The sequence below is a fragment of the Heterocephalus glaber genome, unplaced genomic scaffold (genome assembly GCF_053883595.1).
Source record: "Heterocephalus glaber isolate CG9 unplaced genomic scaffold, H.glaber_assembly_v1.0 deba00001481, whole genome shotgun sequence".
NCBI classification, from domain to species: Eukaryota; Metazoa; Chordata; class Mammalia; order Rodentia; family Bathyergidae; genus Heterocephalus; species Heterocephalus glaber.
The window spans coordinates 63365745-63437833 of record NW_028258317.1 but is presented as its reverse complement, the minus strand read 5'-3'; the positions used below and the strand labels follow the sequence as shown (position 1 = coordinate 63437833).

Below are 72089 nucleotides of genomic sequence, written 5' to 3'. Positions count from 1 at the left end.
ATCACTGGTCATTCAAGAAATGCAGATGAAAACAACACTGAGATTCCACCTCACCCCAGAAAGAATAGCTGCTATCAAGAAATCAACCAATAACAAAGGCTGGTGAGGGTGTGGAAAGAAAGGAACCCTTCTCCATTGTTGGTCTGAGTGCAGACTGGTGCAACCACTATGGAAATCACTATGGAGATACCTCAAAGAACTAGGGCTAGTGGTCCCATTTGACCCCGCTATTCCCCTGCTGGGAATCTTCCCCAAAGAATTAAAAGAATCATACCACAGTGATATATGTGCAGCCATGTTTATAGTGGCACAGTTTGTAATAGCTAAAGCTTGGAAACAGCCCAAGTGCCCATCAACTGGAGACTGGATAAAGAAGAAGTGTTTTTTTTTTTTATAAAATGGAGTACTACTCAGCCATAAAGAATGAGAAAATAGAGACATTTATAGCAAGTGGATGCATATTGAGGCCATACTCTTAAGTGAATTAAATAGGACACATATGTGTAAATACTGAACAGTTTCTCTAGTGTGAGAAATTGAAAGTGTTAAAAAGGATTGAAATGATTAAAGTGAAAAATTCATATTTTGAAGTAAGAAAATTTGCAAAGGTGTAGGGTTGGTGGGAGGGGGAGGGGAAAGGGAAAAAGGGAAAGAAAAAATTATGAGAAAGAACCAAAATGGAAATGAAATCTATGTAAATAGGGAAGGGTGGAGGGGGCAAATGGCGCACAGGTAATGGGGGGAAAATAAGAACCAAGATACATCATGTTCAGGTACAAACCCCCAATGATAAATGTAAAAGTATTGTATACCTAAAATGTACCAATAAAAAAAATTTTAAAAAAAAGAAAAGAAAAAGTGTTTTTTTATAAAATGGAGTACTACTCAATCATAAAAAATGAAAAATTAGAGACATTCATAGCTAAATGGATGCACCTTGAGGCAATACTCTTAAGTGAAATAAATAGGATGCACATATGTAAATCCGAATGTTTTATCTAGTGTGAGAAACTGAAAGTGTAAATAAGGACTAAAACGTGTAATAGATAATGTAAAATACGAAGAAAAGGGGCAAAGGGGAAGGGGAAGTGGGGGGGGAGGAAAGAAGGGAATGGAATTAATATGAGAAAATGGAAAAATGGAAACAAAGTCTGTGTAACTAGGGAGGGATGGAGGGGTGGAAGGGAGGGCAGGGAAAGGGGGAAAAATAAGAACCAAGAGAGTACGTGAAGGTGCAAATTTCCAATTATGATTGTTATTATATTGTATACCTAAAATGTACTAATAAAATACAAAAAAGTGTTTTTAAAAAGTGGCAAGAAGTATAGAACAAGTATGTTTAAAATGAGGATTGTTTTGTGAGAGATTAATGTTTTTTATTGTAAGAAATTTTAAAAAATTTAAACATTCACCTTATATTTTTATCACCCTTATATATATAAAACTCCTGGGATAAGTCCCAAATTTATCCAGGGAGAAATTCATACAGGGAAAACTATAATTTTGTATCATGTCTCATGCACTCATGGTCCCTCGTGAACATCAATCCAGAACAGTGTGACATCTATTCATTGATGTATTGTATATGGCTGTTTTTGTGCTACAACCACACACATTGAGTAGTTAAACTGAGAAATAAGACCTACAAATTATAAAATATTTATATCCATATCAGAGTTCATGAGAGGAACAGATTTATCATAAAAATATATGATTATGTAAAAGATTGATAAGATAGGCTTGCAACGGCTCCCTGTGAAATCAGGGTGGAAGAATGTAAAATGACAGTCTGTGTGCTGGACAGACGGAGGATCCAGAAGATGTTAGAAGGACTGGAGCTCAGTACAGAGTCCAATGTGATTGCTTTTAAGAAAGCTGAAAGATCTGTGTTGAAAGACTGAAGAGGACTCTGGAAGCCTCAGGAACCGGAGATAAATGCCCAAGTCAACGGCAAAGAGCAGAACTCCTCTGAAGAAGAAAAGGGAAGACTTCCTTCATCTTTCCCTTTTTATTCCATTAGGCTGCAAGCCAAATGGTTGGCGTCCACCTACATCCAAGACGGTCTTTCCTCCTTAGTTTGTGGCGTATGGGTTAGTCATGTACAGACACATCTGGAGCTTTACTAACCTTTTAAGTGATTCTTATTCAAGTCAAGGTGACAAATCACAATTGTTGGTCACATTATCTGACCTTTTGTAGAAAAATGTGTCGACTCTTGCCTTAATATGTCATCTGATTGCTGATTGCACTGAAGAAAATAATTCATGAAAGTTGTGTCAGATTATACCTTAGAGATAACCAAATTAGGAAAGAATGGATGAGGATGTAAAGATATTCCTCCTTTTAGGTCTGTCCACTCTACACTCTTCCCTGATGGGTTGGTCTCAGATCTTGCCTATTTTACCCATCTATCACAAATTCCTCACTTGTTCTGGTCTCATATACTTGATAATAAATCTATTTTTGGTCCAATTCTGGATGATTTGTGCTATGAACTAATAATGGAATAATGTATTGCTCTATATAATTTATAATTGATGTTATTTAATTCAGGGGCTTCATATATGTCTTATTTTAGATATTCTCCCATTAACAATTCCACCTTCTCCCACTAAAAATACCTTTTTTGGAATGCATTCGGCTTGATGCAGTGAAAGAAATTATGTATAGTCACTGGGTTTGAGCACAGGAGTAGAAGAACTTGGATTAGCATCCATATATGTGACTCAATCTACCTACCAGAAACTTTTTGTTTCAACACTTACTTTATGTCACAGGTAATTTATATACTTCCACTGATGACAAAAGCATAATTTTGATTGTCTAAATAATCTGGAAAATTACTTAAATCCTCTATTTCAGTGAGCATTGGAATATAAAGATTTACTGTATTATGATTATTTCACTATATTATTTCCAAAATGTTGAGTTAATCATCAAGATTTGACTAATAGTAGAAAGGAAAAAGAAATTGAAAAATTTAGTAGATAAAAAGGAATTGAAATATTAAGAGTAGAAAAGACTTCTGCTGGCATAGAGACTGGAAAATAACTGGCAAGTATTTTTTGACAAGTATACAGTGTTTCTTTTAATTTTAAAACAAACCTGTTTTAGATGAGGTAGAATTCTTCAGAGCTAGAGTTAGAATTGTGACTACAGTCCTGTCTTCTTTCAAGGAGTAACTTCTTAAATATTTCATAATGATGCCTGACTGTCTGGGATGAAATCTAAACTCTAAAATTCTTCGATAAGTACTCTTGGACAAATTACTTTTTTATGTCAATTTTATCATCTAAAACATAGAGATAATATTATTATATCTCTTAAAAAGTTTCTGTGAGGGTTAAGAAAGATCCACACCTAGGAAAAAATTACCAGTTCTTGGAAAATAGTAAAAATATGTAGAAAAAACTAGCTATTGCCAAGTTTCCTCTATTTTATGGATAGTAAAAACTAGTCTATATATAGGTATAGGATTTATATATATATACACTGCTTTAGCTGTGTGTCTATACATTCTTCTTTCATGTATATTAACCAAACTGATCAACATTCATGTCTAAACATGTCCTTTGTGAAATTTTGTTTCCCTGTTTATATGTGTTGCTCCTGCTATCTATTGATATATACAAATTTAGTGATATAAAAAGAAAAATAATACACACAAACTCCATGTGTTAACAACATAGAAAGTGCATAGCAGGAATATCTTGTCTTTGTTCTGTAATTAATGTTTGGAAGCCTTAGCTCATGGTATTTGTGTGGCTGGAGGTGGAATCATCTAGAGGCTATCACGTGTCAGGCACCAGAAATGAGATCACCTGACAAGTGACTCAGCTGGAGCTGCTGACTAAAGCAACTACACATAGCTGCCCACGTGGCTTTAATATCTTTGCATAGTGTTTGAATTTCAAACTAGTGTCCCAAGAAAGCATGTCCAGAGGTCGAACATTCTGTGAGAACTAGGAAGAAACTGAAGATCTTTTATGACCTAGTCTTAGATATTACATAGAGTCCTTTTTATTATACCCAATTGATTGCAGGAGTTGGAGAATTATTTTCTATAAAGAGACAGATAGTACTATGCATATTTTAGACTTTTAGAGCCATACTGTTTCTTGCAACTATTCAGCTCTGCTTCTACGGTGTAAAACGCCTGAGACATTATATGTAACCAACATGATTGTGTTTTGATATTCAGTTACCTAGATTGGACCCACAGGGCATACTTTGCTTAGCCTTACTCTATTAATCAAACAAAAGCAAGATAAATTGAAAAAAAGTGGCATAGAGTTTACCACTAGATGAAAAGAATGGCAAATAATTCAGAACTTTGTATTAAAACTACCACATATAGAACAGTTGTATGAGTTCTGTATGAATATTCCATTTCTCCTATGTATGCATGGTAAATATGAAGTATTAGGGTATTTTGCTAGTTCTCCATAAGGCTGAGTTAAGGTCATCACTGGAATATGAACCTAATGACTTTGAAACTCAAAATATCTGGTGACTTTTAAAAATTATGATTTCTTGCAATTTCTCATCTCAATAAATATACCATTAAAAATAGTTTTCAAAAAAGCAGTTGTGTAGAGCATATGCTTAGCCCTGGGTCCCAAAACTATGGGAAAAAAAAAGCAATTGCATCATGTAATTTGAAACAAGGCAGGCTTTTATTAAACTTCCATTGACTCTGAATTATTCAATGTTGGTTAGAAGGCATGATTTTTGTTTTGTTTCTTTCCTAAAGAAATCTGAAACTTTTCAGGTCTGGTATTTCATTCCACTGAGAGGATGATATAGGTTTTTATAATTGGAAAAAGTGGGCCAGGCTGAGTTCACTCAGATCACACAATAAATTACTGGAATAACTGAAATTAGAACACAAGCTTCCAGCTTTTCCCATCCTGTGCTCTTTTTGGTAGGCACTGCTGTCTCTTGAGCCAGGCAATAATCGTTTTTGACCTCTACCTCTCCAGGCTATTGTGAAGTATTTTGAGGCTTTGTTAGCTTTCTTATAGGTTTGTGCTAAATTGTGTCCATAAAGTAGGCTGAATTCCTCAGGGAAGTGTGATAGCTATATTACTGCATTATTATTTAAAATGTTGTGTTGGTCCCTTTTTTTTTCTTTTCCTTTTGCCCAGCTCTATTCTTAACTTAAAGAATACGTTATCCAATATGATAGATATGTATCTGTTGAAAAACACTAATTTAAGGGAAGAAAATTGGTGATAGTTGCTTCTGTTATCCCTTAAAACACATTGAGCATTAGTCAATTGACTACCTTCAGATCTTTCCCCTAGAATAGACCACATAATCAGCCTTTGTGTTGATTTCTCCTCTCATTTTTTAGAGACAGAACAAATTAGAATAATTAGATGGTATGGGAAAAGCACAAAGAACTTTTCTATGTTTTGGTAACACATCTCTTAATAGGGGTTGGAAATGAGACCACAGGCATGGATGTGAAACTGAGAGGGACAACCAGAATAGAATATTGTTTCTTTAAACATATTCTTTCAATCTAATCCCAGAAAAGGGAAATGCCAGAAATATAAAGCTAAGGGTAATATAAAAGAAATAATATGATTTTTGAATTAATGATGAGAGTATAGAATTAGAATCAGAAGTAATCCTTTTCCATAAGGCCTCAGGAGAAAATGAAATAAAATATTCCCTGGTCCTGGAAAACCTTTTGCAGCAGTAATATTGGAGGGTAGAGGCAGTGCATCAGGGCAGAGGTGTTAGCCAAGGGGAAGTAGGAGAACAGAGGAGAGAGGATAATTTTAGAGCTATCATTTTAAAATTTACCTGCTTCTGCTTCAGTGCTGCCTTGCCATCACAGCGGTCCAGTAGAAATCTTTCAACTTGGAAGCAGGCATATTATAAAATAATAAGATTAGAGCAAGTAACTTTAATCAAGGCCTCCTTGGTTCAAGGGCATGGAGGATAGTATGGCAGAAGAATAAGGACAAGATACTATTCCCTAGGCAAGTTTCCCAAACCTCAGTACTGGGGGACACTGACCCCTGGGTCCTGTCCTGTGAAGGAGAGCAAAATGCTTATGGCAAAGTGACAGAGTTGAGGCTGCTTAGAATGTAATTCATATTACAGTACTCATCAGCTGGTGATAATAGTACTGGCTGGAAAATTTACATTGATCATACTTCCCTGGGTAATATGCTGTAGGAGAATTGAATATGTCTGGTTTAGCATCATGCCCTTAAACCCCAGCACACTATCAAGAAATAGGAGGATTAAAAGTGGATATGTATTGATTGGCTTAAGGAGTAAATATACGTGAGTCACATCCTATTCATTAACACCATGCTGTATTAGTTCATTTTCTACTGTTACAACAAAATACCTGAAGATAGGTAAGTTAGAACAAAAAAAGGATTAACTCACAGTTTTGAAGGGAGAAAGCAAAGTCCAAATAGCACAACACTGATAGGATAAGGGTGCCCAGGGTAGGCGGTATTACAGTGATGGGGCCATGTGTGAGAGGGAGAGATCACATAACCAGGTAGGAAGCCAAAGAACAGGAAGATGGGCTCTTTTATACTAACTTGCTCTCACAAGGACTAAGTCAGCATTCTCCAAACACTCCCTCAGTCCCTGAGGGTAGCACCCCCACTGACCCAACTGCCTCCTAACTGGACCCCACCTTGTAAAAGTCTTCTGCCACCTCTCAAAGTGCCACACTGGGGACCAAGTGCCCAACACATGAACTCTTGGAGGACAGACTACATCCAAATCACAGAATATATTCTACAGTGAAATTTCAGTGTCAGACCATCAAAATATTTAGGAAGTAGTTGACACTGTCCCCTATCTTGTGGGTAAAGATTCTACATCACAAGACTTGCTATTGACATTCCAAACCCTCACTGAAATATCTTAGCCTCTCTTTCTTCCCAAAAGGATTTTGTGTAATTTATAATTCACAAGCTAACCAGTGGTGGTTTCACCAGTATTCTAGTGATTTCAATGACATCTCTGTCATCACCATGGCATAATTACAAATGGCTTATGGCTTTTGGAGCCAAAATATTGCTCATTTATTGCTTGGATTTAAAAGATACTATTGAAAGCAAAATAAGTTTAGGTGCAGTATTGCATTTCGTGACTCAGCATGAAATCTGAGAAATACAGGTATTATTGAATCCTAAACTGATAAAATTCCCTCTACTATTGAAGTTATTGTTTTTAAACAAAACTTTCTATATCAGTAACATTAGTTTTTGCAAGATATTAAGGTTAATTTCCTGTTCTGAGGAAGCAGTGGAGTAGTTGTTGTGAGATGGTGTAGCTCTCAAAGGTGAAAAGTACTGTTTTGTTTTACCTTATGGCCATGTAAAGATGGGAAGGCTCAGTGCCTCACAATAAGTACGCTATAAGTAAAGGATTAACTTGTAGTTTATTTACAAAATTTTATAGATACATTTTTCTACATGAGTTTTTAGGCTCGGTTTTAGTTTTAGTAGATCAGTGTTTTGTGTCTTTGGAATACATGGAGTTATATGCTGTGGTTGTAGAGTTATTATCTTAGGATAGAGATAATGTAGAGAGAATGTAGAGATAAAGTCCTCCAGTATAAAGTACCCTTATGCTGATAAGACTCTGCTTGTTTACTAAGACATAACATCTGTGAGGACAGGGAAAAGAGTAGCTCAAAAATGTATAAAAGAATATTATGTGACTTTGCTTTGCATAAAATTTGAAAACATTCCGAGATAAGCGGAGGTCAACAAAACTTGGGCAACTTGGATAATGTAAATTTGCCCATGAATAGTAATGCTTGAACATTTTCTTGTCCTTCACACTGATTCTACTTCTTAAGGCTCTACTGGGGGCAGTTTGTATTAATGATGTCTTAATCCTGTGGACATAATCCCACATGATGAAAATAAAAGGATGACAAGAATATTTCTGATGTTTCATTTAGGCAAATTGAATAAAGAATGAGAAAAGTCAACAAGCGGAAAGAATGAGTAGCATCTCTTTAATTGCTTACATAAATTCTGACAGTAATTATCCCATTATGGAAAACAATAAAGAATGTATTTCAAGAAAAAAGAAGAACTTTAAATCTTCTTGAAGCCAAGTATTTCTTTCCACAAAATACAAGCATCCATTGGTGTACTTACTTCCCCATTTCCTGTCAGGGACAGTGGATCTTATTTAACACTGAATCTTCCAGGAGGAGGGTGCTTTTCATACTGATTATCATAAATGACTTTTTAGTGTCTACTTCTGTCTTATAATTATATTAAATCAGAATATTTTTCACTGATACTGTACCTTAGTTAATTTTTAGAGCTCCAAGTTGTCAGATTGCTCTCATATGACAATTGGTTTACATTCTTAAGATATTGAAGCATAAAGATTTGAAGTTACCATTAAAGAGCAGGAAGCTGTTTTTATCTTCTATTCATTCCATGGTGAAGTGGGAGTTGAAGACTCCCACAACTGAGTTAATGAGATGAGGATATAAGGTTATTAGTGAAAAGACAGCTATAAGAACAAAGATCATGAGGAAACAATTGTTTCAGTATTAAGAAGCTCACCATTCTGCCCAAAGTCATGGCCTTTCTATTAGAAATAACCAGGAAATTGGGGAAAGCAATGCATTTGGAACTGCAGGATCATTTTAGAGAAAAGATATAAGGATTATGATAATCCTTGACTAAAGACATGTTGATAGATTTCCTTCCAAAATTCCTTGTAGAAACTATCATCTTGATGGCAACTTAAAATTTATCCTGACCATCAGAATAATTTTTCATTCAGTAATTTAAGAAAATTTATTGATCATTTTCTATTGTCATATACTGTCATTCTAGGCATGGGGATTCTGCAAAAGGAAGCAAAATTAATGAGGAAAAGAAAAATCTCAATGTTCATGAAGATTATAGATTATATCTGACAATGTACTGTTGCTTAAAAGAGACTCATAAAAGTGACAATTATGCTTTGTTCTTTCTGTAATTCAAGTTCAAGAAGGTAATGTTTATATATATATATATATATATGTTTTATATTCCCACTTGTTTATTTTTTTACATCTATCATAACTCACTTAGAGGAAGGGAGAACCATAGAAAACAAAAGTGTTAAATGCTAGTTACGCATTTAAAAATATTTTTTCCAACTTCAAATGGAGAAAATAATTTAACTATTAGGATATATGAGCATCAAAAGTGTAGGTTTTACAAATTGCAGTTAAAATATATTCTATAAATCCTAGGTTTGGAAAGAATATATGATGATGTGCAAACTGGTTTTCCATCCCTAAACTTCACTTTACTATGTTGGGAGAAGGTGCAGAGAAGAAATCAAGATAATGAAATCTGTGTGTTTCTGTGAAGAGAAATGGTGGTACTTTAAAATAACCCAGGTAGGGCCTGGAATTTAGCTCAGTGGCACCCTCCCTGCCTCACAAATTCAAGATCCTGAGTTTGATCCCCAGTACAAACAAAACAAGACAAGACAAAACAACCTCAGATAATTCTACCAATCACTTCTTCCCAGTCTGGTCCCCTGGGAGAAAAAAAGCATACTTTCTCTGATGTGTTGAGAGGCTTGTATTATTTTATGTTTTGATTTTAATCAATCTTGTTGAGTATCGTTGATATAGAACAAAATGCATGCATTTTAATGAACAGTTCAATAACTAAGCCAACGTATCCATTTTGTAACTTCTTCATGTTAAGTGAAATAAATCAGACACACCAGTTTAAATATTGCATGATTTCTCTTCTATGAAAAACCCAAATTATAAATAAAGAGCAAAATAAAAGATAGATAATAGAAAGTAGGAAGACAGATTTCTCTCAAATGGGAAGGGGATCCAGAGATTGAGGGAGGGGAGGGAAAGGAGATGAAAAGGAGATATGTTATGTACAAGTGCCTATTCCACACAACGAATATAAACATGTTCTACTAACATGTACTAATAAAAAACTAAATAAATAAAGCTAAAAAAATAAAGATAGAGAATAATTTCAATGTCCTAAGAAGTCTTCTGGCTCTGCAAAGTCCTCTAATCTTCCATACTAGGCAACCACTGATCTAATTTCTATCATTATAGATTGATTTTGACATTCTAGAATAATATAGTGGGTGCCCTTCTCTATCTGATTTCATTTGTTTAACATATGATTTTTCAGCTTTACCCCCACTGAACTCTTTTAAACCAGAACTTTAACCCGAATGACTAATTCTGTCTGTAATCTGACCCTGTGGCATTATCAGTGTCTGTTTTGGGCTAAATACAACTGCTTTAAACTTTCCAAAGAAGCACAAAATTGAAGCAAGGAAGGTTATTTTCAGTATAGTGGAGGTGAAGTGTTTTTTGTTGTGCAAATTCCTCGACATGCATCAATCCCCTTGACATCATTGTGTTGATAATCCACAAGGAGAAGAGAGGATATGCATCCTGCGAAAGTCTTGATTGTAAAATTTCCAAAAGCAGTTGAACTGGTATTATTCTACTTTTCATATTTTGGAAACACTTCTGGGACTATCAAAAGATCATAACCCAAAAGAAGCCATAGCTCACCTGAGGGGTAACGCCCTGTAATAAAACTGAATTCCTTTGCAAAACAGTGCTTTCTGTTTTAGTCCATTTTTTGCTGCTACAGCAAAATAACGAGACTGTAATTTATAAAGAACAGAAATTTCTCACAGTCCTGGAGGCTGGAAGTTCACAATCAAGTTCCTGCATCCTCTTAAGGGATTAAAACATTATGCGTTCACATGCAGAATTGGGGAAGAATAGCTCAGCCTGCTAATCAAATGGTGCCAGAAGCCTATATTTATAGAGGCCTTAATCCCATTTAGGAGAGAAGAGCCCTCAAAGCCTAATCACCTCTTATAGGCTGGTCTCTTCCAACCATCACATTGGAATACCTACATTTTGAAATGGACATATTTAAACCACAGTCTTCTCTTATTTGATAAAAATATATACTTTAAGATGGACAGTTATATGCAATACAATTTTGAAAAACAAAATCTTTCTTAGTTCAGCTTGCTCTTTTCATTCAAGTTTCTGTAGCATATGCTAGTAGTTTGGAATAATCTCAGGTTAGTTCTAGGTTCACTTTTCTGTACATGTTGCTGAAGCACTTGAGATCTATCTTGTTTTTTCCCTCCTTTTATTGATTTTTTTCCTTTTGTTCCTTCTTTCCTTCCTCTCTCCATCTTTCTCTCTCCTTCTATAACTCTTTCTTTCTTCTCTTCTTAACACACCACACTTTGACCTGTATTGTTGAGGCCGCAGTTAATTATAAGAGGATTGGAACCAGTGGGAAGGATCTGTGGGGATTCTGATGTCCAGAATGCATATTGTCCAGCTTCTATATTTAGGAGAGATCTAAATTTGCCTCAGAATAACCCTTTCTCAGAGACTTTGGAGAAAGGCCTTATAAGCTGAGCCATAATATCTTGACAAGCTTGTAGAATTCATAGCAATTGCCCTCGAAGAGCTTACCTGCCAAAGGTACATATAAATTCATCTAATTATTGCTTTATCAGCAGCCACTCTAATATACAGTCTGTTTTGTTTTATGTCACTATCATTGCCCGCCGTTTACCCCATATACTTTGTTAATAGTGTGGTTTCTATGGTTGTTAATTTCATGGCCAAATAATATTGTAATTTATTGCACTCTTTAGTGTGGAGGACTAAGACTCTATAAATTCTTTTGCATTTTTCCAACTAGGGAATTTTAAACAGGAATCAGATACAGTAATATCTTTATTTCAAGTGCACTTGTTAGCAAAACATCAATTAGGACTGATTATCACTATTTCTTCTTTCATCAACAATAATAGTTTTTAATGATTAAATACCTGAATGTAGAATTACTTAACACCATTAAGCAATTTGGTTTCACTTCTTAATGTTATCAGGTAGTCTCCTTCTAAAAATGGCTCGCCAAATAAATGTTACAGGGGGTTCCGTGACACTCGCATCTCCTGAATTCAGATTCCAGGTTCTTCTTGTCTGGAACAAAGAACTGAATGAAGTGTGTGAAAAACAGTGACAAAGTTTATTTGAAAAAGTAAAAGTGCAGAGTGAAGGAGAAACTGGCTCTGCAGAGTAAGCTTGGGCCGAAGAGAAAAGAAAACCTGCACCTGGAGGACACATAGTGGGCTATGGTGAGGAAGGTGCCATAGAGAGCTCTTCTTGGTGTCTGCGTCATTTTACACCATCCAAATCTACAAGGAGCCTGTGTGACTGCTTTTACATATGGGTCCTGAGACACAGTGTGGGGATCTCAGCATCCCAGCCAGTCTAAGCCACACCCTATCTCCTAGCTCATTGAGAAAAGTTAAAAACAATTAAGGTGGCTATCTGTGACATACCTGAATACTGACCAATCAGCTATGTCTTGGCTGATTTAATTTGTAGGAATCACTTAGCTTTTTCTTTCTTCCCTCCTGACTCATGAAAGTAGATCATTAGGCTCTTCAAATATCCTAGGTCATTGTCTACCTCTTCAAATCTAACTATAAAAACATTTCTTACTTGTCTGATACAATCTGTTATCTCTTAGAGTAGCTAGCATTTTAATTCTCTAAAAAATTAAGGAAAGTAAATAAAATGCTATACTTTAGGAGCCATTGAATTTTTGAGCTATGGGATGTAGACTTTAGAAATAAGTACACATATACCATTTTATAGTTAAAACAACTGAAATCTAAAAATGAGGAAAGTAGCCACCCAGTCAGGAAAATGGGGGGGTGGAAGATCAGGTTTCAAGCTGAGAAAGAGTTGGCTAAGACTCAATCAGAGAACATCAGAAACTGAAATGTAGATTATCAGTGTTGTCCAAAAGCTGCTGGCCCCAAGGTTCAAATGTAAGATGAATAGTGGGCCCAGTGGCACCTGAGGTCCTATAGTGGGTAAGGAAAACCATCATGGCTTCAAAAAAAATTTCACCACATGTGTGGACCATGAGCAAGGAATCCCAGATAGTTTAAGAAACTGACGAAATTGCCTAATTCTGAATTTAGGTTTACCTCAGAAACTTTTCAGGAGTTCTCTGAATATTCTGGATAGTACTCCCTTACTAGATATGTGGTGTGTAAATATTTCCTCCCATTCTGTAGGTTATTACTCTGAGGACAGTGTCCTTTAATGCAGAAAGGTTGTTAATTGTCATGAAGCCAATGTTTCTATTTTTTTTCCTTGTATTGCCTGTGCCTTTGTTCATAACCAAGAAGTCACTGCAAAATCCAGTGTTGTAGAGATTTTGCTGTATGTTTTCTTCTATGAGTTTTATAATTTTAGGTCTTACAGTTAGGGCTTTTATCCAGATTGGGTAAATTTTTTAAACAGTGTTAGTTAAGTGTCCATTCTCAGTCTTTTTTATGTGCATATTCAGTTTTCCCAGCACCAGTTGTTGGCAAGATTGTCATCTCCCTACTGAATGGCTTTGGATCTGTGTTCAAATTCATTTGACTGTATTAGGCTGCTTTCTTCATCACTGTAAAGAAATACCTGAGGCTGGATAAATTTATTTATTAAAGAAAGGAGACTCACAATTCTGGAGGTACAAGCTTAAAGGTCCATATCTGGTGATGGCATTTTTGCTGGCAGAGTCTATCGGTGATACATGTCATTATGTGGTGAGAGAGGAAGCATGTGTATGTAAAAGTGTCTGTTTGGCCTCACAAAATCATTAGGATTTAATCATTGAACCTCTTCCCCAATGACCATTTTAAGCAGCATGGCTTGATTAAGTTTCTACTATCTTAGTTCCTCAATTAGAATTATAATTCAACACATAAAATCTTATGAAACATTCAACCCATATTAAAATCAGAGTATGACCATAGACATATGATGCAAGGGTTTATTTCTAGCCTGTCTTTATTGTTTTCTGTTGGTCTAATGTGTGACCAGGTTCTGTACTAGGGTTTGAAACCAGAAAGTATACGTTCTTCACCTTTGTTTTTCTTTTAAGACTGCTTTGGCCATGCAGAGGTCATCTGAGATTCCACAGAATTTTAGGACAGGTAGGTGGGTTTTTCTCTTTTTCAAAGATTATCAGTGGAAATTTGATAGGAATTGTGTTGAATCTGAAGATCACTTGGGGTAGTATTCACATCTTATTGAAAGGGCATTTTGCCTGTTATTGATATACTGACCCTTGTTCACTTTGGTTACTATTTCATGGAATAACTTTTTCCATCTTACCACTTTCAACATATTTTACTTTGAAGATAGAATGAATTTATTTTAAATATCATAAAGTGGCATCAAAATTTTTATGCATCTCCCAATATCTTTTTTAATTGGAAGTTTAACCGTTTACATTTAAAGTAGCTCCTGATAAAGAAGGACTTCTGTCAATTTGCTATTTGTCTTCAATATGTCTTACAGCTTTTTGTTTTTGTGTTCTTTTTGTTTAGTTGATATTTTTGTAGGGAAATGTTTTAATTCCTTTCTCATTTCCCATTTGTGTGTATTCTACAGCTTTTTTCCTTATGGCTATCATGAAGACTACTTTTAACATTCTAGAATTAAAACAGTTACACTTGAAATTATATCACCTTAACTTTTATTTCACACAGAACTCTGTCCCCTGCACTTTCATTTCTTGATGTCCCAAAATTATATCTTTATATACATACTCTGTTGTGTCCGAAAATATAAACTCCTAATTTTTAAATGAATTAGTTTCTTAAATGGTGTCAAAAATGTAATATGAAATTACAAACCAAAATTACAATAAGTCAGGCCATCAGACTATTAGTTATTTTTAATGTATTCCTCTCTTAAATCATGTAGAAAACAAAAACCAGATGTTACAAACCCCACTGTTACAATCATGTTGTTTTATATTTGCCTATGTATTTAACATTATGAGATCTTACTCCCCATGACTTTGGATTATTGTGTATAGTTCCTTTATTTCAACTGGTAGGACTCCTTTTTTTTGAGGGGGCAGGGTACCAGGGATTGAACTCAGGACCTTGTGCTTGTGAGACAGGGCGGAGGCACCACTGAGCTAAATCCCTGGCCCCTAGGACTCCTGTTTGTATTTTTTGCAGGGTAGGTCTAGTAATAGCAGACTCCCTCAGCTTTTGTTTATCTGAGAATGTCTTAATTTCTCTTTAATGTTTGAAGGACTGCTGTATGTAATTATTCACTTTGTCTTGCTGCTGTCTTTTGTTTTTCAACAGTTTGATTGTAATGTGCCTTTGTGTGAATTTCTTTGAGTTTATCTTGGAAGTTTTTAAGCCTTGAGTGTTTATATTCATGTCTTTAAGCAAACTTGGAAAGTTTTTGGCTATTATCTCTTCAAATAATCTCTCCTCTTAGGAGATTTGAATTATGCGTATGTTGGTCTGTTTGGTGGTATACCACAAGTACCTTAGGTTTTCTTTATTTTTCTTCAATGTTTTCTTTTTCTGTTCCTCAGACTTGATACTTTCAATTGTTCTGTTTTCATCCTCAGTGATTCATTTTTGTGCCTGATGAAATATGTCTTTGTATCCCATTAGTGAAATTGGATTACAGGTATTAAATTTTTCAGCTCTAGAATTTTAGTGGAGGGATTTCTTTATAGGCATTCCATTTCTTTATTATTATGTCTACTTTTTCAGACATCACTTTCTTGACTTCTTTCACAACTTCCTTCTGTGCTTGTATCATATTTAACACAATGATTTTGGAGCTTTGTCTAGTAGGTCTACCAGCTGGTATTTCTCAGGGAGTTTCTGTTGTTTTATTTTTTTCCCTTTCCTGTGTCTTTGCATACTTACGATTTTTGTTATTGTTATTGAAAACCAGACATTTGAACCTAGTAATATGATAATGGCAGTAATCAGATATTCCCCAAGCCCCAGAGTTTATTTTTTTGTTTATTTGTTTAGTCGTTTTGATTAAATTTTGATTTTTTGCCTAAGATCAGTATAAATTTAAAGTTTTCTCAGCTATTTTCTGAGCCAGTGCCTTTCCAAAGGCATGGATGGTGACTTCCTCATTATTTCTATATATATATTGTTGCTTGACTGTTCTAGTCTTTACTGTCTGGCTCTCAAAAAAGAAAAAAAAAGGGAAAAATTAAGAGAAGAAAAATTCTGACCTTTTAAAACACTTGTGAGTTTCTTCAATTACTCTTCCCAAGGAGGAGAGTATCTACCACTGTTGTTGGGAGGACAGGGTCTTTATTGCTCACACTGGCTCCCAAAAGGTATGTGTAGGTTGCTCTAGAAACACATGCATGACTTCCTGGCAGGGAGAGATGTGGTATCCACTTCTGAGCTGAGAGCTAAAATGAATCTCAAGTTAGTTTTCAAGCTTTTACCTGAAAGTTCCAAACCTTCAACAAATTTATGACTTCTAAAATAGTAGCATCAGACAAAGTCTGCCAAAATTTATTTTATCATGTCCCCAAGATTCTCTCTTCTAATTCTATTTTAACAGTAGATCTCAGTATTGTGAATTATATTTTATACAGCACCATTCACCTCATAGACATAGTGTCAAGTTTGAGAACAAAAAAGTGAAAGATTTTGCTTTGCACACAGCTTTAACCTGTTTCTGGAACAATGGAGGGTAAAAGAAAAAGATGGAAAAAATATGAGAGAAAACAACTAATGTTACTGAATCTGTTTGTCCATATTTGTACTATCTCTTTTTTGAAACTAAATAAAGAAATTTTGAAATTTACACTGACTGGTCATTTTTAATCATAATTTTATTTTTGGTTTTCCATCAGTCACACCTGTTAGCATTGGGTTATCCTCAATTTTGATAAGCATTATCTGTCTGATTTTCATCTGCATTATTAATTGACTAAAGTGATGATACCAACTTATCAAAGAAATTTAAAGTATAACAATTTTTTTTTTTACATAAAGCATCTTGGTTCTTATTTTTTCCCCATTCCTAGCCCTCTCTTCACCCCCTCCACCCTTCCCTATTTACAAAGACTTTATTTCCATTTCTCAGCATTTTTCCTTTACCTTTTTTCCTTTCCCATGCCCCTCCCACTACCCCTAACCCTTTGGACCTTTTCTTCCTATTTTGCATTATCAATTATTCATTCTAATCATTGGTACATTTTAGGTATACAATATAATGACATTCATCATTGGAAATTTGCACCTTTCCATAGTCTCTCTTGGTTCTTATTTTTCATCTTTGCCCAGCCCTCCCTTCACAACCCCTCCAGTCCTCCCTATTTACAAAGATTTTGTTCCTATTTTTCCATTTTCTCATATTAATCCCATTCCCTTCTTTCCTTTCCCCTAGCCCTCCCACTTCCTTCCCCTTTGCCCCTTTTCTTCCTATTTCACATTACCTATTATACATTTAGTCCTTATTTACACTTTCAGTTTCTCACACCAGAGAAACTATTTGGTATTTATACATGTGTGTCCTATTTATTTCACTTAAGAGTATCGCCTCAATGTGCATCCACTTAGCTATAAATGTCTCTATTTTCTCATTTTTGATGGCTGAGTAGTACTCCATTTTATTAAAAAACTACATTTTCTTTATCCAGTCTCCAGTTGATGGGCATTTGGGCTGTTTCCAAGTTTTAGCTATTACAAACTGTGCTGCTATGAACATGGGTGCACATATATCACTGTGGTATGATTCTTTTAATTCTTTGGGGAAGATCCCCAGCAGTGGAAGAGTGGGGTCAAATGGGACTTCCAGTCCAAGTTCTTTGAGGTATCTTCATACTGATTTCCACAGTGCTTGCACCAGTCTACACTCCCACCAGCAGTGGACCAGGGTTCCTCTTTCCCCACAGCCCTGCCAGCATTTGTTATTGGTGGATTTCATGATAGCAGCCATTCTTTCTGGAGTGAAGTGGAATCTCAGCATTGTTTTCATTTGCATCTCTCGAACGACCAGTGATGTTGAACATTTTTCCATGTATTTATTTGCTATTTCTACTTCTTTGTCTGAGAAATGTCTGCTCATTTCAGATGCCCATTTTTGGATTGGGTCTTTAAATTTGGGAGGTCTGATCCTTTTAAGTTCTTTATAGATTCGTGATAGTAGACCTTTGTCTGAGGAAGAGCAGGTGAAGATTTTTTCCCACATTGTGGGTTGTCTCTTCACACTGCTGGTGGTTTCTCTTGCTGTGCAGAAGCCTTTTAATAAGAAGAGATTCCACTTGTTGATTCTTTATGCTAGTTGACAGGCAACTGAGGTTTTGTTCATAAAATCTTTTCCTACACCGATGTCTTCAAGGGTTCTACCTAACCTCTGTTCCAACTGGTTCAGAGTTTCTATTTTAATATTTAGATCTTTAATCCATTTTGATTTTAGTTTAGTGCATGGTGAGAGATATAGGTCTAGTTTCAATCTTTGGCAACTTGAAGCCCAATTGTTCCAGCACCATTTATTAAAGAGGCTATCTTTCCTGCAGTGAGGGTGTTTGGCTCCGTTATCAAAGATGAGATGGCTGAGTGTGTCTGGCATTGTTTCTGCATCTTCTAATGTGTTCCACTGGTCCTCAGGTCTGTTTCTTTGCCAGTACCATGCTGTTTTTATCACTGTAGCTTTGTAGTATACTTGCAGGTTGGGGATTGTGATACCCCCTGTCATGTCTCTGTTACCTAGAATTGCTTTTGCTATTCTGGGTCTCTTCTTGTTCCAAATGAATTTTTGGATTGTTTTCTCAAGGTCCATGAAGTATGTTGCTGGGATCTCAATTGGAATTGCATTAAATCTATATAGCAGTCTTGGAAGTATGGCCATTTTCACTACATTAATCCTTCCTACCCAGGAGCAGGAGATGTCTGTCCATTTTCTGATATCATCTTCAATCTCTCTTTTCAGATTGCCATAGTTTTCAAAGAAGAGGTCTTTGATTTCATTGGTTAGGTTGATTCCTAGGTATTTCAGTTTTTTGGATGCTATTGTGAAAGGAATTATTTGCCCTATTTCTCTCTCAGTGAGTCTGTCATTGGTGTAGAGGAAAGCTATTGATTTTTGTGAGTTGACCTTGAAACCAGCTACTTGACTGAATTTGCTTATTAAGTCTAGAAGACTTTTGGTGGAGTTCTTGGGGTCTTCTCTATAGAGTATCATGTCATCTGCAAATAATAACAATTTGACTTCTTCATTTCCTATCTTTATTCCTTTTATTTCTTCCTCTTGTCTAAATGCCGTGGCTCTGTTTCCAGAACTCTATTGAACAGGAGTGGTGATAGTGGACATCCTTGTCTTGTTCCTGATTTTAGTGTTAAGGATTTCAGTTTTTGACCATTTAGTATGATATTGGCTGTTGGTTTTTCATAGATTTTTCATTTTCTATCAGTTTGAGGTAGAGACCATCTATTCCAATTTTTTGGAGGGTTTTTATCATAAATGCATGTTGGATTTTGTCAAATGCTTTTTCTGCATCTATGGAGATAATCATATGGTTTTTGTCCTTGGCTCTATTGATATAGTGTATTACATTTTGATTGATTTGCGCATATTGAACCATCCCTGCATCCCTGGGATGAATCCCACTTGATAAGGGTGTATGATCTTCTTGATGATCTTCTGCATTCTGTTTGCCAGTATCTTATTAAGGATTTTTGCATCTATGTTCATTAGTGAGATTGGCCTATAGTTCTCCTTTTCAGTTGGGTCCTTCTCTGCTTTGGGGATCAAGGTGATGCTTGCTTCCAGGAATGAATTGGGGAGTATTGCTTCCCTTTCAATTTCATTGAACAGTTTAAACAGTAGTGGCAGCAGTTCCTCTCTAAATGTCTTGTAGAATTCATCAGTGAACACATCAGGGCCTGGGTTTTTCTTAGTTGATAAATTTTTAATTACCTTTTCAATTTCATTGGTTGATATAGGGTTGTTCAGAATTTTGAGGTCTTCTTCATTCAACTTTGGTAATTCATATGTATCTAGGAATCTGTCCATTTCTTCTGTGTTGTCCATCTTATTGGCATATAGGTTCTGGAAGTAGGTATTGATGATCCTCTGGATTTCTGCTGGGTCTGTTGTCATTTCACCCTTTTCATTCTTAATTGCATAGATTTGGGCCTTTTCTTTCCTTCTTCTGACAAGGTTGGCTAAGGGTTTGTCAATTTTGTTGATTCTTTCAAAGAACCAACTCTTGGCTTCACTGATTTTTTGTATCATTCTCTTAGACTCCATTGCATTGATTTTTCCTCTGATCTTTATAATTTCCTCCCTTGTATGAGCTCTGGGGTTGTCCTGTTCTTCTCTTTCTAGAAGCTTGAGGTTCAGCATCAGGTTGTTTAATTGGGTTCATTCTGTTTTCCTAATATGCGTATTCACTGCTATGAATTTCCTTCGTAAGACTGCTTTCATTGTGTCTCATAGATTCTGATATGTTGTATTGTCATTGTCATTTAATTGAAGGAACTGTCTGATTTCTTCTTTAATTTCCTCTGTGACCCCTTGGTTATTCAGAAGTGTGTTGTTCAATTTCCATGTTTTTATGAAATCTTTGGAGTTTCTTTTGCTATGGATCTCCAATTTCATCGCACTATGGTCTGATAATATACAGGGGATAACTTCAATTCCTTTGCACTTACTTAAACATGTTCTATGTGTGAGTATGTGGTCTGTTTTGGAGAATGACCCATGTGCTGAAATCCAGTTTTTCCAACACCATTTATTAAATTGGCTATCTTTCCTCCAATGATGGTGGTTGGCTCCTTTGTCAAAGATGAGGTGGCTTAGTATGTCCGGAGTTCTTTTGGCATCTTTTAATCTATTCCACTGATCTTCAGCTTGGTTTCTTTGCCAGTACCATGCTGTTTTTATCTCAGTAGCTTTGTAGTATAGTTTCAAGTTGGGGATTGTGATACCCCCAGCCATGCCTCTGTTGCCTAGAATTGCTTTTGCTATTGTAGGTCTCTTCTGGTTCCAAATGAATTTTTGGATTGTTTTCTCTAGTTCTGTGAAGTATATTGTTGGAATTTCAATCGGCATTGCATTAAATCTATATAGTAGTTTTGGAAGTATGGCCATTTTCACTATATTTGTTCTTCCTACCCAGGAACAAGGGATGTCTTTCCATTCTTTTATATCCTCCTCAATCTGCTTTTTTGGAGTGCTTTAGTTTTCAGCCTAGAGGTCTTTTGCTTCCTTTGTTAGATTGATTCCTAGATATTTCATTTTTTTGATGCTGTTGTAAAAGGAATTGTTTCCCTAATTTCTCTCTCAGTGAGTCTGTTATTTGTGTATAAGAAGGCTATTATTTTTTGAGTGTTGACCTTGTATCCAGCTACTCTACTGAATCTGTCAGTTAGGTCTAGAAGACTTTTAATGAGTTTTTTGGGTCTTCTATGTAAAGTATCATATCAACAGCAAATAATGACAGTTCAACTTCTTCCATTCCTATGTTTATTCCTTTTATTTCTTTCTCTTTTCTAATTGTTGTGGCTAGTGTTTCCAGAACTATGGTGAACAGCATTCATGATAGTGGGCATCCTTGTCTTGTTCCTGATTTTAGCATGAAAGTTTTCAGTTTTTGACCATTTAGTATGATGTTGGCTGTTGGTTTTTCAAAAATTGCCTTAATCAGGTTGAGATAAAGACCTTCTATTCCAATTTTCTGTAGGGTTTTTATCATGAATGGGTGCTAGATTTTGTCAAATGCTTTTTCTGCATCTATTGAGATGATCATATGGTTTTTGTCCTTGACTCTGTTAATATGGTGTATTACATTTGTTGATTTATGTATGTTGAACCATCCTTGCATCCCTGGGATAAATCCGACTTGGTCAGGGTGTATGATCTTCTTGATGACACTCTGTATTCTGTTTGCCAGTATCTTGTTAAGGATTTTTGCATCTATGTTCATTAGGGAGATTGGTCTGTAATTCTCTTTTTGGGTCGGGTCTTTCCCTTATTTTCATATCAAAGTAATACTTGCTTCCAAGAAAGAATTTGAAAGCCTTGCTTCCCTTTCAATTTCCTTGATGAGTTTAAAGAGTAATGGCATTAGTTCTTCTTTAAAGGTCTTGTAGAATTCAGCAGTTAAGCCATCAGGAACTGGGCTTTTCTTTGTTGGTAAATTTTTTATTACATTTTCAATTTCACTCATTGTAATTGAGGTGTTAAGAATTTCTATATCTTCTTCATTTAACTTTGGCAATTTGTATGTATCTAGGAATCTGTCCATTTGTTCTGTGTTTTCCATTTTATTAGAGTACAGATTCTCAAAGTAGGCATTGATGATCCTCTGGATTTCTTCTGGGTCTGTTGTGACTTCCCCTTTTTCATTCTTAATTGCATGGATTTGAGCCTTTTCTTTCCTTTTTTGCTAAGGTTGGCTAAAATTTTATTGATTTTATTTATTCTTTCAAAAAACCAACTCTTTGATTCATTCATTTTTTTGTAGCGTTCTCTTAGTCTCCATTGCCTTGATTTTGGCTCTTAGCTTTATAATTTCCTCTCTTGTATGAGCTTTGGGTCTGTTATGCTTTTCTTTTTCTAGGAGCTTGAGGTTCTGCATTAGGTTATTTAACTGAGTTCTCTCTGTTATCCTAAAATGGGCATTCACTGCTATGAATTTCTCATGTAGAACTGCTTTCATTGTGTCCCACAGATTCCTGTATGTTGTAGTGGCATTATCATTTACTTGCAGAAACTGTCTAATTTCTTCTTTAATTTCCTCTATCACTCATTGGTTGTTCAGGAGGGTGTTGTTCAATTTCCATGTGTTTGTGGGAGTTTTGTTGTTTCTTATATTATTAACTGCCAATTTAATTGCACTATGGTCTGATAATATACAGGGGGCAACTTCAATTCCTTTACATTTACTTAGACATGTCCTATGAGCTAGAATGTGGTCTATTTTGGAGAATGAACCCTATGCAGCTGAAATTATGTGTATTCTGATATTGTGGGGTGGTACACTCTGTAAACAACTATTAAGTCCATTTGTTCAATAGCTTGGTTCAGTTCTATAATTTCATTGTTAATTTTTTTTCTAGATGATCTGTCTGTTTGTGAACGAGGGGTGTTGAGGTGCCCCACTAAAATTTTATTAGTGCTTATTTGGTTTTTCATGTCCATTAATATTTGTTTTGTATAGTTGGGGGCATTTGTATTTGGTGCATAAGTATTGTCATCTCTTCCTCTTGGATTGTTCCCTTCACAAGGATGTAGTGACCATCTTTGTCTCTCTTAATTAGTTTTGGTTTGAAATCTACTTTGTCTGTAAATAAGATTGCTACACCTGCTTTTTTCTGGGTTCCTGTAGCATAGAGAACTGTTTTCCCTCCTTTTATTTTCAGTTTATGAATGTCCTTTTGAGTTAGAGGTGTTTCTTGTATACAGCATATTGCTGCCATTCTGTCAGTCTGTTTCTTGTGAATGGTGAATTGAAGCCATTAACATTTATAGTTATAATTGAGAGATTTTGACTCATCCTTGTCACGATGTTTTACTGTTGTTGGCTCTTATTTCTTTTGCCCCCTTTCCCTTTCATTTCTTACCTTGCCTGGTGGCTTCCCTCTGTTGAGCCACATGGAGTTGTGACCTTTGTTGTCTTTTTCTAGGATATTGCTTAGAATTGTTTGGAGTGCTGGTTTGGTGCTCATGAAATTTCTCAGGTGTTCTTTGTCATGGAAGTATCTAATTTCCCCATCTATTTTGAAAGATAATTTTGCAGGATACAACAGTCTAGGCTGGAAGTTATTTTCTTTCAGGGTTCAAAATACTTGACTCCAGGCTCTCCTTGATTTGAGGGTTTGTGTTGAGAAGTCTGCTGTGATTGTCATGGCCTTTCTTTTATAGGTGATTTGTTTCTTTTCTCCAACTGCCTGTAGGATTTTGTTGTTCTGTTGGGTTTCTGGGATCTTGACTATTATATGTCTAGGTGTAGATTTATTTTTTTATTATGGCTGGTTGGAGTTCTATATGCCTCACTTATCTGTATGTCCAATTCTACACCTCTGTCTGGGAAGTTTTCTATTATTACTTCTGTTAACAGTTTTTTTTATGTCAGTTGTACTTTCTCTTGTTTTGTCATGGACTCCTATCAGTCTTATGTTGTTCTTCTTTGCATCATCTAGCAGCTGCTGGATTGATTTCTCTTGGTCCCTTACTATTTTTAAGAACTCTGTTTTCATAGTCATTCACCACAATGCTGTCTTTGTATCTGATACTCTATCTTCAGATTCTCTTAATCTGTTCTATATGCTTTTAGTGGAATTTTTAATCTCCTGAATATCTGTTTGAATCTGTTTCATGGATTCCATTTCTTTCTTATGTTGGGCCATCATGATTTCCATTTCTTTCTTATTCTGGGCATTCATGGCTTCCAGCATATTTCTGAGCTCATCTATTTTTTTATCTGTTTCTGTTCTAGAGCCTTAATCATGTCTTTCACTCTCCTCACCTCCCAGTTACCTGGGAGATTATTTCTGTTTTGAATTTTTCTAGAGCCTCATTCATCTGTTTTGTTAATTCCTGTGCTATCAGTTCAGGGTGTTCAGGTGGTTGATTATTGAACTTTTGCACCTTGTTTCCCCCAGAATTTGTGTTTTGTGGAGTGGAAGTCCCCTTACTTAAATATCTTCCCATTTTTGTTTTTGGTACTGTCCTTGGTTTAGTTCCTGGGTTGATACTTTGAAGTTGCTTATTGTAAGTATCTTTGTTGATGTATTTAGAACCCTTAGGGAATGACTTTTTCTCAGAGGTGTCTTCCAGATATAGCTGGTATTTAGGTTTTGAGTCTCTAATGGCTCTGAGGCTGTCTCATTTTCACTGTACCAGGAAGGACAATCACAATATTTTAGCCCCCATGATACAATTAGCAACACAATAGCATCAGGTACCTCTTAGAAAATGACAATTTGTCGTAGTTATTAATCTATCACCTTTAACTGTGTGAATTCAATCAAAATCAAGGACCAACCCAACATATGCTTATATTTAATAAATTCTTCAGTAGAGCAACTTTACCCTTTAGGATGGGGAGTTAGAAGGAGTTGGGGACGCAGGAATAGGTAAGTAGAAGGATAGTGGACAGTTAGCAGTAAGGCCAGAGGACACAGGTAAGAGAAAGAAAGAGAAGAACGGAAAAATAAAGAAGAAATATGAATTAGAGCCAGAATACGAACACAAAGGGAGAACAATGTGGGACAGCAAGGGAGTGAGGAAGAGAGAGAGAGAGAGAGAGAGAGAGAGAGAGAGAGAGAGAGAGAGAGAGAGAGAGAGAGAGAGAGAGAGAGAGAGAGAGAAAGAAAGAAAAAAAAGAGAAAAATAAAAAATTTTAAAATAGTGGAAAAAGAAGGAAAAAAATAAAAGCAAAAAAATAACAGTGGTAATTTTGAAAACAACAAATAAAAGATAAAAATGAAGGGCTTCCTTCAGGTATGTCTCCTCTGTCACAATAGACAACGTGGGCAACAGTGTGCAGTTATAAGTCAATGAGTCTCAGTAAGCCAGTCACAGACCCGTGAGATTCAGTCCCACGTTGCGCTCCCTGTCCTCCTGCAGGGTTGAACTGTCCAAGGTTGTATTGAAGGTTCCAGCTGCCTTTCCCCTGAAGATAGTCCAGGTTCCGATGGGAGGTGATGATCCCTCCAACTTACCAAGTGCAGTGGTCTGGTGTGCCTTTATTGCAGAGATTCTCTTCACTTTTCCAGTGGACTTCAGTTATCATCAGGGAGCCTCAGAGAGGCTTTCTCTCTCTCTCTTGTTCACTTCTGCAGCTCAAGACAACGGCCTTTATGTTCCCCTGTGCCTCTGTAGTGCGGAACCAGGTAGCTGCACAGCCAAGAGGCTAGAGGCGGGGGGTGGGGGGCACTGTTATTGTAGGTGCCCATGCGGCTCTGCAGGCAGCTGGTGGGCATGCCCGGGAGGTCCGTACCAGCCCTTGGTTGCAAGTGGCCATAGCCAGCCAGAGCTGGCCTCAGGCAGTCCTGGGCACTCTGCTCCCCGCACGGCTCTACCCGCGCGGCTCCAAAACACATTTTCTTTATCCAGTCTCCAGTTGATGGGCGGGTTTCAACTTGCCAAAGATGAATACTAGACCTATATCTCTCACCATGCACTAAATTAAAATCGAAATGAATTAAAGATCTAAACACTTTTTTTTTTGGTACTGGGGATCAAACTCGGGACCTTGCGCTTACATGGCAGGTGCCAGAACCACTGAGCTAAATCCTTGGCCCTCTTGCCACTTTTTAAAGCGGTTCTGGAAGTCCTCATTCATGAGTGCCTTTATACAAGTTTATCTAAAATATAGTGAATGCTGCCGCTGAGTCCCACCCACTACGTAGGCTTGTAAAATGTTACAGTGTGTCCTCATCCACCTTATTCACTGGATTTGGCACCGTGTGACTTCTGGCTCTTCCCTGAAATCAAAATGATAAGGAAAGGTAAATATTTTGAAGAATTTCAGAGCATCAAGGCTGCCAAAACAGGATAACTGAAGTCCTCTTCAGACTGGATAAAGCTTAGCCACCTTTTAGAGGCTTACATGTTTAATTCAGAGCCCACCAATTTAAATGTTCATTTCACACACACACACAAACAAACAAACAAACAAAACCTTACAAAAAAACCCTTAGATTAATGTCTCAGTAAACATCTGGGCATCATGGCGTCACCAAACTGATGTGCAAAATTGACCATTTCGGCCACCAGCTCATCTTTGAGAGAGGACTTTTATATATTTGAACTATTTAGGCTCTTCTAGAGATTTTATGCTACCATTAATTTTACACAGTGAGTAACGGAGGGAATAACTCATCTGTCCACTTAAATGACATAGAAAGATAAAATTCTGTCTTCACTTTCAACTAACTGGGACGAATGCCAAAATACAGTAAGCATTTATATCTGGCTCAACATTTGCTCAGTCAAGAACTGACCTATAGTCTTGAGGAGTCCTGTGGAATGTCTATTTTTATCAATGGAAAAGAGTTTGCTAAGTTTAAAAGAAGAACAGTGTGGTGAGTAAACATTTCCTCAAACATTTGTGTCCGTGAGGCTGGGGCCTGGAGACAGAGAAGGGCACTGACATACATGTCATGGTGCAACATACATGATGCCACAACATAAGGATGTCATTCAGGTAACCAAACTGCTGTTTCTTTCCAAATCAGGACAAATTAAGCATAAAGACAAAGGCGAATCATTAGCCACAACAGATAAATTCAGTTTGTTTTGTTTTTTTGGTACCGGGGATCGAACTCGGGTCCTTGCGCTTGCACAGCAGGCGGCGGAACCACTGAGCTACATCCCCGGCCCCAGACAAATTCAGTTTTAAAGATGAGCTGTCACATCATTTGACTAGTATAGACTGTGATTTGGTTCCACAAACCAGAGCTGTTCATGCTCAAGTCCCTCTCCAGATATGTATAATAAGTAGCAGTTTGGCATCACCCTCTTTTTGAGAGCTCCCCAGGTGACTATAACATGCAACGATGGTTGAGAGCCACAACCATATCCAGTTCTAGACACATAAGAGACACAGAGAGAATTTAAATTGAACTAGGGTTAAACAGTAAAATAAGCTCTGATTCTATTGCCTGCAGCTAGACAAGGGCTTATAGATTTAACGGGAGAAGATGAAAAACAAAACAGAGGAAATCAAATGCTTTATACCTGAACTGAACTAGCTGCCACCCTGCAATTCTTTAATTCTGTTTGAAAAAATAGTAAATTCAAGTGAATGAATAATGAAAGCCCTAAAGAAAAAGAAAAATTTTCATGTTCCGTAACAGTTGTTTTCATGTTATTTTATATTCATAACATAAACTAGCTATGGTTCTTTCCATTTTGTAGATGAGGAAAATAAGCATAAAATGGCTTAAGTTTCTCAGGGATTCCTGATGAGGGTGTGACAGCCAGAACAGGTACAAATAGGACCAAAGAGATCCTCACCCAATCCCCAGAACCTGTGAATATTTGAATTATTTAGCCTTGCATGTCAAAACAGACTTTGCAGATGTCCTTGAAGTTACTGACCTCGAGATACAGAGATTATCCTGGATTATCTCATGGAATAAATCTAATCACTGGAGTCTTGCGATGCAGAGAACTATTCCCATCTGGAGGGAGGGAGAGTGTGAGGGAGGAAGGAAGAGAGGAAGGGGAGCCACAGTAGAATCCAGGTCAGCAAGATGCAGTGGACTCGCCTTCAAAGATGGGGAAAAGTGGCTCTTGAGCCCGCAAATGGTGTTGAAAAGCTGGTAACATCTGGGAAACATACTCATATCCTAGAACCGCACTGGAAGGGAGTGGAGTCCTGCCAATGTAGTCCTGCCTAAACTATTTTTTTTTAGTCCAGTGATATCAGTGTTATACTCATGATATAAAAAACTATATAATAACAAATACATGTTGTTTTATGTCACTAAATTTAATTGGTAATTTGTACAATGGCAATAAAACAAATATAGAGGACCTACAAAAGACAGGCTATGCATTCAGATCTAAGCATTTCTAAACAGACTCTAGCCTGTGATCCATATCTACAGTAGGTTCAAAATGATTTCACCTTGCACCTGGGAAAAATATGTCCTACTACGAAGCAATAACATCAGCAGTGATTCCCTGACCTGCATTTGGGACAGAAGGGATCTGCTCTGTGGCAGCACCATATCCTGTATAGAAGCACCTATCCTACTGCCTCACACTCACCAACACCTCCAGACCTAATCTGCTGGCCCCAGCGGGGTCAAGGGAGACCCCCACACCCCACATCTACCCATAGGCAGGAAGAGATCCAGGCCTGTTCCTCCCCAAACTTGTACTCAATGGCACTGGGAGATCCAGACAGCACATACTGTGATTGACACTCTACAAACAGAAGGAAACCAATAACAAGAAGATTGGAAATTTCAGAAAGGAAAAGATGAAGCCAAGCTGGAGCCCAAGCTCTATGTTGGGGCATCATCTCTAGCCCAACCCACCCAGGCAGCCTTGTTCCAGGACCTGGACCCACTACTTTGCTCTCCCTGACCCTGAGGAGAATAAAGATAAATGACAGAGGCACACCAGTGTAACATGCAGGCAGCCAGGGGGCTCTTGCCTCTTAGTAAGCAGAGGAGCCCCTAGCGTCTGGCTCATCTTGCCTTTATTCACCCAAACATGAGTACAAGCAATCAAAGTAACACAAGATTCATCTGCTTTCCAATATCCATTAGTACATACACTAACAAGTAACTTAAAATTGGATGTTTTAACTTTTCCCTACAACCTGCACCATGAAATCACTTGAGTGCAGCCTTACTCCTATGTGCTCACAGAGGAAGCCAGTTAGGCCTCAATTCACCCCTGGTTTCTGACAAAAAGAGAACAATGAAATGGGAAAAAATAGTAGTAAATATAACAGGTTATCATCTCATTTTTCTTAAGTCATGTGATGGTAAAATCAAAAGTTGTGACACCATCTGATGTTTTCAATGAGAAAACATTTTTAACAAGGGAACAATCAAGACATTTAAGTAAAAGTAAAGTTTTAAAACTTCACTTGAAGAAATAAAACACTGATTTCAGTAGATTGTGATACATTATATATGTATATAACTACAATATCCGCTAAGAAAACTTTCCAAAGCTACATATTCAAAGGATTATAAATAAATTTTAAAACACAATTCTGAAAAACGTTTACATGACCCAAGTCAACCTCATCAAAATAAATTCTCTGGTTTGCAAAGATCCTGTTAAGAGAATGAAAAGAAAAAAATTAAACATTGGGAAAACAGTTGCTAATCACGTATTAGACAAGTTACTCTTGTTTAGAAAATATAAAAACCCCTCAAAATTCAAAGAAATATCCAACTACAAGATGAGGCAAAGATGTAAACAAACATTTCACTGAAAAGGATATACAAATAGTAAATAAGTACCTAAAAAGATACTCAGTATCATATTCATTAAAATGTAAGTTAAAAACATAACAAGATGATACCAGACAACTACAAGAAATAAAAAAATACCAATACAAGTGCTGTGGAAAATATGGAAAAACTGGATCATTCAAACATTGCTGATGGGAATAGTAAATGCTTTGGCCACTCTGGAAAAACAGATTAGCAGTCTCTTTAAAACCTTAAAGTGGGTTTACTTTACACCCTAGAAATTGCACTCTGGGAAATTTACTCCAAAAACCTGAAAACTTATAATCATCAACTATTTTGTGGAGAAAAGGTAAGTTTTGTTTTCCATTGTACTTCTTACTCATTTATATTAGAGCCCATTTGAAATTCAGACAGAATAAAGAGAAGAAAATAATTGTACATGTGCACACACACACAGGAAATTGGTTCCAGGGTCTTCATAGATGCTAAAATCTGAAGACGGTCATGTCTCTGTGATGTCATAGTTTGCATAGAACCTACACACTTTTTCTTGTATAGTTTAAGCCATCTCTAGATTGCTTATAATATCTAATGCAGCACAAATGCTATGTAAATGTTGTCATATCTATTGTTTAGGGAATAATGACAAAATATCTGTACACAGCAAAGATATAAGTTTTTCTAATTAGTTTTGATCTGTGGCTGATTGAATCCACATTTGCAGAACTCACAGAGTGGGATGATTGAATATTCTTGCCATAGGAATTGCTTATAGTTCATGTGTGTGAAGCTAGTTTATTAATTGAAGTGGTTCTCAAACCTTGATTCATTTGAATCACCTAAAGAGCTTTACTACACATTGGTTTCTGAGAACCAATTTTCTATTTCTAGAAATTCTTATTTAATAGGTCTAGGAGGAGGCCAGGTTTAGGGATTTATCAAGTTCCCCAGGTGATCCTAATGTGCAGCATATTTAGGAACTTTCTATTGGCTGAAAGCCAACTAGTGATCAGATTGAAATCTAAGACACGTGGGCTATTACTTGGGCTCTATTGCTAAGTGTATTCCATTTTCTCCTCTGGGAAGATTTGTGCTATGGCAAATGACTGACAGTTGTGTTGATTTTCTGAAATAGATTGAAATTTTCAATTACTTTGAAAAGGGAGGGAAAAGGAGTGAATGCAATAATGTGTATAATTTACTTCTTTCCCTGTGTGTTTAGCTAGATGCTTTTGCAAATGAGTTCCACTCTCTTCTTTAGGCCACTGGTAGTGCTTGTCCTATTGCAACCCTAAACTGGCTAACTCCCTAAGTGGACACATCACAGTCTTTACCTCCTACACACTCCTCTCCCCAAACATCAGTGCACTTGAGAGAAAAACAAACATATTGACCTTCAATTCTTCTTTTCAGCTCTGCTCTTATCAGGAAACTTCAGTATTTAGTACAAGGACAAATGCTTGCCTTTTGGTGAGTAATGTAGACAAACAGCCCTTGAGAAGAGGGAAAAAAAGTCTTTCAAAGAGGCTGCCGCTCAAATAAGGCGGTTTTAGTCATCTAAATTTAGGTAGCCAATGTCCAAAATAAAAAGAAGTTTAAGAAAAAGAGAAAAGAAAATAGTAAACCTAGCTTTTCTACCTCATTAAAATAAAGTACTTTTAAAAAAGAAATCTTAAATTCTCTTTCTAATGCAAAGTATGGCACCCTTTCTTAGAGTATGGCTCTTATGTCCTGTATTGTTCATGATGTTTAATTCTTGAAATAGCATGTGGTTGAAAACACAAGGAAACCTATTGCCCAGCGGGAATTAAATCTTCTTTCCCTAAGACCAGCCTTTCATATACAATGTTAGATTTGCCAACATAACTGTTTCCTCTGTTTGAAATGAGATGTTGTCTTTTGCCTTTTCTATGTAGTTAGCACAACTATAATAAACATGATATGATGCCCCTTGCATGATTTTCCTCATCCATGTGATTTTGAACCAGTATATTTTAAAAATTCAGATTGGTTGAATAATATTTTTGCAAGAATTGAAAAATAAATCCATAATATTCATGCATATTTTGCTCTGGGGCTGACCTGCCGTGAAGTAGGAACATTTGAGCCTTTCCCTCAAATCACTCAGTAAAGGAAAGTAATCCCTGCAACAAAGGGCATGGGAAGGAAAGGATATTTAATCATAATAATCCTCCGTTAAAAAATAATCACACAAATACAACATCTACCTCTACACTGTGTTGTCTTACAGGATAAGAGTGTTTGCTTTAGGTGTTTCTATTGCCATATATGTACAATAAGTAAATGAACATAAAATGGAATGAACACATAAAAGAAGGTTAAACCCACCCAGCTTAGCAAATCTACTCTCTCACCTGCTGTGCTCTGAAATATGGAAAAGAGAAATCATTTGGGTCATAAGGATTAGTAAAACAACAGTCTCTCTTAACACTGACAGGCAATATAAGGATAATTTGTCTGTTGTAAGAACCAACAGCCTAGCTGCTAAATAATGCCCTCTTCCATCATTTTCCCTCTAAATAGGTAATAAAAATTACCTATTTGTGTTAGAAAAAACAAGTTAATAGCCTGATAGACTTTCTGTCTGCCTATTGGGAAATGGCTTGATTTTTCCCTCATCATTTATACAGTGAATGTGGAAAACATTATAGCCATGAATTTAAATGCTCTAAGATCAGAAAACTTGAAATTTGTCCTCCTAAACCACTGATAATTAGAAATCTTAGAAATGCTTTTTAATATGTGTTATCGTTTGGGTCTGAATGTCCCTGCCCAAAGCCTCATTTGGTCAGAGGTGGCTGAATCTGGATTATGTGATGCTGGGATTAAGGGTGCATGATTACTAAACCACTACACATGAATGAGTGGTTTAGCACTGCCCTAGTCCTGGTAGTCTGGATGGGATAAAAGAGGCAGAAGGACACGGTGAACCCCTTTTGTTGCTTTTGCTATCTTGTGGGCGTCATGAACTTTCTCCTCTGCAATGCCTATTTGCCATCCCTGCCTTGGAGCCAGCCAATTGTGGACTGAAATCTCTACAAACTGTAAGCCAAATAAACTCTTTCTCCTTTAATTTTGGTGCCAGGTATTTTGTCTCAGCAATGAGAGAAAAGTAAGACAATATTTAAGAATCTCTGGAGCCAGTGTAATAGTGCACACCAGGCAGGAGAATCACAATTTCAAACCCAGCTTGGGTAACTAAGTGACTTCACAAGACCCTGTCTCTCACACACACACACACACACACACACACACACACACACACACACACACACACACACTCTAGAAGGTAGCTAAAAGCCGATAGTGAATCTAATGGAACAAGTTCGGGTTCATGGCTACCACTTACTGCCTATATGACCTTGCATGAATCACTTAGTTTATGTAGGCCTTGTTTTCTTTATTATAAAATAAAGCTCATATAATTACCAGTCTCCATGTATATTATACAGGTCAATTGAGACTGGAGTTAAGTTGCTTATTTTAAGACTATCATATGGTAAGTGATAAAAATCACATTGCTTGACACAATTATATATATTTTCCAGGAGAATTCTTGGCAAGTTTTAATTTCCTTTAATGTTTTTCTTCTTCACTGTCACTATTCACTTGTCATGGAAGTCCTTCCATTCAGGGAGTTACTCTTAGTTTCCTATTAAAGACTACAGTTTGCCTATTTCTAATGACTCATTCCTTTTAAGACCCTTCTCCTTTACCTCCTCTTACCAGCTATGAAAGAAGCTTATGCTTATTATGAAGCTGATAAAGCTTATACTTTAGTGCTCCATACTTCAGTGGTACCTTTTTAGATTCCAGTAGAAGCCCTAGAAATTACTTCACATAATCATATATTTTGTGCAAAATTTTCAGAAGTGAGATATTTTAACTCTAATCAGATAAAACTGCTATTTGGTACTTTTCCAATTTTCAGGTTTATAGCACTACCATCTATAATGAACTTTTTGTTTCCACATCCTAGGAATGGTTTCTGCCCATTCCACAGCCCTAACTGGATTATGGCGCAGAACCCTAAGGACAAAGGCAATTTTACATGGCATGCCCTACAGCTTGTAGCTCTGGAAAGTATGTAAGAAAAAGGAAAAAAAAAAGTCTGAGGCCAAAAACTGAACTGCAGAAAGTTATTTTAATCATCAAACATGTAAAAGATTTGGTTTTCATCAATGCTTATTTAAAACACGAATTTTCTCCTGTCAAGAACATAGTTGGTTGGGCTGGGGATTTAGCTCCGTGGCACTGTGCCTGCCTTGCAAGTGCAAGGTCCTAAGTTCAGTCCCTGGTACCAAAAAAAAAAGAATGTACTTGATCAATAATGGTGTGTGTGTGTGTGTGTGTGTGTGTGTGTGTGTGTAATGGGAATTGTATAAAAGAATATTTATCAGAATTCTGTAATGTATAGAACCATAGTGATGCTGAATTCAGTAATGCTTTTTTAACAGCACGGCATTTGTGAGGAAGTAATCTAAAGAGACTGGCTCAAATTTAAAAACAATACAAATTAATGTGACATTACTGATAATAAATTGTGAAGCTGAAAGAAAGTTTTCTAAACTGTAAATAATTGAATACAAATTTAGTCAACCAGGATATGGTGAATACGAAACAAATACTCTACTTCTTATATATGTATAAAATACAAAGCACTTGATAATAAGGAGGCAGTTAATGAATATGTAGCTGGAAGAGTAAGAAAAAGATTTATAGAGATATGTCAGGTTGTCACTGGACTGGGCCTGTGGCGGTCCCTGAAGCTGAAATAAGAAACCTAACCCACCTCCTTATACAATCAGTTTGCAGGTTCCTCAACTCTAGTTCCAGAAAAAGAACTTTCAGAACTAGGCAGTCAGAGGCACTGGAAGGCTTTTACTAGGCAGAAATGGAAAGGTACACAGAGGAATACAGCACAGGCCCTAGAGGGAGAGGTGCCTCATTTCTTGGAACTGGGAACATTTAGGCTTCTATTGAAGGGTGAAAATCCTCAGAAAAAGTGGCCCATCCCCAAGATAGGCACTGACCCATATTATGAGCTCATTTTTTATAAAGATGGGTAATGGAAACATTCTTTGAGTTTTGTCAACCTATTCCTTTATCTTAGGATCTGGTTCTTGCTCTTTACTTTCTCAATTAAGCCAATTTACAGACTTTTCTGAGGAATTGTGGGTGTAATGGTCTCGAAGGAAAGAAGCCTAAATGTAACCAAGTACTGCCTTTTGGTACCATTGACTGGGTCCTGTTGTTAGAAGTACAATTTTTAGCTCTGATTTCCTCGTCTCCTTTCTACCTATCTTTTATTTCTTCTATCTTACCTCAAGGTGGTAGTAAATGTTTAATGTATTTTTTTAGATTTTATGATATCTGTGATATTTGAAAACATTTTTAAAAATTTGAAGACATTCCAATTTCAGGTAGGATGAAATATTTTGAAGATATTCCTAAGGATAAAAGAAGCCAAATGAAATGATTAGGATTTACTCAAAAAGTTCTAGACACAAAAAGAGATTCTTTCCAGGCTCTTGGTGTCCTGAACAAAGAATTGAACAAGACATTAATAAAAGGCAGCAAAAATCTGTGTTTATTAAAGGTGGAAAAGAAGTATGCTCTGCTCTGCAAAGTGAAAGCAGGTTGCTGACAAGGTTTACAGTTGTCATGAGGATAATGGCAGGGCTCTTTTGTATATGGAACTCCTATATTGCTTCTCCTTCTTGCAATAAGGCATTTGGGATGGTTGTCCTATTGACATAGGAAATGATATAGGACCTCCAAATGATATAGGGGAAATATTATAACTCCCAACCTCCTAGATGTCCAACACACCAAGTTTGTGTTCCCCCAAATCAAAGAATGAATTCTAAGGAACAAGGGAACTTAAGAGTAGTAAATATTTACTGAGGGGGAAAGTACAGCTCCTGAGAGGCAGGAGGGAACCTGAAAGTGGGTTGCTGGGGACCCCACTTCTTGCAGTGAATTTTATAGACCACAACAACATGGTACAATGTGGGTTGCAGCTATGATCAACCAATAAGATTATAAGTATAGTAACCTAGGTAGCATTGATCCAGTGGGAAAGCAAGTCACATAGCAAGTGTACATGGAAGGAATAAAGAACTTTTCAGGAAAGGATGAGTCTGAGGGTCTTGGTCACCCACCGAAGTGACATGTTTATCTAGACTTCATTAGACCAGGTGACCTAGTCATTTCACCTTTATCTAGAGGCCTGGCCTCCAATAGATGTACCTCTAGCCACAGTTGTAATGTGTTTTTACTTTTGTCCTGACTCTCTTGAGGGCCTAGCCCTGTCTGACTGCCTAGAGTATTCTGCCTAGCTTAGCTGTTTATAATACTATCACAAACTCACTTGGCCTGGCTTCAGATTTAAGCTGTTCCATGAAAGGCTCCCTTGGTTTCATGCCAGACATAAATGAAGAATTGACAATGGCACTTTTGTGATTGGTTCCATGTTCATTGTTCAGGGACTGCAGAGTCCTATGGGATTCTGTGTTCTGTTCATGTGCCCCAGCCCTCCAGGACTGGTAGATTTTTCATAGTTATTCAACTGGTTTGCTCCTGCCCTAATCTCCTACCTCAAAATCATATGGCTAAAATTCCAAGAGAATAATAGAAAGTGGAAAGAGATTTACACAAGATATTTGTGTTATGAACCACAGACTTTAAAATTTCAGAGTCAATAAATTAATATAAAAGCAGAAAGCATGCTTAGAGATGCGGAAAGTGTCTCAAAGACTTGAGAAAACACAAAGAAAAGGGATTCTTAAAGGGCCTGTCCAATGGTGGCCAAGGTTGAACAAAAGTGGCTGCAGTGGTGGGACTGGGCAAGTGAGCCACAGAAATGGAAATGGCCCTGGAACTACACCAGGTTAATAATGGAAAGTATCACAGGTCAATCTTTCCATTTTGGTTGCCTTTTTACATCTGTGACCTGGACAGTTTTCTTTTCTGTTTATTTCAATTTAAGTGAAATAACTCAGCCACTTAAGAATGTTCCTATCAAGAGATCTGGGTCCCATGGACCATTTCCCAAAGAACTCTGGTCACTTCAGGTCCAACTTGAATATTAGAGCTACAGTTCAGAACAAAAAAAAATTGATGATGTGATAGATAATGTTATTGAAGATCCAGAAAAAGTCTACCTGAAATTCTTCTCTGGATTGGGTGTGACATTCAGTGCAAGGGATCTGGAGTTGAGAGACTTGGGTATGTGAAACATACCTTCAATATGCTTATTGGTAACTGCCTGGGCTTATCTCAGAGATGTGCCAGACACAAGGAATGCAGCATGTAAAGAGAAGTTTATCCAACTGACCTGAAAGTTCTAGTGTTGTTATTTGTTTCTACAATGAAGCTCTAGATAGGACACAGTGCTCTAATCCAGACCTCAGACTAACTTCTTCATGAAATCATCCTCAGGGATGATGACAGTAACTTCAATGATTTAAAAGGAGAGGATTATGAGATTGTCCCCAAAATACTTCCCTCCAAAAAATAAATAAACTAATAAGAAATACAAAGCCAGAGGGGTTGATTCAAGGAAGAACGATGAGAGCAGCCCACACTACAGAAGTCCACATGCTCCTGGACAGCCACCTCGAGGTGCATGTGATATCCCTGCAGCCTTTGCGGGACACCATTTCAAGGACCTGCACTCTGTGATGTGCGTGGTGATCAACATCATCAGTGCTGACACACTGGCCTACAGTTCTTCCCGTTGTGCATGGAAGCTTCAACTGGGGGCTGCACTTCAAGTGGCACACTATTCCCCTTTCCCAGCTGAGAGGAATGGAAAGAGGCACTGCACCAATAAAGTCATGCACAGCGGCCAGAGAACTGTTTTCCAGGAACTGACAGTACATATTTCAATGAGCTTGGTCAGTACAACAGTGACACAGATATCTTGGGAGGGGAAAATTGGGGAATATCATTTCAGATCTGGATATGTGTCGGTAAACTCGTCCTTATCCCTTTTTCAAGAGTAGAGCACATTTTATGAAAAAGGTGACCGTATGGCTCTCCTGAGGGCCACAACACCATGACACACAGCTCCCTGAGGCCGCCACATGTCTGGCTAGGTGAATATAATGAATAGCATTTTTCCCTGAGACCTGACCTGATGACCAAAAGCTATGGAAATATTAGTGACTGTGTTAAATTGAGGAACATGTTGGGTTGTGAGTCATCTAAATGGTAATTGGTTATTTACCCAGAATGCAGATACTTGAGCCCCATGCCAAACTCCAATATCCCATTTTCACTACCAGAGGGCCCAGACACCCCAGAGTCCTTCAGCATGGAAGGCTCTATCACTTTCAGACCAACCAACCAGTGTCTGTGGGCCTGGGGCTGCCCCAGCCCAAAGGAAGTCCTCATTGTGCTCAAGGCCTCTGTATCCAAGTCAGATATATAGTTACTAAAAAGCATGAATTGGTTTCAAGTATCTGCTTAGTCTAAAAATTTCAGAAACTTGCTCATCAGACCCACTGTGTCTCATGGAGTACCACTGTTAGGTTAGGCCAGTCACAGCAGTGAATTTCACAGCAGTGAATTTCTGGGAAAAATAATTGGCTGTACCAGGTGTCAGTTGAATGATGCCTAAAAGTGGTGGATCCCTTGGGTCAGAAGGGCTCTGTTGCTATGGAGATCTGACATGGCTCCTCCTTGCAGCAGTGGCATATAGGAGGTTAGGGGTTCCTGGATGGAAAAGTGCCTTGTCAGGTGACACAAGACCATGGGGACTTTTAGAAGGAACATGCCCAGCAGCAGAAGCCCTACACTGCCCTCTAGGTGAGTGGACTTATCAAGGTCCTTTCTGAGCTGCTGTTGGGGAATTTCTCACTTACAGAGGAAAACCAGAAAAGAATTTACATTCTAAAAAGCTGGGTCTGTACAGGACTAAACCCAAGAAATTGACATTTTTATTTATATTTATGCTTCTTTTTAATTCCCTTTATGGATGGAATGGCTCTTATCTGATCAGGAATTTGTGACTTTCTTTCTTAGAAGATTTAATAGGTGATAATTTTTTCTATTATGTTCTAGATACAGTGGACCCTCAAGTTAAGACTAGAATTTTAGTTTTAACTTATGACCAAAGTCTTGAGTTACAACCTGAATTCTGGCTGCTTGTGCTTCTAGGTAGTCTCAGATACAGATTTAACCCTTAAAGAGTCCTGGAAGGAATATTACAACATCCTTTCCTGTGTGGGGTTAATTGAAATATCCTGGGCCAATGTCTCTCTAAGGACACTGAGATCTGCCTGTATACAGGAGAGGGACTTTGAAGGCTGTGTAGAGGAGTCTGAGCCTTCAACTGACCAATTTGAATTACAACTAGCTCTCTGGAAGGAACTGAGTTCATAAGTCAAGGCTCCACTGTAGATAATGTTTTTTAAAAATGGTTGAGTCTATTTTACTTTTAACTTCAGAGCATCATTTGTAAGATTTAAGAGGGAGTTAGCTATTGTAAAATGTTTTGAGGATATATGACAATACATTTGTTAAAAGATCCTTTGGTTTTTTAAACAAGGGTTAAACAAAAGCACAAAAAATAGAAAGAATGGAGTGAAAAATGCATTTGAAGAAAAATTGTCAATATTTTTCCAAAATTAAAATGAGGTCCCAATCCACAGAGTAAAGAAATTTTGAAAATTCTAACTTGAATGAAAACAAAGAGAGTTCTATCTAAGCAAATCATAGAAACAATCCTTACTATAAAGAAGAAAACTTTCAAAATAACTGAAGAGGTGATAATGAGGAAGGAAGACATAGTACTTTCAAATTAACAGCAAAAAAACTGATACTGGAATTCTCAACAGAAGAAATAAAAAGCATAATGAACATAAAAAACAATGAAAGGGGAAATGCCTAACTAAATTGTTTACTAAACATAAAAAACTTCCTCAAAAAATTAGAATGGAATGAAGATAATTTCAGGCCGAAAGAATTGAGATAAAGAAATAACAAACCAAGAGAGCCCATTCACTGACCAAGTTACTTCCTGGGGATCATTTTCCAGACAGCTGTGGAGGGATGGGAAATCTAAACAAGTCTAAAGGAATCTCTGACTTGGAAAGACAAAGAAAGATCTTATCTGAGTGAACCCTTAGTGAACCCTTAGTGTGGGATCTTCAACTAGGAAAGAGGTAACTATAGTGATGAAGACATGTATTAAGGATGGTTTGAGTGCTTCTCTGATGATTTACCTGCACATGCATGAAAGATAACTACTAAGGGTCAGGGGAAGAACCATGAGGGAAAAGCAAGTAGAAAACTTCCTAGACATCACATAGGGTTGGAAAGGTTTGTGTATATTCCAGCTAGAGTAGAAAAGCCATGTAATAATATACAGAGCATTAGATGGAACCTATAAATTTGTATAAAAACAATTTAGCCATACAGTAAAGCATAGTCTGTACACTATCTAACATCTGAAAAAAATAATAAAACCCAACAAAAACAAAAACATTTTCATAAAACCTGTGAGAAAAAAATTCTGGATTCCAAAACAATAACTGAAAGAAGAATTATTCAATAAAAATAAGACCAGAAATGACAGACCATAGATATAGATATTATAAATATGTTCCACGAGTTCAGGAAAGTAAAGAGTATGATAATATTGCAGACAGCTAAGTTAGTTAGAAATTATTATATTGCAGTTGGATAGGGCTGAGTCCTCAGCATAGAAAACAATTGAGGCACATTCACTGATTAACAACATAAAAGAGGAAAAAGTACTACACTTACATCTTTGCCTAAAGATAAATAGCAGAGATTGATATTCTAAATAGGCATCATTCTCCCTAGCCCATTTCCTTTCTAGAAATTTCTTATTCATTCTATGTACTTTCTGACTTGCTTTCCTATTTGATTCCCATTTAATCAACATTACTTGGGTGACTGTACTTGTAATCTTATTGGTTGATCGTGGTTTTGTCCTACCTTGTGATTTTTCATTGGATCTTACAGGTTTGTCCCACGTTATACCTGCCTCATCTTGTGGCTTTGCCCTACAAAACACCTTTGAGAAACAGGGTGGGTGGGGAACCGATTTTCCAAGTGTTCCCTCCTGTCCCTCTCAGGTAGGAGCTTTCTTTCTCTCAATAAATATTCCTTACTCTTAACTTCCATTGTTCCTGGAATTCATTCTTTGATTTTAGAGAATACAAACTTGTGTTTTGGATATCTAGCAGTTTGGGAATTATAGTATTTCCCTTGTTGGATTATTTTTGCTTATTTGGATTACTTGGTGCCCTATATCAATAAGAACAACAAAAAATTTACAAAATATTCAAATGAAACTTCCAGAGATTAAAAATATAATATCAGACATGGAAAAAAAAAGTGTGGGATTATCAACAGACTAGAGACACAAAGATCAGTGAATCTGAAGCTATAACAATAAAAAAACATCATACAAATTATAGTACACAAAGAAAAAAATCTAACCTTTGAAATTATGGAGCTCTATATCATTGTAAAAATGTGCTTACAATGCCAAAATACACATATTGAATTCTTAAAATGGATACAAATGAAATCAGAAAAAGAGAAACAGAATAACAATAACAAATTTGGGAAATGAAAACAAATAGGAAACAATATTGGCCTGAATACAACTGTATCAAGAATTACATCAAATAGGAATTAGTAAATGTAAAAGTAAATATGTCAGATTCAATAAAAACCCAGAGCCAACTATGTATTATCAGTACAGTTGTCAGTTTCACTACAAATCTACAAATAGTTTGAATGTGAAGCAATTAAAAAAGACGAAACCACAGAAAGTAAACAATAGCAAGCTGGAATGGCTTTACCAATATCGGCAAAATTGGGTTCAGTATAAGGAGTAGTACTAGAGTCAAGGAGTGGTACGTCATGTAGTGATTATAAATGAATACGTGCTTAATGACAAATCAGAGACCTCTAACAATACATGAAGCAAATAGTGACAGAATCACTCCAAAAAGAATTAAATACAGTTAGACTTTAACAACATTCTCAGTAACTGTATAACTTTTAAAAATCAGTAGGTAAATGAAATCTGAATGATACTGTCAACTATCTTCATTCACTTGACATTTACAGAAGACTATATACAGCAATGTATGAATAACATACTCTTTCAAATGTAAATAGAATTATCTACCGGCATGTTATGCTGGTCTATCTCTACGAAGCAGATAGAAGTCCACAAATAAATTAACTAGCCTTCCTTTTCCTCAGGCACTATTCTGATGTACTTGGTTACATAAACATTTCTCTAGAGACAGCTCTTGTAGCAGTGCAACTGACTAATTTTTTGTGAAGTTTGGCAGTATCAACCTGTGTTTCTTTCCCTTGATTTCCACATTCACTTCACTTTTTCCTAACTCTTGCTGCCTTGAGTTTATGCTTTCCATGTAAGCTTTGCCTCCGGCTCAGAGAAGTAAAACTAGGACAGTATGAATGATTAGTAATAATAGCTGCCATTAGGTACTTTGTGCCACACACTGGTCAATTTATAGGATACAGGATAGAAATGACATCTGAGGAGATACATATGTATAGATATATGGATATATACATATATCACATACCATTAGATCATAAATACATTATGTTACTGCATGATGAATTCAGCAGGTAAAATCCAGGCTCTTATGTATCATGACCAATGAATTGCAAGTGAACATCTGATGGCAAGTGAAAAGCAGCTACATTTATTGAAGACTGCAGGAAATTGTGCTAGTATTCTAGACAGATGAGCTAGGTAGAAATATTATAGGCAGTCAGATGGGGCTATGTCCTTGAGAGAGGGTTAAGACAAAAGTGAACACTGCACAACTGCACCCGGAGACATATTGGTTGGAAACCAGGCCTCAAGACAAGATGACCAGATCTATATACTTCCTCAAAGAACAAGCACTGGGCTTAATGACATCTAGATAGACATCAACCACCCTGGTGGGTGACCAGAGACCTCTGGACCCACCACTTCCTAGGAGAATTGTTATTCTTTACATCTATGCTTATTATGTGACTTGCTTCCCAATTGGACCACTGTTACCTAAGTGACTGTACTTGTAACCTTACTGGATGATCATGGCTGTGGCGCTCATTGTACCCACATGGGTTTTACTCTATAAAACTTCTCTGTAAAATGAGGTCCCCGGCTACCCACTTGGGACCCCTCCTGCCCCTCAGGAGCTTTTCTATCAATAAAAATCTTTCTACTCTTAACCTCTGTTGTTCCTAGAACTCATTCTTAGTTTTCTAGAGAATAAGAGCTCTGTGTATCATACAGTTAACAGGCTGAGAGATATAGTATTTCATATTTCATCTCTCATATTATTTTCTGTATCACTAGGGTAAGTCTGTGCAGGCAAAAACTATAACATGCACAGAAGAGTGGTGCTGCAGTGACAGGATAGCTAAAAGCACTCCACACAGATGAAGGCTTTTGGAATTTAAAAGATATGCACCTCAGCTCAGGTGCATCCCACTGGGTATCTGGGTATGATTGATAGATGCTGTGTCATCTAAGGGCTCTTAGTGTACATATCTGTCCCAGAATTCACTCTGATCTAAATTACATGCATGAGATGTATTGCATATTCATGAACCCTAAACAAAGTTTGAATTGGATAAAGGTGACTGAAGGTCAGGCCAAGAGATCAAACATGCATACACTTGCCTAGAGCATCAAAGATGTCCTGGATTTGCATTATGTTACATTCTACCTCTCTTAGGACATGAAGGAGGAATGCCTCTTGGGTGCTGTTTAATTTTAAATGGGTGAAAAGGAGTGATTTCTGCAGCACTATTGTTCTAACTGTACTACATGCATGTATAAATTATGAAAAATCACAAAACTACCTAACCATTAAAATCCAGAACATCAAACCCCATCAACATTGATTTATAAAAGATCACAAATTATTACATGTAAGAACAGCAATAATTTTGTATTTTATACAATTTAACTGTGAATTGTTTTATTTTTATACCCTGCTCTACATGTCCAAATATACATTGTGAGAATTAGTATTGAAGAGGATTTTCAACTGAGAAGCTATTATCTCATTTTACTGACAATCAACATATTAATCAGAGATTGATCTACAAACATTGGATTTTGCATTCTTTATTGAATAGGAGAGCAAAGAGAACTCAAGTGCATGTACACTATTCTGCTTTTTTATAAAACACATATCTCTGAGCTACATCAGAACAGACAGCAGCTTTGCTGTCTCCCATTGTGGTCACTGGCTTACAGTATTTAAATAATTAAATCTGTAAAACACTTTCTAATGTGCGGAATAAAAAGTATTTGTTTATTTTTTTTTTTGGTACTGGGGATCGAATTTGAGACCTTGCACTTGTGAGTCAGGCAGAGGAACCATTGAGCTAAATTCCCAGCCTAATATTTGACTTTTTATTCTGCCTCTTATATCCCAGATATCCCTAAGCAATTTGAAAAGTACTTACTTAAATTAAATTACTGATCCCGTAGTGACTTTGCAAGCAAGTGGAAAGTGTAGCACACTTTTAGTTTACCTAAAGGTCAGATTTATTCTTGGGAAGAACATATTAGATTCATGCAATTGGTAAATGTTTATTGAAATCACACTATATTTCAGAAACTATTCTAAGCCCTAGAATCTTATGGATAAAAAAGGTTATTTAAAAATAAATACATTTATAAATAAGTAGATTAAGACAGAGAATAGTTTGGGTTGAGTACTGTAGGAAAGGGCTCTATATGAATATGACCTTTGACCTAAGAACTGAAAGAGAAGAAAGAGGGTGCTGATGAAGACAGTGAGAAACAGTATTCTAGGTAGAAGGAACGCTTTAGTGTTTTCTAAAACATCACAATTTATTGTGGTGTAGATATCAAGGCCATAGTGTAGATATTAAGACAGCAACATTAACTTGATATCAAGTGCCATTAAGAGCTAGAAAGATTTGTGAGTTTATGACAGTCAGGCATCCTGAGTTCTACTAGTGATTGATAAAACCAATCACTAGCTTTAATTCCACTTCAGGTCATCCAGATTCTGAACAAAATGAATAAGAATAAAGAGGAAAATTTGGAACATGTTGAGCTTGAGATCCCTGAAATATCACCAAATTTTCTCCAGTATGTAGCTAGTAAATGGAGTCTCAGTTATGCCAGGAGAATGGCAGAGAAAACTCAGTATAATGTTTTTGCCTGCTCTAGATACATACACATTTCAGGTGAACTTTTAAAATTTTAAAAACACTTAGCTTTACACTGATCAACCACTGAACTGCCTTCTTCTATTGTCCTGCAGTGATATAAAGGTCACACTTTTGTGTATATGGCTTTCATAGTAGGGATTTCAGAGCACTGACACCAGATATTTTGAGTTTGTTCTCTGGGGGAATTTCATTTGCATCTATGTTTTTAGCTATCTGTGATAACTTGTTAAATATTAAAAAGATATTTTGCTTCTATTGGAACATTTGTATACCCGCAACTATATTTCTGTAAAGAGCTGCAGTCAAAAATAAAATATTGAAAGTTTTCAAAAAAAAAAAACACTTAGCTGATATTGAAAGGAAGAAAAAGACATCTTCAGATTTCTAAAACTAAGAAGAGAAATAAAAGCCAAAGTGATGAGAGCCAGCTGATGCCCATAGGCTTTAATTCTAAATTTAGGTCTTTTGCAGATAAAAGTTTGACTCTAATGTCATCCAGGGGCCGGAAGTCTAGAGTTATGACAGAATATCAAGGAGCCAGTAACAGAGATTTTGCATGATGTGAACAAGGAGCTGCTCAGTCCATTCAAAAGGGGTTGGAGGAGCGACAAGGAAAAGTGACATCTAAGACCTTCAGGTAGAGAAAACTTCAATGCTCCTGAGAAATGCTATCTTTTTCAGAGTTATGATGTCCAGATTCTTGTTTAGCTTTACACCATGTATGAAACAGAAACTACAAGATGAGTAATTCAAGGAAAACCTGGTACAGGACACATACAAGATTATATCCCAGGATTCCATCAGAAACAAAATTAAAACCACTCCAAAGGGAATTTTCAATAAATCAAAGCACATAGTATTTCAACCAGAAAGAAATAATCATTCTACAGAAGTATCTTTATTTAATTATCATTCTATGCATTCTCATAGATATGCCACTGCAACAAATCCTTAAATCATGTAAATACAATTTATTTACAGTTTGCATGTTCCACCATCTAGAATAAAATGTACTTGAGAATCGCACCTGTGGAAATTGGAAAGCACCGTGGAGGTGAGATTTTTTTTTCTTTAAAAATCTGAACATATAAGATAGTAGCTAATTTTTAATTTTCACTTATTCTACATGAATCTTTTGGAATCCAATAATTGAGAAAACTATGCAGAAATGAAGATTTAAAAATTCATAAATTTCTTTATGTATAAAACTTTTATAAGCCTATTGTTTTACATAAAACCCCGGAGAGACGTAAAAGTATCTAAAAGGCTGAATAGTCTTGAGAGAATTTCATTTGTTTAATGTTCCTGCTTATCCATCGAAACCTCTCAAGAGCATCCTGAGTTTCTTAGAATGATCCAACGAAGGTGGAACTTTTGTAGAAAGTCCTCTTTTTTGCAGCCTGTATGTATTGGTGGGGTTTTTTTTGTCTTTTATTCACATCAGGTAGCACATTGTACTATTACATAGTCCTTCGTTCATATGTTAATTCATTCAAACAATATTTATTGAGTTGAGATACTTTATACTTAATAAGTAACATGTTGATGATTGAATATATAGCTTTGATTTACGATGGGATTGCATCCCAATGAACATAGTCATAAGATGAAAATATTGTAAGTCAAAATTCCATTTAATATACCTACAGAGCATCACGGTTTAGCAACACAGTACACTACAAATTATCAGTTGGATCTCCCTGTAATCCTGTAGCTGACTGGAACCGTAGTTCACTGCCACTGCACCAGCACTATTAGGAAGGAGTATCACCATACATCACCAGCTGACGAAATATTCAAAATTCAAAGTATGGTTTCTACTGAATGTGTATAGCTTTTGCACCATCGTAAAGATAAAAACCTTAACTTGAAGCATCCTAATTCAGGGACTCTCTACATGCACATCATATTAAGTACTGAGAAAAATCATATGAAAATTTATATGATGGTAGCCTCACAGAAGCTTATAATTATGTCAGTAAGTTCAAAGGTGAGGTTTTATAGACCCTTTTATAGACAGAGCTTAAACAGGATGAAAGTTCAGTTCATCATAAGCTGAATACATCAACAAATGAACATTTGAGATATAATTTGCGATTGCCTTTTAAGAGAAAAAGAGGACATAGTTTGATGTATAAATGCAGGATAAAAGTTCATGGTGGTAGCATGTGTACTGCTGTTTGGGTCAATATCTGAGTTCCTTACTCATGACACTATTCACATATAATCAAGAGTAACTTTGCATGGTTCCATTTCAAAAACAAATGGGGAGTCCTACTTCCGTAGCACTACTGAATGATGTCATCTACAATGAAAAGATTGCCAAGGTTGGAGGAAGACATGGCTTGCCATCCTACCTCATACAAAACTTACTGAGGGATTTGTTTCATGTTCTCCTCTCAACACAATTACTCTCCCTCTCCCTGAATATTTCTCTTCTGCCTCTGGCCATACTCTTTTCAGACAAACACAGGTACCAACAGTAAGAAACTTCCCGTAAATCCCTATCAAGAAAGGTAAGGCTAAGCTATCACAACCACATAGATTAGATTAGATAAAATTGCTGTTGCAAGCACACAAAACAGCTGAGTTTCTCTTTTTCAACAGGCAGAGAAGAGATAGTGAAACAGTGGGAAGTGGTTTAACAGTCTTTCTCCATGTAGGGCTAAGGTTAAGATGGAGAATTTAGAGGCCAGAGTAGCAAAATAACTACAATGATCCACATATTTTCAAGAGCATCCTTTTATATCGGAGGGATTGATTTTTTCCAGTTTTTCCATTATTCTAGATCATTCCATCCTCATTTCACTGTGTCACAATCTAAACATCTCATGGAGTCTCTAATTTGCATCCTCAACACTTACTCCACTAAGACACACAAAGCACACCTCTCAGGACTGACTTTCTTTCCAAAGGGGAGGCCCCTAGGAGTGATTATAAATAATATGAGTAAAAAGCAGTGACTTAAAATATTATTTTTCCTGGTAGATAATAGAACATGAATCAGGCAAACTTGGGAAACTGGGAAAGCCAGGAATATTGTGGATATTTACTGTTACTTCCCAAATCAAATGTAACAAGAAAACAAGTTTGCCAGGTTAAGTTTTTGAAAGTTGCTTTCACAGATCTTGGGACAAAAAGCTTCATAACTGGGCATTTGATAACCATTGATTGTTCTTTACTTTCTTCTTTCTTTTCAGACAAAAACATTGATATCAGCAACAAGAAACTTCCCATAGGTCATTTGTCAAGCAAGGGAAGGTTAAGCTACTGCAACCCACATAAAATTTTAGATAAGATAGCTGGTTGCAGGCACAGAAGAGTTGGGTTTTTCTTTTCAATAAGCATGTAATGGGTACAGGAGAAGTGGTCTAAAAAGTCTCTCTTCATGTTGGGCCAAGGTTAACATGGAAACTTTAGAAGCCAGAGAGGCAAAGTAACTACAACAATCCATGTTTTCAAGAGCAACATTTTATATCTGAGAGATTGATTTTTTAACTACTATTTTCCCAGTAACCTGACTTATCCCTTTATTAACTAAGCCAAGAAGATATAGTGTCCCAGAGAAGTCTTAGATTTCCTCAGCACAGAATTAGATATTCTCAACTTACTGTCCATTCAAATTAAAGGAGAAACCTGAATATAACTGAGTGTACTTTTATTTCATTCTTTTATCTGAATTGAATTTGATTTCACTTCTCCATTGAAGGGTTTATGTTAATATACTTTAAAGAACATTAAGTTGAAAGATTCTTTCACTATGTCATTCATTATGATTTATAAAAGACAAATCACCTACCCAATTTTGTTTCTGCATTGGCCAACAGAGTATTCTGAACTAAATGATAATGGGCATTTCTTTGCTCTAATCCTGACAACCAAGATGCAAAACAGAGAAGGATAACTGACTACTCAGAAAAGAAAAACTGGCTTAGCCCTGTGGCTGTCTCGGGTCTTTTTTGTAAAAACAATGTAAACGACCACTTGTTCAAAGACAAAAATATTCAGACTCTGGAAATAAGTTCAGCATGCACAGAGGTATGAAAATACTTTGATGGAAGAGTCAGAAACTATGTATTCCCTTATTTAAACCGATTCCAATGCTTTTTCTTCTGTTTTTGTTTGAGATATTGTTGGTATTGTTGTTTGGGTTTTTTCTTTTCTCTTTTTCTCTCTCTCTTTTTGTGACCTCCATATTACTTTATTGTTTTCTTCTTAGTGAGTTTAAAATTTTGCCCTTTTCTATGCTGTCCTTTTCTACTTACCTCCTTTTTCTCTTGTTTCTTATTTCCATTTACTAATGCATATTACCGTGCATATTTTTCCCGTCTTCTTTCCCTATTCTCAGAGAAATATGGATCTTTAGATATTAGGAAATATTATCATTGAGAATGTGTATCTTTTTTAAAATCATTAAGTGCATTTTGGGAGAAATGAAATATACACCTGTACAAACTACAATTTTTTAAGCTAAAAGTAGTAAAAATATGCCTGCACTACCTTAAATGAGAATGAAATTTTTTGGAAAGATATACAATTCTCCTGGTAACTGAGGGTTAGTGAGGCAGTTGGACCTTAGACACAGATTGTTACCAGGGTTGCAGTAGGAAGCCAGGAAGGGTTTGCGGTCTGTTCTTTCCCACTGTCTTCTGCAATTGTGATTGATGACTTGTTCTGTTCTCATAATTGCCTGATCTCTCCCTCCTCTTCCTTTTTTTGTTTTGTTTTTGTTTTTTTGAACTGGGGATCAAACTCAGGACCTTGAGCTTGCCAGGCCGGCTGAGCTAAATCTCCAGCCCCTCCTCTTCCTTTCTACAATGTCCCGTCCTCCATTTTTTTTATCTTTCCTCACTCATCCTTGCTTCTCCTTGCATTCATGCTTCATTCTTCTTTCTCACTACAAATGGTTTTACAAGCCAAAAAGTGTAAGTGACCTTTAGACTTAGACACTCATGGCTCAGGTGACCTTTCCCGACTTAAACAATTAGACCTAGTGATGCAGACCACAGGATGGAAACACGACTCTTCCAGTTCAATCATATGAATAAAGATAGAAGAGAACCATATTTTAATATTGTTAACTCCTCAAAACCTAATAATGTAAAACATCAATTATTCAATCGTGTTCATAATTTTGTAGGTGACAGTAGAGGTATCATTTCTAAGCATAAATCATGGAGGCATTTAAAAGATTTATAGTGTGATACAGTGTGATAGGCTTAATAATGCCCTACCCTACCCAACTGCCGGTATTTTGGATGGGGCATTTCCATAGGGTTTATGTAATCATGGGCCCCCACTCACCAGACTTGATTTGGTTTGGTTTTGTTCATATAGTCTCTTTATCTGGCTTGCACCCTTTCGTATTTGTTACTCTTCATGAATTAACTTTGGTTTTTTGTTCCAATTTTGAAAAGTTGACAATACTTCTTGAGATTTACATATTACAGATGGGATTTTTTGAAATTTTTACATCTTGTATTAGTACATCTTTGTAGTGCCTAATGATCACGTTCATTTCAATGAGTTGGTAAATGTATATGACGTATTTGAATCCTTTTTATCTCCCCTTCCCCTCTTTTGCAGTATTTATCTAGATGCCCCCACCCCTTAAGCTTCCAGAACTCACAGGTGAGGCTTTTGGGAGGTGGTTGGACTGTGGCGCTGTGATGCTCACCAGTGGGTTAGTCCTCTGATGAGTTTATTACTAACTGTGGTTTTGGGTGTTGAAGCCTGGTTGGGGGTGGGGATGTGGCCTGAAGGGCTGTGTCTCCCTCCTCCCCCCTTGATCCCTATCTGAGCTACTCACTGAGCTACCTCTCCTCTGCAGCGCCCCTCTGCCATGCCACCTCGCCTTGGAACCTGCTGTCTATGGACTTAAGCCTCTGTAAACTGTAAGCCACAATAAAGCTTTCCTCCCTGAAGTGGGGATTCAGGATGGTGTCTCAGCTACAAGAAAAGTAAGGAAGATACCCTCTCCTCTCTCTCTCCTCCCGACATTTCTTGGTCCACTTTCCATAACAAGGTTTCTCTACCAAACTATTTTCAATGATTTTGACACACAATTTGATATGCGATTAACAATATGATCAATGTTGAAATATGTATATTTCATTTTTACTTGCTGCAGTTTCAAAATGAAAATGTTTTAAAATCTATCTTTAAATATTTTTTCTTTGATGTTCTTTGGGTCAGATTGTTAACCTCCAGTCTGGCATCTGCAATAGTATATTGTTTTGTCCATGAAGAATATTAGAATAAAAATCATGGTATAACTTGCATGAGTACATCTTATTCTGTTCACACTTTTTTCTTCCTACTCTATAGTTTTCCTGGCCCTGCTCATAATAAATATTTTTTGTAATTATATTGGATTATGTATATATCTTTAAACTACCATAATGCTGTATGAAATATGGGAGGGCATAAATGAGTATAAGTAAAATATATAGGTAGTGTGCTTAAGTGTAGTGTTTTATGTTTTTTGTTCTGAATTCATTGCTCCTTTTGCTTATAGGGATTTAAATGAAAATATTAAAAGGGCAGAATTCCCAGTTTCAAGATTCTAGTATGAGTCACGTATATAATTTGTAAACTAGTACTTTAAAGCCCTAGAAGTGAGGAAGTAGGTTTTAAAATTTTAATATTGTGTTAAAAATAGCAGAGGAGCATACATAAATAGGTACATAAGGAAAATTTGTATTCTAATTTGGAATTTTTATGAATATCTGGATTTTGCCCCTTTTTAATATGGTGATAATAGACTATTCAACTATTTTCTATTGAATCCTTTGAGTTCATAACAATTAGTGCTTGCTTTCAACAAAAAAGGAGCAGGGAAAGAGTATTCTTGTTATTTTGGTTTTTTAATTTTATTTCTATTTTTAAAATTTTCTCCCCGTGGAATTCAGACTGGCCATGAACTCACTGTGCAGCTCAGGCTTGCCGTGAGCTCTCCTCCTGCCTCATCCTTTGGAATGCTGCCACTACAGGTGTTTGCCACCACTTCCAACTTTCCCTCAATGATATGGAGCAGTGTTGAAGAGAATATGAAAGGTGAAACATCTCTGAGGAACTCATAAGTTTTATGTAATTTGTGGGGTATTTTTCTTTGAATGACAAATCAGCTTCTAAAAGGATGATGTTATTTGTCATTATGCCCATTTTATAGACTGAAGTAAGAGAATTTCAAGTAGGCATAAAAAAATGCTCCAGGTCGTTCAATTTACTAATGAGTGGCAGAGGTGGGAAACTTTCCAAAGCCTTTGTTCTTCTCATCATCTACTTTTAATGGCCAATATTTTTCTGTTATGAATATTACTGAGGCTTCCTGGGAGCCAGTCAATGTTGCTTTTTAATCAGCTCAAAAAATTACTGTTGGTTCTCTAAAGACATTATTTTTGATTCAGTAATGATAGTCATTCAAAGAATATTCTCAGACTCTGGTAATCAGATGGATCAAGACCAAGAAGAAGCAAAATTTAATGATACCTATAACAATTAATAAAGACTAGGTAGGTTCACTGGTGATATTTAATGTCCTTTCCTCTATGTTACACTAATCTTACTAGTAAGATACTTCCTCTTACCTTTCACATTATTATCCCCATATCATCATTATTATTTTTTTTTTAAATCTTGGTGAATTAAACTCAACAACTAGCGTTCAACATACTAGTCACAAAAGCAGAAACTCTTAGAGGAATTAAAGAAAGAAAATACAGAAAAGATATAAACTATAAATATATGAATATATACAGTATATAAATACATAAATAGATATATTGTATGTGTCATCTTTCAAATCTTTTCAATATCTGTGCATGTATCATAGATTATAAGTAAAGTTAGGAATGAGGAAAACATTCTGTTTAGAAGATGCAGAAAATAAATCCAAATATGGAAATCACTATCAACGTAAATGAGGAAGAAGGACAAAAAACTCAGTAACATTTTTCCTAGCCAAGATGCCAAATATTGAATTTTCAACTTAAGACAAAGAGGTGATAAGATGATAAACTATATGAGTTGCTAGGGCTGCCGTAACCAACTACCACAGACTGGGTGAGTTAAACAAAATTTATTTTTTCATAGTTATAGAGGCTGCAAGTCTGAATTAAAGTGTGAACAGAGCTGAGTTCTTCTGGGATCTCTCTCCGTGACTTGTAGATGGCCACTTTCTCTGCCTGTACTCATTTGGTCTTTTTATGTTTTTTTTCTGTGTCCTAATGTCTTGTTAAAAGGATACCAATCACATGGCTTAGGACTCACCCATATGATTTCATTGCACTTTAGTTATCTCTTTAAAGATCCTGTCTCCAAATACAGTGACATTCTGAAGTATCAGAGACTGGGGCATCAACGTATTCATTAGGGAAAAGGAGAAGGTGGTGGTGACACAATTCAGTCTATAACCTAAGATGAGGACTAATTTAAACATATAAGTAACTATGTCATTAACAATAACAACAATTTTTATAACACTGTTCCTTATACAAAGGACATTAAGTTAATAGCCAGAACATCCTGTGACCCAGGCATTAAATGAGACTAAGCAAGATTAAGCAATTACTCAGAGCAAGCACAGAATTCAAAAGTCAATTTCCAATTGCAAACTTGTTCTACAGCTTATCACCAGAAACAGTAACACTTCTGCAAAGAACCCACTTACCCCCAACTCATTTGTGTTCTGTACTCATTTCAGTTTTTTCCTAAGATTCATAAGTCTTCATTTTGATGATTGGGGTTAAATTACAACTCAGTATTTTTAATAAAATTCATACATTAGAAATTGAGTCCAGAAACTTCAGTGCTATTTCCTGCAGAAAGCAAACAACAGAATGAGGAATATTTTGCCAACTTTTTCATTCATTTACCTTGCTGAAAAAGCAACAAGAATTCAGTTGAAGAAGCCCTACATTTATCAAACTTTCACCAATGAATTCTTTGGGGTCTTTTATACTTATCTAAGAGAATTCTTAGTTTCACATTCTAATTCACCTTAAGACCAAAAATTTTAATTTTTCCTTATGAGGAAGTAAAATGAAGATCAGAGCTGATAATTTAAGAATTTCTTCAGGACCCAGGCAAAACCTAGTAAATACACTAATGATCACTACGAATTGCATCTTTGATAATGAGTAATCACATCAATAAATAGTAAGAAATTGTGATTAGAAAGAAATGTGGAAATATACACTATAATTAATGTTCATTTGTATATGAAGTTTAACTCCTATTTTCCAGCCACTTTTCAATTCAGCCCTACAGATGGGACTGAAAAATCATCTGCCAACAATGTTTACTTTATCTTCCTCAAATGAAGAATCTTATTCTTACATTTCCTCCACCACATGTTGCTGTAGGAGACAAGTAGCCAATACACCCTTCCTTGGATTAGACACCAATCGTATTTAGTTCATCAGGTTATCCCTTGTACCTTACCTTGTATTACACTTTATTCTCACAAAATCAAGTGAAGAATCTCACATACAGTTATTGTAAGAAAAAATATGTTCTGGGCTGATGTTCTCAGCATTTGTGAAATTATCACCATGATTTACCTCTATAATCTACAAGCAAATTTACCTTCCATTTTCATTTTGTAATCTTAATGAGGATTATAAAGAGAAGCATGAAGTAGCAGCAATCCACTAGTGGCTTGAAGCAGCAAATAATCTCTAGAGAATGTATCTCTTTTAAAAGATATGAGCAGAGGAGAAAGTTTTAGAATTAGGAACAATTTTTCAAGATAAAATTCCTAAAGAGCTGGAAACCCAAATATATAACTATAATGAATTGGCTAAATAAACTATGTTACATTCATGCAATGGAAAAACCATATAAACATTAAAAAGAAAGAGATACTCCTTTTCTAACTGAATTCTTCAGTTCTTCAAAAAATATGTCAAAAGGTTTTATTTAACATTAGATATCTTTATCATGTCCTTCATTTTTTGCCAATGTTATTAAAGTTTTTATAATTTCCCTGCCTCTTTTTCCTTCATAGAATATAATTTCTTCATGTTGCAGAAGAATTCACTCATTTTATTTTTCTAATTTTAAAAATTATTATTGAATTTTATAAAACACCTTTGCAGATTTATCAAATGTTTGTATAGTTCTGTTTTCCTTTGATTATGCTGTGATACACTATATTATATTACATTACATTGCTATTATATATTATATTTACCAAGTTATACTTATAATTAAAAGGTACCACTTTGGTTCAAAAATACACGAATCAATAAGTGGAAAAAAGAATGTCTAGAATTAGACTAAAGAAAATAAGGTACTGGAAATTATAAAGGTGAAATTTTTATCAATACTAAAAATGATTCAACAAAAATGGGAAGTAAATAATTATTGGAGGAAATAGAGATGCTTTTCTTGATTTGAATATTCAACAATGTATACATGACACTCCATAAATATGTACATTTTTTGTGACAATTAAAAATTTTAAATAGATACATTTCTATATTTCTATACTGTACTTTCAGAAGCAAGGAACCTTGGGAGGCCCTAGTAACCTTGGTAATCTAATTCTGATACTGAGTGTTTCTTCTGACTCTTTCATTAGATATTTGATTTCTTTTTGCTGTGGTTGAATATGATTTGTCCCCACCACAACTCATATTGACACTCGATTCCCAATGCAGCATGTTGGACATGGGGCCTTATGGGGCAGAGCCCACATGAATTAACTAATGCCTTTCTTACGTGAGTTCTCATTCTTTTTTTTCTTTTTTGCAGTATGGGGGATCCAACTCAGTACCTCATGCTTGCAAGGCAGGCACAGTGCCACTGAGCTAAATCCCCGGCCCACATGAGTTCTCATTCTTATGGGACTGGATTAGCTATTAAGAGTAGGTTAGTATAGAGTGAGGTTACCCTTTATGTTTTGTATTTTTCACATGCCCCTGTTACTTTCCACTTGTCCTTTTTTGCCATGTTATCATGCAACACAAAACTCTCTCCAGTTGTGGCTGCCCAGTCTTGGACTTCCTAGCCTTCAGAACCATGAGCCAAAATTAGCTTCTTTCCCTTATAAATTACCCAGTTTCAGATAGTCTTATAATATACCCCCTCCCCCACTAAAAAGGGACTAAGGGAATTCGCCTTTGAGTTTGGAGTCCTACTGAGCTGAGGCCACATTAGGAAAAGACCCTTCTGGAAGGTACACTGCCATCCTTGGCCTCATAGGACAACCACAGACAGAGATTAGCTAACCCTGAGTTCATGGTCTAAATTTACACAACAGTGAGTCTCTTAGTCCTTTTTCTATTAAGTTTTTGTCTCTATTTCTAGGACTACTAGTCCTAAACAAATCTGACATTCTAAATTCTCAAGATTTTCTATCTTGTTTTCTACCCAGAGCAGAGATCAGGGGAATCTGCTTTTAATCCCCTTAGACAGTAGATATTTTCTCTGGCTTACCTTTTTATTAAAGATAAGGCTAGATACAGGTTCTTAGTTCTAACTTCCTCTTTACTATAGATCAAGTCTTATCTCCTGCTTCCTATCTGAATTGGCAATTAATACAAGCCTCAAGGTCAGACATCATCAAATTAGACCTTGTGGGCCAAATTCAGCCAGCTGCCTGTAACTATGAATTTTTAAAATAGTAACATTTTAATGTTACTTAAGTATCTATATATCATCTTCAATTTTGCCTTTTGGCCCACAAAGTGTAAATATTCACACTATTTGGCCCAATTATAAAGGTTTGCCACCTCTTGTTCTAGGCTGTCAAGATCTGCAATTTACTGTCAGTGGAACTACAACTCTCACATCAGTGTAGCCCAGTCCATTCGTGTAATTTTCATTACATTCTTCTGAATCATCCGTACACTTAAAACTAAGTGTTTTTGCATTTAACTTAACATAACCAACCGTTTACTCCTTTGAAAAAATTTTAAATAATATCACCTATTGTATTGTTCAGAGGCTTATTAATAATGGGAAAAAATTGAAAATACTTTGAAATGCTATAAAAGAATATTGTTCATAATATTTTAGAAGTTAATAATTTAGAAAACTATAGATATTAAAACAGTGAGACCATAAGTGATTGTTATAATAGAAATGTGTTCATTTGGTTCCCTTTTGTACTAAAGTATATTTTGTATATGTATGTATGCAACTAAATATTTATATACATACATAATTTTAGGTCTCTATTTATATATACACATGTACATAGATAAGATACATTTGCGTACATAGATAAAAATATTAATATGTATACAGATGCATATTCAGAATATATATTTAAATCATATTTATATACACTAGAACTTGAAATGTCTATATGTAGTGCATGGATATGTATATGTGTGTATAGATAAGCAGAGTGATCTATAGATATATAGATATGATTTAGAAGTACTCCAAGAATTTAAAAGTATTTTTTTCTAGGTTAGTAGGCTTGTGGCCCATTGCAACTGTAATACTATCTATATCTATATCTTAATTTTTATGATTACCATATTTCTATGTAAAACCATTTAAATATATTCATATTTATGTGTAAGGTATATTTAAATATATATACTTAAATAATATATATAATATAATACATAATATATAATATATTAAATACATATTTATCACATATGATGATATATAATATAGTATATAATAATATACTATACTATAATTATAATATCTATTTATTATATAATATATATACTCATATATATTTATATATAAATAGGACCAGGAACATGACCTAAGCAACTTCTAAAAATATGAGTTATTTATGTTTTCTTCCTAGAGTACCCATCTAACCTTTAAAGAACACAGTGAAATGGTCTAAAAATCTCAAGGAGGAAATGAAATCCTTTATTTATAAGAACCTCAAAGAAAATTTGATACTCATCTTTACCCTGTGAAAGAGCAAAGAAGCAAGCTTGGAGCATCCGGTATCAGCCAATTCAAACAAAAAGCTTTTGTCTTTACAACTGAAAAAGTTAAGTTCCCAAGAGAGCCCTGCATCCAATACCAAAGCTCCTTAGTATGATTAAAAACAGTAACATTCATTGAACAGCAAGAAACCTAAAAGACTAGTGATTTTACACAGAATCAGAAGTGATGCCAACAATTAGTGTCTTTCCTGTTGAAAGAAGAAAGGGAAAATAAGGGACGGGGAGGGGCACAAGGACCCAATAGGAAAGTTTTTTAAAAAACGAAAAAAATTTTCCAGTCGGACAATGAAGATTCACCCTTCTTTGGCAATCGTTTTGTTCCTTGTCTAACTGGAAGCCTTTCCTTTCTTTTTTCTTTCATTGAAACTGTTTACAACGAGTACTGGAAGTTCCATTGAATTTAAGAAATGATATTGTTTACATGAGCAAATGAACAAGGAGTGAAGTGCTGAAGTAAAAGAAACTATGGAGTGAAATATCTTCATGTATGTCTAGATAGCAGAGGAGGAAGTGAAGTAAGAATGTGTCACAGATGCAACTATAGAGAAACAGTTGAATTCTATTTTACTTATCTTTATTTTTCTTGGGCTGGGTTGAGTGAGATACATCCATCTGTGGGCCCAGGTTACTCTGCTGAGAACCAATGCACTGGAAGAGCTCAGAGAAAAGTGACAGTAGAGCTAGCTTTATTCTTAACCATTTTGCCTTATTTTATCAAATACAGTCTCTCTGTAAATCTTTCTCCACCTTCTCTTTATGATTTTAGTAATAAGCATACCCTAAAATTCACCATTTTGATCATGTTGACTATGTAATTAAAGTGCATTTAAGGTATTCACACTGTTCCACCAGCAATCGCCACTATCTAGCTCCAGAACAGGAACACCTAACAGAAAAGGGAACTACAGTATCGTCACGAAGTGTCACTTCCTATTTCCCCGCCCTCAATGCCCGGCAACCACTTTCTGTCTCTGTCAGGAACACTTTGTCTCTGTTGATTTACCAGTCCAGAGCAGTTCATATAAATAGAACCATACAATATGTGACCTTTTATTTCTGCTTCTTTCTCTTAGTATAGCATTTGAAGTTTCTGTACCATGTATCAGTACTTCATTTCTTTTTATAACTGAATTCCCGCTACTGTTTACATACAAAATTCAAAATACTGTATGTTTAGAGTGGAACCCAGGTGTAACTGCCCATTTATTAGGCCAATGCATTTAATGAAATTGAAAATAATGCTGGAAAATGACAGGCTCTAGTAATCCCCACTCAATTTGATAAAAGTTTGAGAAATGTTGCAAAAAGTTATTTGCTTTATCTTAAAAGCCTTTTAAACAGGGCTTCTATGGCACTTTTTTCTTGTCAGTTAATTTAAGTAAATCAAAATAAAATGGATACCCATTAAAACAAATTTTAAATTGATTCTAATTATTCTTAAAAAGGGGAAAAGTACATGTTAGTCATGTCAGATACAGATATATCAAAACATTGTTTGTAGTTCAAGGCACAAATACTAAATTATATTTCTTGAGAGTCAGAGAGCTATTTAATTCTTGCATGTTCCTAATGAAAACTTCTTCTGTCAAGTGTATTAATGCAATGTAAGCAGCAGAAGTTGATGATTAAGTGCAGTTCAAATACTGGGTCTAAGAAAAGCCAGTGGAAAAATTCTTCATCACTTGCCAAAACATTGTTGGTTCTAGTATGATTTGCTTTCAGTTGAATGGCACTTTTACTGTTAAATGGAGAGAGATTGTTTAAGAGGGATGAGAGCCAATTTTTTTTAAGTACTTATACAGGTTAAAAGCAGGTTTAAGTCTCTCATACCATATATCAACCAACTCTCACCATTTTACATTTTACATATGTGAAAATCAAGGTTCAAAGTGTTTTAGTAACCTGCTGAAAGGCACACAGCAGAAAATATGACCAAGAATTCAATCCCAAATCTGTCACATTGAAGTCTGAGGTAAAATTTAACATTGATAGTAATACCACTAAATTAAAAATCCGGAGGATTTTTTTAATTTAATGCCCTTTCACCAACTTTGACTGCAGATAAATCACTTCATGTATATGGACATCAGTGCTCACAATGCTAAAAGGCAGAAGCTTGGTTAAATGCTCTTTATATGGTTTTCCTATTAAGGCTGCTAACAGGATGCACAAATGTGGTCGAAATACATAATATACATTGACCACCTCCCAAAATTGTGAAAAGGAGGGTGTTTGGAAAAGCAATGATGAGGGAAATGTTATGTACATGTATAAATTTGCCAAACTAAAACCCATTAATATGTTTAACCAATATGCACTAATGAACAATGTGGAAAAATAAAATAGAATGTTCTAATAAATTGGCATTCTACAATTGCCATTGCAAAATATGAATGTTGCCACCAAGTGGCAGTAGAGAGTACAAGTTTTTTTCAAGTGGGGAGTGCATTTGACATCAGACCTCACCACAGAAAGTTCCTGTTAACATAACTGTTGAATCATAATATTATAAGCTATTATTTACTTCAGCCTGAGGCTTTAAATTGTGACTATGTATCACATGAGAATCCCCTCTGGAAGTTTTCAACAGTGTAAGTCCAGATTCTAGTGAAGCATAGATACTCTGCTGCAACAGGTTTGGTCACCTGGCCCTTAGTGGTGGTGATGGTGGTTCTTTTTACTTCCACAGGTAATTCTGATATAGGGCCAGTTTTAGGATAAGCAAACAGAAAGAAAATGTAAAAGCCCCTTAAACTCACTGTTGACATTTTATAATTAACCTTTTAATCTGCTTTTAATACATTTACATGTATCACATGTATGGTTTTACAAATATGGTTCTTTGAATTCATCATAAAGCTCATCATAAACAACTAGTTCTTTTTTTCTCCTCTAACTTTAACTGACTTCTTTTTGGGTCATGCCCTGACCACCCTAAGTGTTCAGAGACTTCCGCGAAATACTTGTGTCTAATTTACCACCACCCAAACCCAACCTCTATCTTTTCTCCCTCGAGTTGAGAAGTGTGAACCAAATACTTTGCGAAATATCCACACAATAACTTTTTGGACTTACAAAATTGCTAAAAAGGAAATCTGTGTTCCCCTGAAAATAAAACCTAACCAGAAAATAAGCACTGGTCATTACCATGATGATGCCCAGTGTCCTGCAAAGATGATAGATACCTCACTACTCTTGCTGGGTGGCTATGCTGTAAAGGCAGGTAAGGCAAGGTGACTGGGAATGACATTTTTTGATCGCTACTTTTCAAGGCTAATTATTTTCTGGTTAGGTCTTATTTGTGGGGAAATAGAATACTAAAAGATATCCATTGAAACTCAAAGTTTATATTCAGTTCAGGTATATGCAAAGTATGAAGCCACCAGGATACTGTGAGAATCTGTGCCAAGCCAAGCTTGGTCTCTCATGTATTGGGAAGGAAAACTGTTTCCTAAAATCTCAGCAGGATCGTACTGGCTTAAAATTGCCCCTGGAAAATGCCTAATAAGTATGTATTAAGTAAATATCATTTTGATTGCTCCATAATCAGGAGAATCCCCAAGGAAACACATACATACATGCACACACTCACTCTACAGACTCATCTCTCTATGCAATATAATGTCATAGTATAAAACCTATTTTCTTGTTTCATTAGCAACCACTCTCCCCCACCTTCTCTTCTTAGAATTTACTTTAAAGTCACTTATTGTAAGATGTAAACTTGAAAAGTTCACACAATTAAACAATATATTTCTATCCCCCAATGGGAAAAAACAATCCCAGCTTGTGTGAATGAAAAACTTTTCATAGGATAAAAACTGCGCACTTTGCAGGCAGCAGAACATGGAAACATCTGCATTTGTGCCCTCCTAGTACCCCCAACCCTGCTCTTGAGCTACTAAAATTTTTCTTATTAGCCTGTAGGGTAATTTCACTTTTTTTTGTCTACTGGTAAATATTCTTTTTCAAAGCTACTAATAAATTCTAATTCCTCAAAATAAAATAAAGCCAGTATTTTCATTGTATGTAGACCAAACTTATAGAATAGTTGAGGATAAGTGATATTGTTAGGTATTAGATTGTATCATTCAAGAACAAAATTTATCTCTCCTTAAAGAAAGTTTTCTAATTTTCCACTCAGGTATTATATTTTTCTATGTGGTATCTTAGACCATATACATGTGTGTATGCATGTATGCATATATGTGTGTGTACACTTATATATATTACAATATTATTGCTCATTTCTCTTGCTTTTTTGCTGACAATGAAGGTACTGGCATATTATAGTTGATGTTATAATCTGAAACCCAGTGAAAATATAATTAGCTGTAGTATTATTTATTAGTCTCTTGTATTTTCTGAACATATCTTCCTCAAATAATGATTTTTATCTTTTCCTATAATCTTTATACTTATCTTTACATCTATGAAATCTTGTCATTCTATGTTATTGCATACTGCCAATATAATACTAAATCATATTATGATATTGAATGTTCATCTTATTCATAATTTTAATGGAAATTCAACAAAACTATCTCCATAAATTTTACTTAGCTTTACTTTTTGTTGTTGGTTTTGAATCAAGTAGAAAATGTTCTATTGTGTTCTGAGAATTTTTTCTTACATAAATATTTTCCAAATCATTTTAGGGAACATTGATTAATAGTTTGATTAATAATATTTTTCTTCTTCAATGTGGTAATCACCTGTTTTGTGTTAAACCATCCTTGAATTCCTGGAATAAATTATGTGTGACTTTTTAAAAATACATGGGTAGAATTGCCTGTCTGACATTCTATTTATAATTTTTCCATATGTGTTCAGAATTGTATGATAAAATAAGTATCTTCAATCTTCGTCCCTTTTAATTATTTTTTGCAGAGGTGGTGCTAGGGATCAAACCCAGGGTGACATGAGTGTTAGACAAGTGCTCTAGGGCTGGGATTTAGCTCAGTGTTTTTGCCCCCTGCTGCACAAGCGCAAGGCCCCGACTTCGATCCCCAGTACAAAAAAAAGAAAAAAGACAAGTGCTCTATCCTACAGCTTCATCCTCAGCCCTTTTATCCTACTTTGCTAATTTTCTAATCTCTTTATGTTTTTTGCAATATGATTTCTATCTGCTTGTAAAAATTATAAAAACTAGTAGGAATGATGTAATCCTTAAAAAGTCTGTAGAATCCACAAGAAAAATCAGTTGTACTTTGAATCTTCGAATTTATGTGAGTATGTTTGTATTCTTCCACTTAGGATACTTTTATTTTTATTGTAATTTCCTAAGGAGTTATTTATTTAAATGGGCCAAATATGCCTCTTTGTCTTTTTTTCCCCAGAAAATGATTCATTTCAGGAATTCATATATTACATTTGTTTCCAAACAAATTTATTAGCAAATAATTATTAATGTGTTTTAAAATTATTTTAACTCTAATGACCACATTATTTTTCATATCGTCCAGGTGGTACTTTGATCATATTTTCTGCCCTTTTGGCTTCTCCAACAATCTAATCATTTTTTCTATATTATAGGTATTCAGTGGCTGGGGAAAGGGTTGTTTTTTTTGTCAGTTTGAGACATGAAACTCTGGGTTAAATCTATAGCACCAAAGAAAATAAAAAGTAATATTTCTTTATCCAGTTTCTAGGGTAGAAAAATTATGTCATTACTTTTAAATGTATTATATTTTAACAATCAAATACTTTAACCTAGGCATTCTTGAATACTATCTTAACAGAGTAACTCAAACCAATAAAAAGTATTTTCATTGTCATTTAGTTTTAAATATTTAAGAATTTTTCTTGAGCTTTTCTTTACCTCAAGTGTGATATACAGGTTTTGAATGTTTTTACTAATCTAACATATAAAATTAACTTATTTATATTGTATTAATTTTATGCTTATGAAATTATTATAGGATAATATATTTTATTTATTTTTTTCCCATTAAGTTTACTGGTACATTTTAGATATAAAATACAGTTATATTCATCATTGGGATCTTGTACCTTTACATGAGTATCTTGGTTCTTATTTTTTTCCCCTTTCCTTGCCCTCCCTTCCCTATTTGCAAAGACCTTGTTTCCATTTTTTTTCCTCTTTTCATATTTTTTTCCTTGCCCTTTTTTCCCTTCCCCTACCCCTCCCAATTCCCCTGGTCTTTTTTTTTTCCCCCCCGGGTCTTTTAGACTTTTTCTTCCTGTTACACAATATCAATTATACATTTTTTAAATTACAATATTAAGATCTAGGAGACATTACCACAGATTTTACAGAATTTAAAAGGATGTAGAAAACATATTACAAAAATCTTTTTGGAAATAAATTTGACAACATCTAAGAAGTTCCTTGAAAGACAAATTAATGAAACTAACTCTGGAGGAAATATAAAATTTGAATAGTACCTATTAAAGAAAGTATATCCCTAGCTTGAAAACCTACCTATATGACAACAGCAAGCTCATAAACATTTTAACTGATAAATTATATCTAACAATTAAAGCAGAAAAAAGAAGGAACACTTCTCCCCTCATTTTAGGAGCTCAACATTGTGCTAATCCTAAAACTGGATAGAGATAATAGAGGGAAAAATGTATGAACATAGATAGAAATTTGTTTAACAAAACAAACTATTGGAAGGCAGATCTGGCAGGATGTAGAAAGTGGTTTTGTTATAGGGATGGCAGTGTTGGTTCAGCATTGGAAGATCCACCCCCAAAAGTCATCATTTAAACAGAGGAAAGGAAATAGCCTTATGATCCTGTCACTAGTTAGAGAAAGAGTATTGAACTAAATTCTACACCTGTTCATGGTAAAAGCTATCAGGAGCCTAGAAGTAGTACAGAAACTTCTTAACGGATTAAAGACATGTACTCCATACTTCCAGTGAGAATGCCTTATATAAATGGAGAAGATACAATGCTTTCTCCTTAAGGTGGGGAACAAGGGCAGATATGCTTACTCTTTATCTGTGCATTAAACTTTGAAACCTAGGCCCCACCAAAATAGTCCAGCAATAAAATGACACAATTAGGATAGGATTGGCATGGCAGAAGCAAAATCTTTATATGTAGATGAAATGATCATCTACAAAGAAAATACTAAGAAATCTCTAAGAACCCCTACAACTTGTACTTGAATTTAGCAGGATTAGAAAATACAAGGTATATATAAAAATTCGGGTCTGTGTATAATTGATATAAATGAAGAACTGGATATTGAAATTTAAAAGTTATGTAGGAGTACAAAGGAACTAGAAAAGTTAAAATCAAAAACAAAAACAAAAACAGTGTTGGAAGATGTTTAGTACCTAATTTTAAGACTTCTTCTAAAGCTACAGTAATCAAGGCAGTGTTGGTGTAAGGAAAGACATATAGATCATTGGAATAAAACAGAGAATCTAGAAATAGAACCACACATATATGATCCACTGAGTTTTGAAAGATTATTTAACATTAGCATTTTAGAGAATATAAACTCTATTCAAGAGCCAAGGAAGAGATAGTGTCTTCAGCAAATGGCACTAGAACACCTGGTATCTGTATATAAAAAATTAACCTCAACCCCTTTTTTCCATACATGAAAATAACTTGAAGGGATCTATGAACCTAAATAAGAAATCCTGAAAGTATAAAACTTTAAGAAGAAATTATAAGGGCAAATATTTATGAATTCAGGGTAGGCAAGAACTACCTAGGATACAAAAAACATGATGTATAAAAGAAAACTATTGATAAATGAGATTCCATCAAAATTTAGAACTTTAAATGACATCATTAAAATGAAAAGTAGTCCTTAAACAGACCATATTTACAATACATATAACCTATGACCAGAATATATAAAGAATTCTTAGAGCTCATTAATAGACAACCCAATTAAATTGTAGATGTAAGAAGATGATAAATAGCCAGTATAGCACAAGGAATGGTGTGCAACTCTAGAATCAGAAAAATACTAATCAGTACAATAATAAGATTGAATTATACACTCATTAGGGAGATGAAGTTAAAAGTTTAAAAGCCTTGTCGTGACTTTTTCTTTTTGTTGGATTCTCCCCCTTTGCGTTTAATTTGTCATGCTCAATGGATTCATCCTGTTGGGTTTCCCGGGGTTGTGATCCTCATTGCCTTTTCCTAGGGTATTGTCTAAAATTTTTTGGAGTGCTGGTTTGGTATTCATGAAGTTCCTGAGTTTCTCTTTGTCATGAAAGTATCTTATTTCTCCATCAATTTTGAAAGATAGTTTTGCAGGGTACATCAATCTGGGTTGGAGGCTGTTTTCCTTTAGGGCTTGAAATACATCACTCCAAGCTCTTCTTGCCTTGAGCATTTGCGTTGAGAAGTCTGCTGTGATTCTGATGGGATTTCCTTTGCATGCGATTTGTTTCTTTTCTCTCACTGCTTGTAGAATTTTATTCTTCTGTTGGATTTCTGGAATCCTAACTATTATATGCCTATGTGTAGATTTTTGTTTGATTAAGGGTAGCTGGAGTCCTATATGCCTCCCTTATCTGTATGTCAAGTTCTTTTCCCCTCCTTGGGATGTTTTCTGCCATCACTTCTCTGAACAGTTTTTTTATGTCGTCTGCACTCTCTCCTGTTTCTTCATTGACTTCAATCAGTCTTACGTTATTCTTCTTTGCATCGTCTAGCAGCTGATGGATTGATTTCTCATGTTCCCTTACAATTTTCAAACAATTTCTCTTTTCCTCCTCACTAATTGCAATCTTATCTTCTATATGTGAAATTCTATCCTCACATTGGTTCATTCTGCTGTGCAGACTTTCAATGGAGTTTTAATCTCCTGGAAATCTGTTTGTATCTGTTTTATGGATTCCATTTGTTTCCTATATTGGGATTCCATCATGTTCCTCAGATCCTCTATATTTTTGTCTGTGTCCTCTCTAGATTTATTAATCATGTCTTGCACTATGAGCAAAATCTTTGCTGTTATCTGAATAGTTATTTCTGATTTCATTTTTCCCAGATCCTCTTTTGTTGCCAGTTCAGAGAGTCCAGGTGGTTGAGTATCAGATTGTTCCATCTTGTTTCCCTTTGGGGTTGCTGTAAGTGATCCAGAAGTCTATTTTTGAGACTTGTTTATGTGTCTTCTCACTTCCAGAGGAAGGGATGCTTCTGGTGCCTGAGTGGCTCAGCTTCTCTGCCTTAGGAGCTTGGGATGGCAGCAGGGGAGCTTCCTTCTGGGTTCTGGGACCAGCTCAGCTTCTCTCCCCTAGGAACTTGGGATGGCAGTGGGGGAGCTTCCTTCTGGGTGCTGGGACCAGCTGAGCTTCTCTGCCCTAGGAGCCTGGGATGGTGGTGGGGGACCTTCCTTCTGGGTGCTGGGACTGGCTGAGCTCAGGATAATATATTTTATATGATATACTACTATTTTATTAAAATATATTTAGGGTCTCAGATAACTTGCTGTGAAACTCTCATATTAACTGGAAAAATTAATTTTTTGAATGTTAAGTTATTCTAAATCAAACTCAATGTTTTAACAGCATTATTCCAATTTTAATTTCTGATTATTTTTGCCAGATTTTCTATGCCATTCCAAGAAACTGCCATTAAAAATCGCATTTTATTCTGTTTTATTTTCAGTTTTATCATGTTGCTATCAGTTGTTTTCTTACATATATTTTACTTTATTCCAGGTTCATAATTGTTATACATTCTTAGTCTATTGTTTATTTCACTAGAGTATATAATTTTATGTTATGATTAATTTTATTGTATCTAGCTTTTAATTACTATGTTAACATTCTTTTAGTTCATATTGAATTTGTTTCTTTTTTTTTAGCAGGGTCGCACTATGCAGTTTAAACTGGCTTTGAACTCATTATGTACCCCAGGTTGGCCTTGAACTCACAGCAATCCTCCTGCCTCAGCTTCCCAAGTGCTGGGATTATAGATGTGTGCCACCTCGCCAGGCCATATTGATTTTTTTTTTTAATTCTTTTATTGGTACATTTTAGGTATACAATACATTTACATTTATCAATGGGAACTTTTACCTTTACATAATGTATCTTGGTTCTTATTTATTCCCCATTCCCCTGACCTCCCTTCAACTCCTCCACCGCTCCGTATTTACAAAGACTTTGTTTCCATTTTTTCATTTTCTCATTTTTTTCTTTCCCTTCATTCCTTTCACCTATCCCTCCAACTACCCCTTCCCCTTTAGACCTTTTCTTCCTATTTCACATGATCAATTATTCATTTTAATCCTTATTTACACTTTCAATTTCTGACACCAGAGAAACTATTCAGTATTTACACATGTGTATCCTATTTATTTCACTTAAAAGTATGGCCTCAGTGTGCATCCATTTAGTTATAAATGTCTCTAGTTTCTCATTCTTTATGGCTGAGTAGTACTCCATTTTATAAAAAAAAAAAAAAACCACGTCTTCTTTATTCAGTCTCCAGTTGATGGGCACATGGGCTATTTCCAAGCTTTATATATTACAAACTGTGCTACTATAAACATGGGTGCGCATATATCACTGTGGTATGAATCTTTTAATTCTTTTGGGAAGATACCCAGCAGAGGAATAGCTGAATCAAATGGGACTGGCAATCCTAGTTTTTTGATGTATCTCCATATTGATTCCCACAGTGGCTGCAACGGTGTGCACTCCCATCAACAAGGAAGAAGGGTTCCTTTTTCTCCCCAAGCCCATCAGCATTTGTTATTGGTTGATTCCTCAATATCAGCCATTTTTTCTGGGGTGAGGTGGAATCTCAGCATTGTTTTCATCTGCATCTCTCCAATGACCAGTGATGTTGAACTTTTTTTCATATGTTTATTTGCTGCTTTTACTTCTTTGTCTGAGAAATGTCTGTTCATTTCAGATGCCCATTTTTGAATTGGGTCTTTGAATTTTGGGGGTTTGATATCTTCAGTTCTTTATATATTCTAGATAGTAGTCCTTTGTCTGAGGTACAGCTGCTAAAAAATTTTTCCCATGTTGTAGGTTGTCTCTTAGCTCTGTTGGTGCTTTCTTTTGCAGTGCAAAAGCTTTTTAATAAAATGAGACCCCAGTTGTTGATTTTTGTACTACTTCCCATGCTACTGAGGTTTTGTTCATAAAGTTTTTTCCTAAGCCAATATCTTCAAAAGTTCTACCTAACTTATCTTCCAGCAGGTTTAGTGCTTCTGTTTTAATATTTAGATCTTTAATCCAATTCAATTTTAGTTTAGTGCATGGTGATAGATATGGGTCTAGTTTTATTCTTTGGCAGGTTGAAATCCAGTTTTTCCAGCACCATTTATTAAAGAGGATGTTTCCTCCAGTGAGGATGGTTGGCTCCTTTCTCAAGCATGAGGTGGCTGGGTATGTCTGGAGCTGTCTCTGCATCATCTAATCTATTCCACTGATCCTCAGGTCTGTTTCTTTGCCAGTACCATGCTGTTTTCATCACAGTGGCTTTGCAGTATAGTTTCAAGTTGGGGATTGTGATACCCCCAGCCATGTCTCTGTTGCCTAGAATTGCTTTTGCTATTCTCAGTCTCTCCTGGTTCCAAATGAATTTTTGGATTGATTTATCTAGTTCTGTGAAATATATTGTTGGGATTTCATTTGAGATTGCATTAAATCCATATAGCAGTTTTGGAAGTATGGTCATTTTCACTATATTTGTTCTTCCTATCCAGGAACAGGGGATGTCTTCCATTTTCTTTCTTTTTTTATATATATCCTTTTATTGGTACATTTTAGGTGCACAATATAGTGACATTCATCATTGGAGATATGCACCTTTACGTACTCTCTTGGTTCTTATTTTTTTCCCTCTTCCCCTGCCCTCCCTTCAACCCCTCCATCCCTCCCTATTTACAAAGACTTTGTTTCCTTTTTTTCATTTTCACATGTTAATTCCATTCCCTTCTTTCCTTTCCCCTATCCCTCCCACTTCCCCTTCCCCTTTGCCCCTGTTCTTCCTATTTCACCTTATCTATTATACCTTTTAGTCCTTGTTTACACTTTCAATTTCTCACACTAGAGAAACTATTTGGTATTTACACATGTGTGTCCTATTTATTTTACTTAAGAGTATCACCTCAATGTGCATCCATTTAGCAAGAAATGTCTCTAATTTCTCATTTTTGATGGCTGAGTAGCATTCCATTTTATAAAAAGAAAAACACATTTTCTTTATCCAGCCTCCAGTTGATGGGCATTTGGGCTGTTTCCAAGTTTTAGCTATTACAAACTGTGCTGCTATGAACATGGGTGCACATACATCACTGTGGTATGATTCTTTTAATTCTTTGGGGAAGATCCCCAGCAGAGGAATAGCAGGGTCAAATGGGACTTCCAGTCCTAGTTCTTTGAGGTATCTCCATACTGATTTCCACAGTGCTTGCACCAGTCTACACTCCCACCAGCAGTGGAGCAGGTTTCCTCTTTCCCCACAGCCCCTCCAGCATTTGTTATTGGTTGATTTCATGATAGCAGCCATTCTTTCTGGAGTGAGATGGAATCACAGTGTTGTTTTCATTTGCATCTCTCAAACGACCAGTGATGTTGAAAATTTTTTAAATGTTTGTTTGCCATTTCTACTTCTTTGTCTGAGAAATGTCTGTTCATTTCAGATGCCCAGAGGGAACTTCCATTTTCTTATATCCTCTTCAAACTCTTTTTTCAGAATGTCGTAGTTTTCAATGTAGAGGTCTTTTGCTTCCTTTTGTAGTTTGATTCCTAGATATTTCATTTTTTTGGATGCTATCATGAAAAGAATTATTTTTCTAATTTCTCTCTCTGTGAGTCTATTATTTGTGGACAAGATGAATACTCATTTTTGAGTATTGACTTTGTATCCAGATACTTCCCTGAATCTGTCAATTAAGTCTAGAAGTCTTTTGGTGGAGATTTTGGGGTCTTCTACATAGAAGATCATGTCATCCACAAATATTGAGAGTTTAACTTTTTCCTTTCCTATCTTTATTTCTTTTATTTCTTTCTCTTGTCTAATTGCTGTGGCTAATGTTTCCAGAACTATATTGAAAAGGAGTGGTGATATTGGACATCCTTGTCTTGTTCCTGATTTTAGCATGAAAGTTTTTAGTTTTTGACCATTTAGTACAATCTTGGCTGTTGGTTTTTCATAGATAGCCTTAATTAGATTGAGATAAAGATCTTCTGTTCCAATTTTCTGTAGGGTTTTTATCACAAATGGGTACTGGATTTTGTTGAATGCTTTTTCTACATCTATTGAATTGATCATATGGTTTTTGTCCTTGGGTCCATTAATATAGTGTATTATATTTATAGAATTATGTATATTGAACCATCCTTGCATCCCTGGGATAAATCCAACTTGGTCAAGGTGGGGGATCTTCTTGATGACCCTGTGTATTCTGTTTGCCAGTATCTTGTTGAGGATTTTTGCATCTATGTTCATTAGGGTGATTGGCCTGTAGTTCTCTTTTTTTCATTTGGACTTTCCTAGATTTTGGAATCAAAGTAACACTTGCTTCCAGGAATGAATTTGGAAGTATTGCTTCCCTTCCAATTTCATTGAAAAGTTTAAAGAGTAGTGTCAATAGTTCCTCTCTAAATGTCTTGCAGAATTCAGCAGAGAAGCCATCAGAACCTGGGCTTTTCTTTGTTGGTAAATTTTTAATTAATTTTCAATTTCACTTATTGTAATTGGGGTGGTTAGAATTTTTATATTTTCTTTGTTCAACTTTAGTAATTCATATGTATCTAGAAATCTGTCTGTTTCTTCTGTGTTTTCCATTTTATTAGAGTACAGGTTCTCAAAGTAGGTATTGATGATCCTCTGGATTTCTGCTGGATCTGTTGTGACTTCAACTTTTTCTTTCCTAATTGTATGGATTTGAGCTTTTTCTTCACTTTTTTTGATAATATTGTCTGAGTTTATTTATTCTTTCAAAAAACCAACTCTTTCATTCACTAATTCTTTGTATCATTCTCTTAGTCTCCATTGCATTGATTTCTGCTGTGATCTTTAAAATTTCCTCCCTTGTAAGAGCTTTGGGTTTGTCTTGCTCTTCATTTTTTAGGAGCTTAAGGTTCAGCATAAGGTTATTTGCGCATGCTCTGTTTTCCTAGTGTGGGTATTCACTGATAG

General features: G+C 35.8%; 1 pseudogene; it reads left to right on the top strand.

The window, feature by feature from the left end:
• The first annotated feature begins 36710 nt into the window (after positions 1-36710).
• On the top strand, positions 36711-38526 carry LOC106007634 (polypeptide N-acetylgalactosaminyltransferase 11 pseudogene; annotated as a pseudogene).
• The last annotated feature ends 33563 nt before the right edge of the window (positions 38527-72089 follow it).